Source organism: Pinus tabuliformis, chromosome X (assembly GCF_031772625.1).
Source record: "Pinus tabuliformis cultivar Carrire ecotype Pingquan chromosome X, CPIR1, whole genome shotgun sequence".
Classification (NCBI taxonomy): Eukaryota; Viridiplantae; Streptophyta; class Pinopsida; order Pinales; family Pinaceae; genus Pinus; species Pinus tabuliformis.
Genome location: NC_142308.1, coordinates 373,540,729 through 373,612,817, shown reverse-complemented (window position 1 = coordinate 373,612,817; position 72,089 = coordinate 373,540,729). Strand labels below are relative to the sequence as shown.

Here is a 72,089-nt window from a genome sequence, read left to right as displayed (position 1 = left end):
TCTTCTCCGTAAAACTACAGTGATTTCGGATTGCAACCCTATGATCTATATTTTGACAAAACAATTTCTCGGGGGCAAATACTCCAAATGGATTGTTATCCTGCAGGAGTTCGATTTGGAGTTTGAGAAGTCCAAGTCTAAGAAATCCTTAGTTTTTGTGGAATTGATGTGTGACTTCCCGCGTGCTGACACAGAAACTGCGGCAAAGGAACCCATTGCGGACAAATCTCTGTTTCTTATCAGCACTTTAGATCCGTGGTATGGGGATATAATCGCCTATCTCCAAACCCAATCCTTTCGGCCCGAAGCTTCCAAGTCGGAACGCCGGAAAATTCGATTCCAGTCCCAACAATATAGAATTATTGGAGATACTCTTTATTGTCGTGGGGCAGACTTGGTTTTTCGTCGTTGATTAACTCATGAAGAGGCAGAAAGGGTTTTGAATGACTGTCATTCTGGAGCATGTGGTGGTCATATGTCTGGGTATGCCACAACTCAGAAGGTGTTGCATGCTGGCTATTTCTGGCCATCCATGTTTAAAGATTGTATCATTGCGGTTCGAAAATACCACAACTGCCAAGTGTTTGATCACAAGATGCGCGCACCACCTGCTCCTCTCCACCCTATAATTGTCGTTGGTCCTTTTGCTAAATGGTGTATCAATTTTATTACTTGTAACCCTCACTCGGCCGGGGGGCATACGTATATCATCCTTGCGGTTGATTATTTTACTAAATGGGTCGAGGCGATGCCTACATTCGAGGCAAGCGGCAAAACAACAGTGATTTTCATATTCAATCATATTATTGCTAGGTTTGGTGTCCCACAAGCGATAATCACTGACCATGGGCGCCATTTTCGAAACATTATGATGACTGAACTTACAAGCCCGCGTGTTGACACAGAAACTGCGGCAGAGGAACCCATTGCGGACGAATCTCTATTTCTTATCAGCACTTTAGATCCGTGGTATGGGGATATAATCGTCTATCTCCAAACCCAATCCTTTCGGCCTGAAGCTTCCAAGTCGGAACGCCGGAAAATTCGATTCCAGTCCCAACAATACTGAATTATTGGAGATACTCTTTATCGTCGTGGGGCGGACTTGGTTTTTCGTCGTTGATTAACTCATGAAGAGGCAGAAAGGGTTTTGAATGACTGTCATTCTAGAGCATGTGGTGGTCATATGTCTGGGTATGCCACAACTCAGAAGGTGTTGCATGCTGGCTATTTCTGGCCGTCCATGTTTAAAGATTGTATCATTGCGGTTCGAAAATACCACAACTGCCAAGTGTTTGATCGCAAGATGCACGCACCACCTGCTCCTCTCCACCCTATAATTGTCGTTGGTCCTTTTGCTAAATGGTGTATCGATTTTATTACTTGTAACCCTCACTCGGCCGGGGGGCATGCGTATATCATCCTTGCGGTTGATTATTTTACTAAATGGGTCGAGGCGATGCCTACATTCGAGGCAAGCGGCAAAACAGCAGCGATTTTCATATTCAATCATATTATTGCTAGGTTTGGTGTCCCACAAGCGATAATCACTGACCATGGGTGCCATTTTCGAAACATTATGATGACCGAACTTACAAGCCAGCTTGGTTTACGCCATGATAGTTCTACTCCTTATTATCCTCAAGCAAATGGTTTGGTTGAATCCATCAACAAAGTTCTAGTTATCATGATCCGACGAATCATTGGTATTCATCGGTCGAATTGGCACAACATGTTATTCTCAGCGCTTTGGGCGTATCAAACCTCAGTAAAAACATCAACAGGGTTCACTCCTTTCCAACTAGTTTATGGTTTGGAAGCAGTGTTGCCCATTGAATGTGAAATCCCATCACTTCAAATGGCTATCGAATTACTCCCAGCTACTTCCGAAGAGGAGAAGCGTCTGTTATACTTAGCTAAATTAGATGAGACTCGACGTGACGCTGCTTTGGCAATCGAGACTCACGCAAAAAGGATGAAAGCGCAGTATGACCGTAACGTGACCCCTCATAATTTTTCGGAAGGAGACCTAGTGCTATTATATGATCAAGCTAACGATAAATTAGGTGCTGGAAAATTCGTTCCCATGTGGCATGGACCCTACATTGTCAAGCGAAAGCTGGCAAAAGGGGCCTATGAGCTGGTAGATTTTGATGGGGACTCTTTGGGTAAGCCCAGAAATGGACTTTACCTAAAGAGGTATTATGCTTAAATGGTGGGTATGGAGATTTAGTTAGTTCTAGTTAGGTTAATTTTCTTTCTAGTTGGTATGTTTGCTTAAGTTTAGGCTATGTGCTTAGTTTAAAGAGTGTGTTTTTGTCGTTATTCTGGCTTATCTTGGTTTTACTCTTGATATTGCAGATGTCGACGCCTCTCCAAACGTACATTGGATTTGCTGATGGTGCTTATTGTAGTACACGGAATATCTCTTCTGCAGCTTGGGTTATCTACTCGCCCTCTGACGAGTTAGTTTCTATGCATGGGGTGAGCCTCGGTCAAACAAAAAACAACATTGCAGAATACAGTGCAGTGATTGAGTTATTATCTGAATCTATTTCATTTGGGATTCGGAGTTTGATAGTGAGGTTAGATTCTGAACTCGTTGTATTACAGCTTAATAGAGTCTATGCCATTAGAAATCCAGTGTTATTAAGATTGTTTTTGAGGGTGCGTCTCTTGGAACGTGAATTTGATTACATTGAATATAAGCATATTCCAATGTCTTTAAATACATTAGCCGATGCAATGGTGTCTCGAATGTTAAATAGACATTTGTAACAATCATAAATGTAAATTTATAAACATTTCATCACACATGTTTAACAAAATAAGCCGGTAATAATGATATATATAGATAGGAGTGTGTCAAAAATATACATCGTCTTCGATCATAGGTTGAAAAACACCTTATGATCGGCAAAAATGATAAGTACAAAAAACCAAAAATGTCATATGTGTCTACAAAAGTGACTAGCCAATCACTGGTGGTGCTCTCTATACGAGACCACTGCCCGTGCTACCCTACACAGGAACCTCCTGAAAGGTCTTGGGACTGCGACCACGTAGCGCTGAAGTCGGATAGGAATGTCATCTATAGTAGTCTCTGGTATATCTGCTGTCAGACGCTCTAGATCCTGTTCCAGCTCGGCTAAGGTCTCTGCGGCCGCATCCTGTGGGGCTGGTGCTGGTACAGCTGGTACTCTCCTCTCAAAAGCCCGGAGGTTGGTCGGACGCCGTGGACCTACATCTGCATTTTGAAAATTTGTGCTGTCAGTTTTGAGGCGATATATAAAAAACAAAAAAAATACATAATTTAAAAACTTGTGAAAAATGAAATACCTCTGTCGTCCCATTTTTCTCCCTGTGGAAGAACCATGTCCGGATCATTGCAAAAATCCATTCCGGCGTACGGAAAATCTTGAATCGCAAAGACCTGGCCCTCCAGCCAGTGAAAGTAACCATCAGGAAATCAAACAATTGCTGCTCCCTCGTCAGGATGCCGGGCCATTACCACGACCCATCTCGCAACTTAGGCTCCCGAGGAGGCCCAACTGGAACTGTAAGATGCTGGGGGATCAGCATTGGAACTCTCTCTAGGGCAAAGCTCACAACTAAAAGCCCATATCCAAAGGTCTTCAGTTGTCCTCTCTTTGCCCTGGTTAGTTGGCCCTTCATATTGGCCAACACAACATCGCACCAGTTGAAAATGGTGCCTTGGAAGCAATCTATAGCCATCCGCATTTGGGAAGGAGTGGCTATGTGCAAAGCGGCAGCGCCGCAAAGTTTGGTAACTGTAAAGGCAATTACCATGAGTTCAGGTCGGGATATATATTTGATTTCTATCCCCTTCTCCTAGTTTTGATTGTTGCACCACTCTAGCCAGAGACTAGCAAGGGATTGGACACCCGGCCTAGTCCAGAATAGAGAGAGTTGCTCGCCCCTGTTAGGCAAGCCAGTGAGAAAGTATATGTCAGAGGACTCTATCTCGAGCCGGTTTTCTCCGATGTAAAAACATTGATCCTGAATATTCCACCTTTCAACCAGCCACTCTAAGAATGGCACCTGGGCCCTCATGCCAGGTATGGCCCAGTACTTATAGAGACCGCATGCATTTAATGCATCAATAGAAGGTTGATGACCTATTGCGGCCAAATCAACGTCTTCATGCTCTCTTTCACACCAATCCAGCATGGTGAGTGACCTACACACCAAGAAACAATAGTTAGAATTCATTAAATAAAATTTGGTTGGTTAAAATTGGATTTTGGGGTTTCAAAATCCGTGTTTCATGGGGTACGCACCCCGCGTTCAGAAGACAGAGCGGCGGTACGCAGCTGTCCTGAAGGCGGGCTACGTACCCCGACCTTTTTCCCATATACGAAAAAGTCGGGGTACGCAGGTCGCCCATAGGGCATCTGCGTCCCCCGAGAAACATATTTTAAAACCCTAAACCCCCCAAAAAATCAAACTAAAACTTGAAATGAAATTCTAAACGGATGAAATTGAAGAGGAGGATGTTGTGAAATACCTGAAAGAGACGGCGCTCGATTCTAACGGTCGGATTCTCCGCAAAGTCCACGGGAAGTTTTCTTGTCAAAAGCCCTTTTCTCAACCTCAATAGTAAAATGGTAAAAATGACATGGTAAAAAGTATTTTTATAGGTTTTTTGGATGAATGAATGCTAAGTTTGTTTATTTTTCACCATGAAAGGACATTTTTCAATGTATTTTTACCCATCTTAAACAGGTATGAGTAATGTGTCGTTTTTGTGCAGGACAAAAGGACTTTAGAGTAAAATCATCATTTTTCACGAACCAAAACATCAGAGTCATCTTTTAAGCTCTTTTCTGACTCCTAAAAAATGAAAAGATTGCCGAGCGTTTCTTTTACACTCATTAAAACGGAACTAAAAGACGGTCCCCTTATATCTCTTTTCTGACCGTAAAAAACAGGAAAAGACTGCCGGGTTTTTGTCGTTTCAAACTCGATACGGAAATAAAACGACGTGTCCTTGATCGCTTTTTACTTTTCAGGTCAGAGACACTAATCATGAAAGTACTCCTTGGTCGCGAGATCAAGCGGTTCTCTCAGGTATTATTTTATACTTTTTCGGGCTTGGGAGACACAAATTTACGAAAAAGTTCACCTTGGAGTCTTCTTTAGTTTTTTCAGACTCTCTAAAAATGAAAAACGCCGAGTTTCTCCTATACTGGACTCGTTAAAATTTCACAGTAAAGGCCCTGTTCGATTAAAAACAGGAACGGACCACTCCTTCTTAGGGTCCGAATCTAAACTAAGTTGGACTCATCCGAAGGATGAGCTTATAATCAAGCATATGTTATCCTCCTCAAGCTTGTAAAAAATAAAGAGGTACTTGCCAGAAATGGTGGGGGAAAAGAGAGAAGAATGAACCAATTTGTCATCCATTGTTACAGAAGAACCTTATCACCGCTCTTGAACACGACACTTTTCATTCACCTGGGTTGGGAAATCCTTTGCCTTAAAAGTTGATCAAACCACTTTGAAAGTCTTCAACAGTTTCCGGGTATTAACTTTGGGTCAATCGTCACCAAACCATCTGTCGTGTCGTTATGTGTTCAAGAGGTCTTTGCAAATAAACCATTCATATGCAAAATACTTGTCATCCATTTGACCATCCCTGAGTCAGTCCTCACAGCAACATTTCTTCAACTTGAACAATGATTTCGTGTTGTGGGCTTGCCTGCAACGAGTCGCTTTCTATCGACATCAGCACATTATCTAGAAAGATGACTTAGAAATCATCAGTACCTTGAAGTCTGCATGCATCAATGACAGGTTTCTCGCCTTTGACGACAGTTTACATCATTGATTTTCGATCGAAGGATTCCGTGACATGTTCGACATCAACTCATTCATTCGCATTTCATGGATTGTACTGGGTACTTTGAGAACCATTGACATCACTAGTGGTCTCTCTCACACTTGTTAACAGTTTACATCATTGACTGGTAATCAAGTGGTTTCTACCATGCTCGACATCAACTCATGTATTCGCATGGATAGAATCGTACCAATTCGGGAGGTAGAAATGAAGACCCTGGATCTAGTTTCCACCATCCAGGCTGCGAGGAGTTTTGTATTCATTATACAGTAGACTAATCATAAACAGATGGCTGCGTCCATACTGTGTCTACAAAAGTCTATGATTGTGATGTACTGCAAAATCATTCTTGTATCAGAGCAGTAGTTAGATTGTTAGTTAAAGTTTTCAATCTGAGTATGGGAATGCCTACCTCAGCGATGGTATCATCTTATATATGTATTTTGTGTTGAAAATTTGTAGGTTCTGACCGGGTTCTCCGCAAGATACTCCTTGAAATGATAAAGTACTTCACCCTTCCTAGATCGTAAAAACCCTAATCTACTACAGGCTTCGCACTTTAGGGGGCAATCTGTTACACTAAAAAATGTCACCATGACTATTTGCAGTTAGTATGGCTTCATCCACTATCATACTATCCTCCTTGGCAAGTCTCATGCCTCTGCTCTCCATGTCAAACTTTAAAAAAGAGAGAAAAGTCATTTAAAAGTCAATTATCTCTGGTACGCAGTTTCTCTTAGCCTCACTTGCGGGTATGCAACCCAAGTTCACAATATCTGTGTACTTGTACGCTCTGTATGTAAAGGGATGGGTGCGTACTCCTGTAAAGGTCAAAAGGCGCAAGTTTCACTCCAAAAAAGTTACTTGTGGTCATTTCTAGAGTCTTCTAGAAGTATGTTTGATGTGTATGAAGCGCCTCCAGATGGTTCATGTACCCCTACCAAAGAGGAACTTATCCCATCAATAGGGGAGCTATCCCATCCAAAGAGGGACTTATCCCATTGATGGTGGACCTGAATAACTTCCTCTAGAGCACTATAAATACAGGCATTGGGCCAAAGGGAGGGGAGGTTGAAAGCTAAACATTCCTAAGGGTAGATGCTGCTGGAATTAGGACTTCCTTGTAGAAGCTTGTGAGGAGAGATTACCATCTTTACTTGTTTCCATTGGGAGGTGGGTGAGCTGATCAGAGTAAGGGAGAACTCTTGTGGACCCTGGGAGGAGCTTGCACAACACCAAGGCTCAGGTTGTAATGGTTCCTTTTGTTACCTTTTAATACAAATTAGTCCATTCTTCTCAACAATTTGTTATTAATGAGTTGTTTCATGTACTCCTTGGTCTACATGTTAAATATGTTTTATTTTATGTGATATTCAGGTGCTATTTAATCGTTTGATTGTTGGTGAATGCAGATTTTGAAGGGAAGGAGGAGCTCATCCAGATCAACAAAGCTGGACTACTACAACAGCGTTGGATTACAGGTAGGATCTAAACACTTGATTTCTCATAGTGTAAAAGCATATTTAGAGAAGGATTGCTCTTATTTGTCTTGTTTGTCATTAGAGAGTCTTAGGCTTTCTAGGAAGGTCGGTTCTATCCGCACTAACGACTCTTTCCGCGTGACACACCTTTTGAATCTTAAGTGTCTGAGTCGTGTTGGGAGCCTGTAGGGGACGACCTTTAGCGGGGAAATTGGGGCGGTTGTATTGGGCTGCTAATGCATGTTCCACCTTACAAGCTACCTGGCAAGCCTCTGTCCATGTGGGAGGGTGGTGGAGTAGAAACTGAGCTTTGATGGCTTCTTTAAGACCGCTGATAAAACATTCCATGTAGAATTCATCTGTGAGACCCTTAGTGCAGAAGGCTAAGGCTTCAAAAGTGGTAATATATTCATCCATTGTACCCGTCTGTTGGAGCTTAGTGAGACGCCCCAAAAACGAGTCTTCCTGTTCAAAGCGATTTCGAAGAGCTTTGGTAAATTGGTCCCAATTCTGAAAAGGTCCATTGAAACGCTGATGCCATTCCCCTCATTGCCATCGTTCATTGTCCAAGTACATGGTCCCCACCATAAGCTTAGTCCAATCATCTAGGATATGATTCAATTTGAAATACTGCTCCATTTGTGCTAGCCATGCAGACGTGTGAGAACCGTCAAATTTATGCATATCCAACTTGGGAGGTCGCTGACTGGGTGGTGGATGGGTGTGCCAGACGTGAGGAGAGTGACTCGACTCACCCTCATGGTATTCATGGCCATTATACGCCTCCTCGTGGGTTGGTTCCTTGCCCTTTGAGAGTGCTTGCTGTACCTGGAGATTTAGTCCGCTAATCTCACGTTGGAGGGAGCTCATATTTGCTTCAAGTTTGTCCAGTCTTTCATTGGCCATCGCTTGAGCTCTAGTTTCTACCATCCACCAACTTGATGAAAAAATTGGGACCGCCTAAAAATTTTGACTAATAAATTGAATGGTACCACCTTCCTCAGCTCGTCGTCCTGATGCTGATGGGCTAGATCACTAATAAGTGCCTCGGAAGATCTCAGACTCGTTTTTTTTTTGGAAAACTCCTAACTGAGTTTTACTCCTTCTTGATCAATACTGCAGTCGCCAAATCCTCAAAATGTCAATGCTGCCAAAAGTCCTGCGAAAAGTATACCCCGGTATAGGAACCCTTCACAACAACTCCGATTTGGTGGATCTGAGAGATCTGAATGGTGGAACAATTGCTCCTGCGGATCCAATGGAGCTGCGGGACTGATGTCTGCTGCTGCGGCACGTCTTTACACACGCGGATCTGGAATAGATGATGTGTGATCCCCCGATAGAAAAGGGAACTATGGTCTAGAGGAGTGTCAGGTGCTACAGATCGCAATATACATAAGGGTCTGACAGTAGTACTCTGCCCAATGTTTCAGGGCTCTAACTAAGGAGGATCAACCGTACCCTTAGCCGTACAACCCGAATACCCTATCGTACGGGCGAGTAATCTCTCCGAGTGCTGTTCTCGGTGTATTGTAGCCACAAGACGGCCGAAGGTTTATCTATGGCGAGGTTTCAAGGGAGCCTAGGGGGCTTCCTATATACCCAGAGGGTACGTGGAAGACAGTCCGTACGCGGTTCTGTCTAATGCGCTACTACTCGAAGGGGTACCCACAGGGGTTACAAGGGAGTCCAATAGACGTGACCACCTCTTGTATTTCCTGCGTGCATGCCTCCCCAAATCCGCAGGTTTATGCGCTTAACGACAGATCCCATGGTTTAAAGACGTCGGAACATGTCTCTAGCCAGAAAAATTTTGCTAAAAATTGGAGATCCCACCGAGCCCTGGAAATTGCTCTGATACCACTTGTTATGCTCTTAACCTGCAAAATAATACCCAAATACAGAATATGCGAAGAAAAGATACCCAGAACACAGAATAGAAATGATTTTATTATTTAGAGAGCAATGTTCACATGCCTCTTCGAGGGGGCAACCTCCAATAGAGCAGAGCTCGATTACAAAAACAAGACACAATGCTCCTCGCAGGGAGTCTCTATCCTTTATATATGACTCATACATGCAATACCACGGGCCAATACCGTGGGTTTTATTAATACCATCTATCTAATACTACGGCCCATTTGCAACTAACTGTGGTCCCGTCATTAATTGCGGGTTAACCACTTACAAATATTAATATGGGCTTTATTGACTCTTGACTATGACGTGATCCCATGACATAAATAAGGGGGTTAGGGTGGGACCCTAACATTATCTCATTTAGAAAGTGCGTACCACGATCACGCATCAACATCTTCAGACATCTAAATCATGTCAGTACATGCTCAAATAGGAACTTCACGACCATCACACCTATGCAATCCTTCATTAGCTACGCTTCTGCCCAATGAGTCAAATACTCCATCACAATGATAATGTACCTTGCTCATGTCTTCCCTTGTGGCTGAATGGGTCCTAAAAAATCTATCGCCCACTTCTCGAAGCGTTGCAATGTCATTTGTGTATTCAAAGGCATTTCATCCCTTTGCGATGGTCTGCCCATTCTTTGACATACATCACATCAGGGAAAATTTAAAAAACCCCCCCTAAATTTATAAATATAATAAATGGGCAAATCTCCATGGTATATAGGAAAAATGGAAGGCAATTTTATCAATAATATAATATGTATATATAATTTTTTGGCGAATCTCTCACGAGACATGGCGAATATTTTACTCAATTATAAAATCTTAAATATTCTCAATTATAAAATCTTGTAAGATCTTGGCGAGTCTTTCACTAAATAATAAAACTTTGTAAAGTCCTAGTGAATCTTAACATAGGCTACATGCTGGTTTAATTCCCCCATTTAAGTAGGCTACATTCCAAGTGAATACCATGGGTCAATACCATGTGCCATTTTTATTTTTATTGATTCTAATATTAGGGTTAATAATGGTTTTTTGCATGGTATTAATAACAATCTAGTCCATGGTATTTGTCCCATAGTATTTTGGCCATAGGTTTCACCTAAATATAACCCATTTTTTGAGTGTTCGTAAATATAAGGTGACTTATGGAGTAAATATAAAAAATGTTTTATTTGTTTACCATACCTCTCGTTTATTTATATTTTTATTAATTTACCATGCCTCTTTTACAAATATGGTATTTAGCCCATAGGATTCACTTAAATAAAACCTCTTTCTTGAGCCTTAATAAATAGAACGAGGGTTATGGAAAAAGAGGTTTTATTTATTTACGATACGTCTAGTTTATTTATATTTTTATTTATTTACCATACCTCCACTTATATTTTTCTTTGTTTACACCCTTACATGTATATAAGGTGACTTATGGAGTAAATATAAAAAATGTTTCATTTATTTACCATACCTCTCATTTATTTATATTTTTATTCATTTACCATACCTCTTTTATAAATATGGTATTTGGCCCATAGGATTCACTTAAATAAAACCTATTCTTGAAAATGGGCGAATGGATTCACTTAAATAAAACTTATTCTTGAAAATGGGCGAATGGAAGGTTGTAAGTCCTAATTTCAAGGGCTAAATTTACCTTTTTTACCCTCTCCCTTAAAATAAGGTGGGCTATTTGAGGTGATTTGTAAAAATGTACTATGATACAAAATATTCGCCCACTAAAAATTTAAAACCCCTTAATTCCCCCAAAGGGCGAACATTCGCCCCTAAAATTATCCTTGCATCACATGCCTTGCAAGATTCTTTTGAATCCTAATGAAGGGTTGGCCACCACAACCCTGTGCGTAGAATCTTCTGCGCGGTTGCTCTCCCTGCATAATGTCCTCTCGTGGCGCCCCCATGAGCATCTACGAGGATGCTGCTTATTTCGAACTCAGGTACATACTACCGCAATATCTCATCATTCCCCATCTTGTATAGATTCCCAGCAATGACAGAGAAATCGGTTGCGCGCACCACTAATTCCTTCTTTTGCTGGATAGTGTGTCTTTCAGGTGTAGTTCTTGTTGTTAGGAAGTGGATTATATCCTCAAAATGACTATCCATGACACACAGTGCAAATAGCTATGCGTCAGGCAATCCTTCTTGCAAGTTGGTAGGTTCCTCTCTTATTTCAATGTGCGATGTTAGGATATTCCGACACATAGGAAATAGCTAAGTATAACTTGGTCTAGTGTAGAGTTAGGTAAATTGTGTTTCTTTACTATGTACTTTTGTAACTTACAATCTGACGGTCACGATATGTAGTGATTTGACGGTTCATTCTCTTCTCGGTATTACTGACACTTGATCCATGGCTTAACACCTGATTGGTCCATAATCTCTATTTAAAGAGCATGGAGGGTCATTTATAGGGTAACCGTTGATGAGAGAAGCTTATGTAAATTTTCATTCTTTTATAAATAAATTTCCTGAAGTGGCCGCGTTGGCTCGGGCTATGGTCTATTTCCCTCTTTGAGGGTTTTAACCATGTCAACAATACTAGTGTATTGATCTATGATCTATTTGTGAGCGGTGTCCTTTGGTGTTCCGTCTGAGGAACTTACCCTGTAAATTCCTACATGGTATCAGAGCGATTTGAGGGCCGCATCTGTTGGTGATTCAAATCTGAAGCGGGTAGAACTGAATCCGATTGTCATTTCCTAGATCTACTATTACTGACTACTTTTGGACTGAGAGAAATGCTCTATTGTGTTATGAGCATCTGTTCCAGTAAGGAACCCCTTTCATTGACGCGAAAAGGTTTATGGTAGCCCTAGCTACGCCATTTTTAAGATCTGGAGCCGTTATGTTTGTTTTTTTTTGTATGTCTGTGTTAGGTTTTGTGTTTTTTGTTTTGCAGGAAAAAAAGAACTTTCTCAAGTAAGCATGCACCCCAAAGCTTCAGTGACTAAAAAAACCCCTTCCTCTTTTCCAAAAATTACTAACCTTTTAATCTAGCTCACCTGGTCCAAAGCTACTTTATGATAATAGAGGTTTTGAATTCAAGCCTTTTGTTTTTTGAGCTAATTAGATTAAGTTTGGAAAGGGGGCAGATTTTTTTTTAAATATAACATTATCATTCATTTCTGCACATCCCCGCACTTCATCGGCATCTTCAACAACTTTTCTTGAAAAAGCCATAACTTCTTCATCCGGAAGCGGTTTTTTTTTAATCAGCCTAATTTTTTGAGATCTTTCCATTGGAACACATAGTTTCAGCATCTATAGCTTCAACTTATGTTAAAATGGAAAGTCCATGCCAAGTTATTCTTGACAGCACCAACTACTTCCAATGGTGGTCCTACATTGTGGATTTACTTAGAAGTAAAGGTCTTTACAGAATAGCCTCAAGCCAAGAAACCAAACCAAAAGATGAAGATAAGGCAGCCAAATGGGAAAATAGGCAAGATCAAGCACGTGGGTTGATAGGGATGTCTATTTCTCCAGACCTTAGATTCCATATCACAGAACTTGATACTCCTAATGAAGCAATGAAAGAGATCACTAAAGTTTTTGGAATTAAAAATTAAATTAGAGCCCATCATCTCGAAAATGAGTTGCTTACATTGCACCCCAATAATTTTTCTTCCATTGAAGATTTTCTATCCAAGTTCAAGACCCTTAGACTTCTCTTGGAAGGTGTTAAGGTTAAGAAAGAAGATGGTAACTTTATCTATTCCATTCTTACTAAGTTGGGACCAGCCTACTCTGTGTTTGTTTCCACCTTCCATTCTACAAGAGAAGCCTTCATTTCTCAAGGACAAGACTACAAGTCCCCTTCCTTTGATGCCTTTTGTGATTCTTTAATAAGAGAACAAGAAAAACTCTTACATCTTGGTCTTCTTAATCTTGGAAACTCTTCTAAGAAAGCCTTAGCTACCCAGCAACAACCAAATTCAAAGAATCCTAAGAAGCCGGATCCTAAATAGAATGGTCCTAAACCAAACAAGGGTCCTAAGACATTTCAGTCTCAAAGTGAAAAATCATTTCAAAAAAATGATAGGGAAATTAAAAAAAATCTTGTAAGAAGACTGATAGACATTTCCACTTTTGTAATTGAGATGGCCACTTAGAATCCAAATGCTTTAAGAAGATGGAAGCCTTGGAAGTAGCAATGAAGAAGCATAACATCCATTTGGAGCACTCAACAACTTCAACTTCATCTTCAGGAATAGCACTTTCTGCATGTGGTTGTCAAGGATCTCGGTCTGGATATGCACTAAATGTATCTTCTTCTTCTGATTCTCATGAGTGGCTGATTGATTATGGAGCTTCTTATCACATGGCCAAAAACAAAGCCATGCTTTCTTCTTTAAATGATTGTAACACCAAAAATATATATGTTGGTGATGATAGATCTCTTAGTGTTGTAAGGATTGGAACAGTTCATATAGACAATGGTCAATTCAATGATGTATTATGTGTTCCAACCTTATCCTGCAACCTTCTAACTATATATCAGATAACTCATTCAAGTGAAGGTAAAATCGTTGAATTTTCACCTCATGATGCTGTAATTAAGGACCTAAGAGATCCTGGACAGATTTTAGCTACTGGCATTGCTAATGATTCTACAAGCTTGTCTAAGTTTAACAAATTTGGGTCATCAAATCTTCCCTCAGTATTTGTTGCTCATAATGATGAAGTGAGCAAACTTTGGCATGAGTGATTTGGTCATTTAAGGTATCGCTCCCTTTAGAATCTATGTAAAGAAAATATGGTGACAGGTCTCCGAATGGTATCTTGCAGAGATGGTGTGTGTTATGGATGTGTACTCAGAAAACATCATCGGGATAGTTTTGAAAAAAGTGCCTCTTGGCACGCGTCAGTCCCTTTACATCTTGTGCATAGTGATTTATGTGGTCAACTTCTAGCTGTTTCATTCTCTGGCTACAAGTATTTCTTAACTCTCATTGATGATTTCTCTAGACACACTTGGGTATACTTCTTAAAACTCAAGAGTGAAGTATTTAACATGTTCTTGGCCTTTAAGGCCTTTGTTGAAAAACAATCTAGACATAAAATTCTTAAGCTAAGATCTGATAATGGCAGAGAATATGTTAACAACAAATTCATCAACTTTTGCACTGAGAATGGAATTCAAATGCAACATACTATTCCATATACTCCACAAAAAAATGGTGTAGCTGAAAGGAATAATCACACCTTAAAGGAAATGGCTAATTGTATGCTTCAATCTAAAGGAATTAGTCTTAATTTTTGGGCAAAAGCAATTAACTGTGAAAATTACATAATAAATCGCACTCCTACTAAGGTTTTAAAGAATATCACTCCAAAAGAAGCATGGAGCTCAATTAAACTAGATGTAAGTCACTTTCGTGTTTTTGGAAGTGAAGCATAGGCCCATATTCTAGATGAGAAACATAAAGCCTTAGAACCTAAGAGTGAAAAATGTATTTTTGTTGGATATTCTGAAGATGTCAAAGGATACAGACTTATTCCACTTAAGTCCAAAAATGGTATCATTAGAAGAGATGTAAATTTTGCTGAAAATATATCGGCCTATGAGACTAGTTTGGCAGATGTGCCACCTCTCTCTATTGCTTCTACTTCTGAAAATATTTCTTCTTCAGATGATGATAGCGAGGACGAAAATCCTCCCCCACCTTCTCAGGATCCTCCTTCAGCTCCTCAGCTTCCAAAATGGGTCTATGCTACTCAGGATGCAGCAGGTGCTCTTGCCAGTGATCCTACAGATCAACGACGTACACGCTCTCAGTTCGATAGAGCCTCTTCTTTACTAGCTCAAGCTTCAACTAATTATGATCCTGACACCTTTGCAGAAGCTTCAGGCCATCTAGATTGGGATGCAGCTATGAATGAAGAATATCGTTCATTATTGGCAAATGATACATGGGATCTTGGTCCCCTTCCAAAGGGACAAAAACTTGTTAGATGAAAATGGGTTTACAAAACCAAGTATGGACCAGATGGAAAAGTTGATAAACATAAAGCCTGTCTTGTTGCTAAGGGTTTTCACAAGTTGAAGGCACTGACTATACTGAAACCTTCTCCCCTATTGCCAAAATGAACTCTATCTACCTTGTTCTTTCCCTCGCTACCTCTTTCAAATGGGAATTCCATCTGATGGATGTTAAATCTGCTTTCTTACATGGGGACTTGCATGAAGAAATCTACATGGAACAAACTACTGGCTTTATACAAATAGACTCCAACCTTGTATGTCAGCTTAGGAAATCCCTTTATGGTCTCAAGCAATCCCCTTGGGCTTCGTATGCCAAAATGGATAGCTTTCTTTCAGAAACTAGATTTTCTATGTGTCATTCTGACAATATTGTCTACACCAAGAAAGTGGGAATGTCTCTTATCATTCTTGTTCTTTATGTTGATGATATTATCCTTACTGGTAGTGATCCCAACCTTATAAACCATCTGAAGTCCAAAGTTAAAAAGAAGTTTGAAATGAAAGACTTAGGACACCTGCATTATTTTCTTGGTCTTCAAGTCTTGCAATCCAAGGAAGGTATTTACATTTCCTAGTCCAAGTATGCATGTGATCTTCTATGCCATTTTCTCATGGAAGACTGTAAGCCAGTCCCTTCTCCCTTTCAGTCTGGAGACAAAATTTCAATCACTTGTACTTCCCTTGAGGTTGATGCTACCTTATACTGTCAACTTGTAGGAGAAATTTTGTATTTGACCCATACTCATCCTGACATTTCCTTTGCTATTGGCCTTATTGCTCGGTTTATGCAAAACCCATATGAAAGTCATTAGAAAGCAGCTAAAAGAATACTTCGTTATGTTCAATGTACAGTTCAGTTTGGGATTAGTTACAGTGCATAAGAATCTCCTCTATTGGTTTGTTTCACTGATTCTGATTGGGCTGGTGACCCTGATGATCGAAAGTTTACTGGAGGTTATGTGTTCACTCTTGGTTCAGGACCTATTACATGGGCTTGCAAGAAACAAAGTGCCATTTCTCTTTCTTCAACAGAAGCAGAGTATCGTGGTGCCGTAGAAGCTAGTAAGGAAGCCTTGTGGCTTCATCAGATCCTGTTAGAGTTTGGCTTTCAGTAGCAACATCCGACTACACTTTGGTGTGATAATCAAAGTTCCATTCAACTATGCAAAGATCCAGTCCAACATCAACAGAGCAAACACATTGAGTTGCACATGCACTTCATCAGAAAGCTCATTCATGACCATGTGCTTGAAGTGCAATATTGTTCAATAGATGATCAAGTTGCAGACATCTTTACAAAGGCTCTCACAAAGGTGAAGTTTACTAAACTTTAATTTATGGTTGGAGTTCAGGAAGTTGTCACTAATGGGGGATAGGTTCTAATGTCTCCTTCCTTCTCCTATTGTTTCATATTTGTACATCCTTCAATCCTATCCCAAGTTGTTCTTATTAGGATATTCCGACACATAGGAAATAGTTAGTATAACTTGGTCTAGTGTAGAGTTAGGTAAAGTGTGTTTCTTTACTATGTACTTTTGTAACTTACAATCCAATGGTCATGATATGTAGTGATCCAATGGTTCATTCTCTCCTCGGTATTACCGACACTTGATCTATGGCTTAACACCTAATTAGTCCATGATCTCTATTTAACAAGCATGGAGGGTCATTTGTAGGGTAATAGTTCATGAGCGAAGCTTATGTAAATTTTCATTCTTTTATTAATAAATTACCTGAAATGGCCGTGTTGGCTCAGGCCGTGGACTGTTTCCCTCTTTGAGGTTTTTAACCATGTCAACAATACTGGTGTATTGATCTGTGATCTATTTGTGAGTGGTGTCCTTTGGTGCTCTGTCTGAGGAACTTACCCTGTAAATTCCTACATGCGTTCAATCGTCTAGGCTTCACAACAACTTCAAAATTGTACTCTTGGAACAATAAGAGCCATCTGCAAATTTGCCACACCAACACAGGCTTATTGACCAGGTACTTTAGCGTGGAGTGATCTGTATACATCTTAAAATGGCCTCCTAACAAGTAGTGGCTATACTTCTAGAGCGCATACACCATAGCTAGCCCCTTTCACTTAGTGGTAGAATAGTTTTTCTCTGATTTGGATAATATGCAGCTTGTGAACATGATAGGATGGTCCAAGCCTTCTCCACCAGCCTATGTCAGTACCGCTCCCAGTGCTATACATGATGCGTCAACATGTACATGGAACTCTTTCTTGTAGTTCGGGAAGACTAGAATCGGCATGGTAACCATATTTTATTTCAATTTATCCAATATCTTCTTATAGTCATCGTTCCAACAGAATGTGACATCCTTCTTCAACAATTTCTCCATAGGCGTGGTGATCTGGGCATAGCTTTTGATAAACTTTATGTAATATCCCATATCTCCTAGTGTGGCACGCAACTGTTTCACACTCCTCAGCACTTCTAAGTTTAGTATCATCGCAATCTTTGTGGAATCTACCATTAGTCCTTGTCTGCAAACCACATGCCCTAATAGGTTCCCAAAAGGAACACAGAATAGACACTTCTTGAGATTGATCACGATTTGGTATATTCTATAGGTATCCAGCATCAGGCATAAGCTTGCTACATGGCGCTTAACTAGCCCAAATACAGTCCAGCCATCAAAATATACCTCGAGGAAATTATGAATAAATTCCTTGAACACCGCAACAACCACGCACGAAAATATTGCAGCCGCATTCTTCAATCCAAACAACATTATAGTGTATTGAAAACAACCCCACTCAGTTGTGAAGGTTGTCTTGATCCTTTCCACTAGCGTGATTTTGATTTGGTGGTACCTCGAGAACCCATCAGTGAAGGAATATGCTTCCTGGCCACCTACATTGTCCAACACTTCATCCATGAACAGAGTCAGGAAAGCATGCACACAAGTGTCATTCAGTTTTCTGAGATCCAGGCATATCCTTATCTCATCCTTCTGCTTCTTCTCTTGCACGACCGTTGGGCTTACCCAGTCAGATTCTTCCACAAGCTCAATGATGCCTACTGCGAGCATCTTGTCTAGCTCTAAGTAGACCTTCTCCTTATATTTTGGATTGAGATGGTAAGGCCTTTTCTTAACTGGCCACGCATCAGGCTTTAACGTGATCTTCATCATTCCTAAGTCCCCGATTATTCCTTTCAGATCCGTGAACTTGGTAGGGAACAAGTCCTGGTATTCGTAGAGCAATTCAATGACCTTATCCACCATTGCATCATCCCAATAGTCTCCAATCTTCATGAATTTGGGTTCTCCCTCCATACCAATGTTTACTTGTTTCGTTTCAATGGCGTGGTCATATCAGGGTTCTCAATCTGCGGTCCTTGAACCTCACGGTGACCTTCTGCTTCTAGAATGTTAATCTTTCATGGATCCTCATCCTCTTCTTCAGTAGTTACATTATAAAATTCCAACACATGACTCAGCTGAGTATCCCATTCAGGTTGAGTCAGGTCTAAAGGATCCCACGGTATCCTAAAGATTGTTGCTTTCACTTCTTGTAGCGCTTCATCAATACTATCAGATCCGTCCTCAAAATCGAAGGTCATCATGAATCCTTCGCACAGGATATCCCATTCACCTGTCCCATGGTGGAGCTCTGTTCTATATACCAATTGATTGGGATAACATCCAGGGTATGATAGAACAATTTCACCCACTCAGGTTGGGGCTTTTCTCCATAAGCCTGGTTCTATTTGTCCATATGCACGCGTGGATCATTCTGCCCATTATACTTGTCTATTAGTCACATCTTAAGCTTCCCAAATCATGTTCTCATCATCCTCCTACAATCCCGCCAATCATTAAAGCTTCCCTTGTGTGTACCCCACCATCTTGCGAGCATAGCGCGTAGTGCCCAGTGCAAGGCCTGGAAGTGCTACTTTTCTGGTACCTCCCATTCAAATGCATCCAAAAAGATATCTACCTCATTTAGACCATCATAAATAGGCAAATTTCTTACATCTGATGACACGCAGCACAACGACTAGGTCATCATGTTGCAATTCAGTGTAGTTACTTCATGTAACCGATTCTGCCAACGTTTTATTTCTTCATCGAAGGCCGAAGTGCAGGAACTCTCATGATCCCATGTAATCCATCCATCAGTAGTGGGATTCACCCAATATTGGTCTCGCGCCATTATCTTATAGATACAGTCCAGGTCGTCATCACTCTCATAATCGCAGACATGTTTAGTATAGTGTGATCCTTCAGCAGGATCGAGGGGTACTATTGCACGCAGCGATTTCTTCTCAAAGACCATATTTCGCTTCTTCAGATTGATTACCCCATTCATATCAGTAGCCCAATTAATTCCCAGGAGTACAGGATAGGGATTGCTGTGATCCACTATCTCTATTACTTCAAAGTCAACCAACGCTCTCACTCCCTCAGTATCCACGGTCACCCCCTATAGCCATCCCATGGGGATGATCTTCTGTTGATTCGCCATCCTTAGCTGAATCAGAGACCATTACAGTGCAGGTCTCCCCATTCACTCCCAAGTCTATCTTGGTAGGACATTCACATCTGACCCTAGCTCCAAAAGGACCTGATCCATTTCATACTCTCCTATCTGTGTGGTTAGTCTCATCTCCCATCTTGTCCTTGTTTTATGCTTGCCAATCTTTCGTATCACGTGCGGCTCACCTGGCATAGTTCCAGCGCATCTATTGATGATTTCTTGTAACCCTTTCACATCTTTACTGTCACGCAGTAACTTCATATAGGTTTCTAGGAAAGTTGTAAGCATAGAGGGGTCCATCTCCTACTTAGGCTTATCCTTGATTCTTGAGGTGGAGGCCTTAGTGAAGCTCTTCTTAGCTTCCATGAAGGATTCATGAGTGCACTCCAAATCGAACTCAACCTCCTTTACCAAGGCTTTATGAACCCATGTACTATCTTCTGGTTGTTTCCCCTTGTCATCTCCTGTCACAATATTTACGTTTGGATCTTCTTCGCGTGACTGAAACCTCATCATCTGCAGGTTTTGAGTTGGCGGAGGTGGTAGCACCCCTTTGTCATGTATCCTAGCTATCAGCATAGGAAAATCTTCCATTTCATGATCAAACAGTGTGCAATACTTGCACGAGGGATTCATTGGATTAGTGCAATCACATGCATAGTGTCTTGGTCCTCCTTAATTTTAGCCAATCTATTGTCCTCGATGTTATAGACATTTTTGGGAACTACAACCCCAAGCATGAAATTACCATAAAACAAGGGCTCCTAAGTCCCTAAAAGTGTTGTTCTAACCCCTAAAGGAACAAGGTAAACATATTACAGCTTCTCCCAGAAGTTCTCCATGAAAAACTGCTCAGAATTGGTCAAAACAGGATCATTTCAGCTGCTCCACTGGCCAGGTGCGTTGCATCTCACCTAAATACACTGTGTGGGTGCGTTGCATTTCAAAAATCACTTCTATGGGGTGCAACGGGTGAGAAATGACAAATGGCAGTGTCATTCCGCGAGGTGGAGAGGCAATGGAAGCTTCCAGAAACTTCTCCTGTGACACTTGCCTCTCTGAATTCGACCAAGGATGAGTAAGAGATCATCAATCTCCAAGTGGAAGCAAGAACTATCAGAGGGAAGACACTAATCAAATCATAAGCTGACTCATCTCCATTACATATATCTATATATGGATCCCTCATCCCAGAGATCCAGAGGCTGGAATTTTGCATATTGTAAGGAATTTTTGTTGGTTTATTGAGACAAACATCAGATTGTTGGGTGATCTAAGCTTTGCATCCTTTCACTTCACTCCCCATAGAGAGTGGTTATGCGAGTATGAGAAATACGATGGTGGTGATGTCTTCTTAGGAGATGATAGGAAGGCTAGAATCATTGGTCGGGGAAAAGTAAAGTTGAAGTTGCAAGGTGGAAGGGTTAGAACACTTCCGGGTGTTCTACATATTCCTGCATTGGCCAGAAATCTGATTTCTGTAAGCAAGTTGGATGATGCAGGTGTAAAGACGGTGTTCGAGAAAGATACTTGCAAGATGGTTTGAGGAGCACTGATATTGATGCGGGGAGTTCAGACTGGAACTCTGTACAAACTGCAAGGTAGCAATGTTGTTGATGGGTGCAATAGTTCTATGGTTCCTGAAAATGGAGTAGAAAATCTAGTGGTCTCTGGAGAGAAGACCATGTTGTGGCATCAAAGGCTTGGACATATTGGAGAGAAGGGCCTTCGAATACTTCATAGTAAAGGTATGGTAGAAGGTATGAATGATAGCTCTGTGGATTTTGATTTCTGTGAAAATTGTGTGTATGGGAAGCAGAATCGAGTGAGTTTCCCCTCTGGTGGTAAGAGGACGAAACAGATATTAGAGCTTGTGCATAGTGATGTGTTTGGACCTGTGAAGGTTCCATCACTGGGTAAGTCTGTGTACTATGTATCATTCATAGATGACTTCTCAAGGAATACATGGATATATTTCCTTAAGAAGAAATCTGAAGTCTTTGACAGGTTTAAAGAATTTAAGGCTCTGGTGGAAAATCAGACAGAGAAGAAGATAAAGGTGCTGAGGACAGATAATGGTGGAGAATTTTGCAGCAAGGAATTTGAAGAATTTTGTAAGAAGTGTGGTATAGCACAGCAGAAGACTACTCCATATACACCTCAGCAAAATGGAGTCGCAGAAAGAATGAACAAGACGTTGATGGAAAGGGCAAGAAGCATGCTCAGTGGTGCCGGGTTAGGATAGGAATTCTGGGCAGAGGCGGTGGATACTGCATGTTACCTGATCAACAAATCACCTTCATCAGCGTTGGAGGATAAGACTCCACAAAAAGTATGGACTGGTAAGAAACCCTCTCTTTCACATCTGAGGGTATTTGGATGTGTTGCATATGTACATGTTCCAAAGGAGAAATGAACCAAGTTGGATAGTAAATCTAAAAAGTGCATCTTTATTGGGTATAAGGATGGTTTAAAGGGTTATTAGCTTTGGAACCTAGTCACACGGAAGGTTGTGTACAGCCGAGATGTGGTGTTCAGAGAGGTAAAAGATGTTATTCAACATGAATTCCAACCAAAGGAACCTGAGAAGATAGAGTTGAGCCAAAGGAGGAAGAATCAGACTCTGCAGCAGAGGAGGAATCAGAAGATGAAGAGCCACTAACTCCGGCTGTGAGAAGATCAGGTTGAGAAAGAAGGTAGCCAGAAAGGTATAGTCCATTTGCTTTCAGTTCAAATTTTGCTTTGTCTGTTACTGATGATGATCCCAGAACTGTGAAGGAAGTAGTGGATTCAGAGGATGGAAAACTCTGGAAAGAGGCCATGGTTGATGAAATGGCATCTTTGCACAAAAATGAGGCTTGGGATCTGGTAGAGTTGCCGGCTGGAAGGAAACCCATTGGCAGCAAATGGGTGTTCAAGAAGAAGACTAATGCAGAAGGAAAGGTGGAGAAATACAAAGCTCGGTTGGTAGCAAAAGGTTATTCCCAGGTGCCGGGAATTGATTTTGGTGATATTTTTTCTCCTGTTGCCAAGGTAGCTTCTATTAGATTACTTTTATCTGTTGCTGCTGCTTTTGATTTTGAGGTAGAATAGATGGATGTGAAGACAACATTTCTTCACGGGGATTTGGAAGAGGAAATCTACATGAAGCAACCTGAAGGCTTTGTGGTGAAGGGTAAGAAAGAACTGGTATGCAAGTTAAAGAAGTCTCTGTATGGGTTAAAACAGTCACCAAGGATGTGGTATCAGAAATTTGATACATTTATATGGGGACTTGGCTTCACCAGAAGTAAAACAGATCATTGTGTGTATTTTAAATTAATTGGTGACCGTGTTATTTATTTGGTCCTGTATGTGGATGATATGTTGCTGGTTGGAAATGACAAAGAAATTATCCAGGATTTGAAGACCCAATTGTCCTCCAAATTTGACATGAAAGATCTTGGTGCTGCAAACTATATTTTGGGCATGGAAATTAAAAGATATCGGGCAAAGAGGAAGCTCTGGTTAAACCAGAGGAAGTATGTCGAGACAATACTGCAGAGGTTTAATATGCAGGATAGTAAACCGGTGAAGGTTCCTATTCATGTAGGTGTGAGGTTATCTGCTGAACAGTGTCCCAAGACACAAGAAGAGGAAGAGGACATGTCCCGTGTTCCATATGCAAGTGCAGTCGGTAGCCTGATGTATGCAATGGTCTGCACTAGACCATACATTGCACATGCAGTGGGAGTATTGAGCAGGTTTATGTCAAAACCTGGGAAGGAGCACTGGACAACAGTGAAGCGGGTTTTCAGGTATCTGCGTGGCACTAGTGATTATGGTTTGTGCTACCAAGGAAGACCAGGATTGGACAGAGTGTTGGATATTCATGGTTTTGTTGATGCAGACTGGGCTGGAGATCTGGATCAGAGAAGATCTACAAGTGGGTATGTGTTTAACCTATTTGGAGGTGCAGTCAGTTGGATGAGTAAGAAACAATCTGTAGTGGCACTATCAACTACAGAGGCAGAATACATGGCAGCCACTCATGCAAGCAAGGAAGCAGTTTGGTTGCAGAGATTGTGTTCAAGTATGGGGTTAGTACAGGGAGCTATAAGAATAGACTGTGACAGCCAAAGTGCAATTTTCTTGGCAAAGAACCCTGCTTATCATTCAAAGACAAAGCACATTGATGTTCAGTATCACTTTGTGAGGGATATGATAGAAGACAAAAAGGTGTTGCTGGTAAAGGTGGACACTTTGAAGAATACTACAGATGCATTGACAAAATATATGAGCTCTGAGAAGTTATCTTGGTGTAGAGAAACAATGGGTGTTTCAGGGCTGGAAAAATGACTAAGCTCTCTTGTGGCCCCTTATGGAAATAAAACAACAAGTGGGAGATTGTTGGGTTGTGTTATATTCTTTCCACGACTAACCTATGTAGTTAAACGGGGGGTTTGAGGGGGGCGGGTAGCGCCCCTCTACGGGGTCCGGGGCAGCACCCCGGGAAAATTTTTTTTGGACCCTATATTAGGTTGGGCGAACCTACCTATGGTTTTGTGCATGATTTTTGCACATGGTATTGGACGCGATGGTTTTTCGGTCCATGGTATTGGATGCTTCGGCATGTATAAATATGTATTGTAACATTGAAAGGAACATAATGAAAAATCTCTGTGCATATGTGTTTTATGGGTTATGCTCTCGCATTGTTTATTTTCTTTGTTTAAGAATTCGTATGCAGGTAATTTCTGTATAGGGTTAAAACCTACACTGATTGGTTTGATTTAGGAAAGTGCATTTAGAGTGTGCTCTTTGCTCTTTGTGAAAATATTCTATCTTTCTTTCCTTAGTAGCTAGGATTTTCATTGCACAAAGAAGATAAAAAGATTGTTTATCATCTTAGATTGCATTTTAGGAATTACATCTACATCTCGCGGTGAACCTGAAAGGAAAACTTCATAAACAAGATCAACTATAAAATAAATTCAATGAATCTAACAACGCTTTGGAACTTAATGCACAACATTTAGAAGTCTAGGCTAGAGACATATTCTGGCGTCGTAAAGCCTGGTAACTGTTGTTCTCACCGATTGTTGGGTGATTCCTCCACTTTGAGACGATAAGTGCCAGTACGGACTTGTGCTCCCACGTACCGTCGAGTATATTTTGGGAGACCCCAATAGGCTATATCCTTTATCCATAGGAAGCCGTGTCTGCCGCCCTATCGATCGCAATGCACTGAACACAGCATTCGGGAAGATTGACTGTCATACTGTAAAAAGTATTCTGCAATTTTGCGATTGGTTTGGTAATCCCTCTACCTAGATTTCCAGAGCAGTTCCTTTCGTTCCTTTTCAGACTCTTTAACAGAAAAGGTCCATCTGAGCACTTGTCACTTCAGGCTCATTAAAAATCGAAGGAGACTATAGTCATCTTTTGTTTTTTCTCGACTCTTAAAAATTGAAAAAACAAGTTGTGTCAAAGCGTCTAAAATTTATTTTAAACGGAATATTCATTACCCCTTTCCTACGTTGATCTTGGGTTGAGAAAATGGAATCCACCAACCAAGGAATTCCCATTGGAGGAAATCCTAGTCCCTTCTCCTCTTGGGAAGATGTTGGTGCACCCCATATGGCCACATTGTCGCTTCCAGGACTGACAATCGACTTGCCTGTATGGCTCTTCTCAACCTCTGTTGTTCAGAACACCACAATTCCTGAACAATCGAATCAGCAACTAGACGAGTCCAGAGTTACCTACCAACCTTCTACTTCCTCTAATTCTTCCTCTCCTCCTTCCTCTTCGCTTGATGGGGCTGGTAAAGCGAAAAGTCAAGTACCTGAGAAGAAGAAGGAAAAGAAGAAGAAAGAGAAGAAGAAGAAGGAGCCAAAAGTGAATGGGGGCAAATGAGTGTCGTCTAACGAAAATCCACACACTGCACCGACCAGGCCTAAATCACCATGTGTCATTTTCAAAGGAGACCACTATCATAGAGATTGTCCTTGTATCCCTCGGATCTTAAGGGATTGGTCTCCTTGTTTGCACAACCCGGTGTCGTCAACCTCTGATGATCATGTTGAAAACACACCGTCAACTAGTGAAAGTGAAGCACCAGGACAAAAAGGAAAATATAGATTTCCTTGTAAACTGTGCGAAAGCGATCATGCCGTCCACTGTTGTCCCTTCTTAGACGAGGCTAAAAGAGTTTTGGACGATCTTCCGGTTTTACCGTTATGACTTCCTCCTGGATATAAAAAACTCTTGCCGAGTCCGTCACTAGTTGAAAATCCGGCTGGCCCACTCAAGTGGTCGGCTGAAGCATCTATCATTGAAGACAAACCATCTGAACCCATACCAGATGAAAGTCAAAAGGTTGAGGCGGCAGTTGACCTGGTCTTGCCTTCAGAGTTTCCATCTTCAGATGATACAGTCATCCCTTCTGTATTGTTTTATACTTTTTCGGACTTAAGGGATTATATAATGAAAAAGGAATTTTGGAGTTTCCTTTACGTTCCTTTTCAGACTCTCTAATATTGAAAAGTACCGAGTTATCTTTGTCGTTAAACTCGTTAAAATTTTAATAACGACAAACTTCTCTATAGACGAGAACGACTTTCACTGTCGCTAGGCTCATTAAAACATAGCGATGGGTTTTCACGAAGGGAAAATTATAGAACAAGCATATGTTATCCTCCTCAAGATTGACAAAAATAAAGAGGTACTGGTCAGCAATGACTGGGGAAAATTGGGAAGAAAACTTGAAGAAACTTTGTTGGTAGCAAGTCGCTCTTGAGCATGACACTTTCACTCCGCATCCAAGTCGGGTTGGGTTGTTTCATTCACCGGTCACATCACCATGGTCCCATCATACCATCCACATTTTCGGTTAATGATACCAATCCATCACGTCAGTGTTGCCGATATGTTCAAGAGAATTCATTCAGAGAATTCACCTGTGTCTCACCCACTACAATACATTTATACTCCATTCTATCATGACCGCCACCCTGAACCTTATATCACTAGATCGTTTTCACCTCCATTAAAATCATTTGCTCTGTTCCATGTCATTGATGTGGGATTCATTAAGGCCCTCCTATGATGGATCACTTATTGTCGACATCAGCTCATTATCCAAGAAGTTGATCTAGGAACACCCCATTCAGTACCTTGAAGCTTGCATGCCTCAATGGCAAGTTTCTCACTTTCGGCGACAGGTTTACATCAATGACCTTCGACCAAAAGATTTTGCGTGGTGTTCGACGCCAAGTCATTTATTCACACCACGTGAATTGTACTGCAGTATCTTGAGGGTCATTATCATTATCGGTGATTCCTCTCGTGCTTGTTAACAGCTTACATCATTGGCTGGTAATCAAGCGATGTCTTTCCATGTTTGACTTCAGAACATTTCTCACATGGATAGGCTTGTACTTTGAGTGAAGATCGAACGAGATTGAATACCCCGGATCTAGTTTCATCCATCCAGGCTGCGATATACGTTCAGGAAAATAAAAACATCAAATGTACATCATGGCTGCACAGATAATCATCCAATCAAAGGGATGATGGCTCTATCAAAATCATCAGTCTTCACTCAGACGATTTTCTGTCCTATGTACATGAAAATGAATTTATAAAGCTAAGCATGGGAATGCCCGCCTCAGCTAGATCATGAAAATATTATGAAGATAATGTATTGTATTGTATCTTATTACAGGTCTCCTCCCAGCATTGAAAGAACTTCGGATCCTCATAATAAAGCATTTCACCCGACATCTAAAAGATTAACGACCTCATGCTTTAGGGGGCAACTGTTATAGACATTTTTGGGCACTACAACCCCAAGCATGAAATTTCCATAAACCAAGGGCTCCTAAGTCCCTAAAAGTGTTGTTCTAACCCCTAGAGGAACAAGGTCAACAGATTACAGCTTCTCCCAGAAGTTCTCCATGAAAAACTGCTCAGAATTGGTCAAAACAGGATCATTTCAACTGCTCCACTGGCCAGGTGCATTGCATCTCACCTAAATACACTGTGTGGGTGCGTTGCATTTCAAAAAGCTCTTCTATGGGGTTCGATGGGCGATAAATGACAAATGGCAGTGTCATTCTGCGAGGTGGAGAGGCAATGGAAGCTTCTAGAAACTTCTCCTGTGACACTTGCCTCTTTGAATTCGACCAAGGATGAGTAAGAGATCATCAATATACAAGCGGAAGCAAGAACTATCAGAGGGAAGACACTAATCAAATCATAAGCTGACTCATCTTCATTACAGATATCTATATATGGATCTCTCATCCCAAAGATCCAGAGGCTGGAATTTTGCATTTTGTAAGGAATTGATGTTGGTTTATTGAGACAAACATCATATTGTTGGGTGATCTAAGCTTTGTATGAGGTGAAGAGGGGCTTCTTTTCTGAGAGGTTGATGCTGGGTCGGAACAACTGGTTGTAACTCCTCTTGGCTCTTTCTTGTTTATCAATAAAAGCTATTCTAGTTTTCCTCCATACTCTTGTGTCACTAATATTTGTTGCATTTGTATGGTCAATTTACATCTGATCCTAGATTTTTTATGATTATAGATCCATGTCTTTGTATAGTTCTATGCTACTGTGATCTTACAGGTACTTTGTGAAGTTGGGCGTGCAAGGGAGCAAGTAGCGAAAGACTATCAAAGGAGAGAGGAATCAAATCAGGGGATTAGTGCAAGACAGAGGTTGGTCTTCTTGTTCCTCTCTATCTATAATTCATAAAGGAAAAATGAAAGTAGCTTTTCTCTGTTTGTTTCTAAGGCAGCTGTCACACCTTAGTGGGATAGAGCAGTTCTATAGACACTTTTCCCTGTAACACTCGACCTCTACCAGGTCCTCCTCTGCCATGACCTATTTCGTACCCCTAAAATCTTGTCCACGCCATCCCTGTGCTCTAGTCAAGGGGTCGTGTTTCAACCTGAACCCTATAGGCAGGAGTTCTATCCATCATCAGTTCATAGCTCCTCAAAATATGCTCATCATGCCCTACCGATCAACAAAGGTTGCAGAGCAGTTGTTGCAATGTCTGTACAAACTTCTGTAGCAAGTGACAGTTATCTGTGGCATGCTTTCCGGCTACCTGGTAGATAGCGCACCATAATGCAGGCCCTGCGCTAGGTCTTTCTTGAGCTTATGGCCTTAAAGGCGTCAGTCCTCCCCCTAAAATATAGTTTGTGAATACGAGGCAATGGTCTTTGTCATGACCCTGACTCTTGCATTTCAAGCACCATACCTCCTCACATACCTCTGGTCGAACCGTCCTATCTTGCTTCAAACTTTGCATCTCAAGGCACAAATTATTCAGCTACGTATGGATCTGCTGAACTCCTAGATTAGGATCTTACATCAGAGTTTCATGTAGTCTCATGGAAATCTCTAAGGTCTCTGCTTGAGTTGTTATCTTCTGCTGTGACAACACACTCCTTAAGTGTGGTAATAGAGAAGCCACAAACCACTCGTGATGTTGTCCATCTGTCAAATTCATGTTGGCTTTGTGGATTGTACATTTTAGCCTCTGATCTAGTTCCCAAGGCATCTCACCTAGTTGCATCACGATCTCTTTGAATCCCACAATCGACTGTGCTTCAGATTTAGGCCTACTAGATTCCTTATTTAGTGATACCTGGATGCCTGCTACTCTAGCATTTGGGTTATCATTAGAGTACTTAATATACCTGGTTATCGCACAATCTTGCAGAGAACTAACCAGTGTCACCTTATTTATATGATCATTTGTAACACCTTGAGCTTCCCATACAACCCTCACAATGAACCAAAATTGGTCTGGGTCCTCATTTTCCAAGCCTTTGAACAAAGTCAACTTCACTATATTTGCAATACTGACCGCGGTGGAGGTGGAGGTGTTACAGGTGAAGTTGGAGGTGGTGTGGGAAGAGTTGGTATTTACAGGAATCCTTGTCTTATTAACTGAATAATACTTCATGGAGAAACCTTCAGTATCCATTCTTCGTCAACTCGTGGAGGAGAAATCAGGTGACTATACTCTAGACCCTTTTTTCCTTCGTTCCTGTAAGCTTTTTCGCTCCGCGTAGTCCCGAACATCAAGGTAGTTGCATAACCCATTTTTCGCACAATAGCATTTTAATCCAGGTATTCAAAGAGTTTATGTACTTACCTCGCGGTCCTTTGAAAAAGCGTCACGCTGCCTCGCTATAGCTAACTGAGTTGTCCACCACGAATTCATTCACAAATCCTCCTATGACACAATCGATCCAATGATTGATAGCGTGGGCGATCTTATCCTCCAATGCTTCCAACCTTCGCACTAGCTCTTGGGTCCACACAATAGGACCGTCAAGTTTCTACATTCCTTGGCTATCTGCTAGCTTCGCGATCCACTCATATAGCTTGATAGGGAAGCAACAAAAAAATATCTCGTGGATCTTTGTATATAGGTATCTGTCCAACCACTGTTCTTTTGTCAGTCGTGGGTTTTTGTTCTCTTGTGCCATGAATTCATGGATCTTTCTATCCAACCAGTCTCCAATCTCCTTCTTAGTTGGATTCTAGTGATATGACATCACACATCTCTTATGAAAATTCTAGTCCCGACAACGAAATCATTTGTTGGCTTATGGGGGCCTAACTCAGGTTCAGCGTTAATTAGCCAAATAAATCCCTGCACTATTGGCCCTTTCAGCATCGACCCGTGGAGTGCGGATCGAAGCCTCACCCAAAGTAGTATGGGTGTTATAGCTCCAAATCTCACTCTTATGGTTTGTGATGCTGCACTTATGGCCTAGGGCAACCCCTCCTTCCAGACCTGGTCCAAAAATTTAAAAAACAGTGTTTTATTCCCTATACGCGACTTTGCCATGTGTTAAACGCGTGTACACGCGGGTCTGTCATACCCAACCCGCGTGTATCTATTGAAACACTTAAAAAAATATAATTTCCTCTTTTTCGGGCGGTGATCGCGGGTTTACCTGCTGGATCACCTGTTAGTGCCCGTGGCCCAACTGTTCCCAACCAACTCCTAACTAAAAAACTACTTTGGAGAGGGTATAAAAAGACATCAAAGGGAAGGCCAAAGGGAGAGAGAAAGGAGAGCAAGATTATTATGCTGAGATTTTTCCCTTAGACCAGGTCTGAAGTCCTTGGTGCATTCTGCACTTCCCCCATTTTGCATAGGAAACCCTTGTTTCCATGTGTATTGGTGATCATTCATCCTTGACATCATCATTGAGTAAGACTTGGAAGGAGCTCTTGTTGGAGGCTGGAGGCTGGAACGAATCCGGGAGGAAGCTTGCTTGGAGCCTGCTGAAGGTGTTCAGGTGATATCTTTCCGATATATGTACTTTATTTGCCTTTATATATAAAGAAACACGTCTTTGTTCCCGAATAATCTTTCTTTATGCTTATGAGATTCTTGTGTTGAATTCTTATGAAAGTGGTTACTTAAAGATTTTTTATAACTAACTTTATAGCATAAAGATGATTTATATATAAACTTCTATACATGTACTGTTGTGTTCTTTGATTTGTTTGTCTTGCAGGTCAAAGAAAGAAGAAGGGAACTCCAAGAAGGGTTTGCACCCTAACGGTCTTCTCGAACGTAGGACCTTAGGTATGTACCCTAAACATTAGAATTTGCTTAAAAGTAAAAAAGATGGCTGTGTGTGTGTGTTTCTTTGTATAAGCAATTTTCAGTCTGGTAGAGTCTTAGCCCAAAGGACCCTAGGGGTACTTTCCCTTCAACCAGAATTGGCGACTCCACTGGGGACAACACTCTTGTTGTTCCTAGTTTGGGTAGTCCTCAAGCCAATCAAGGCTCAGTCCCTCTGTTTGTTGGTTCTGACTGTCTGATATTTTCTTGAACTCCAAGCTTTTCCAGTTTTTCAGTTTGTGTTTTTTTATTTTTCTTGAAACACTTCATATACGCACTTTTTTTGGATTACAGAAGCGTATATACGCAAGTTGCACTAAGTAAACCCGCGTATACGCAGGTTTCCTTAGTTACAGTCGCGTGTACACGCATTCTGCAAATAATTGCAGGCGCGTATATCACATAATTTTCAAGATTTATAATTTTTCTTTTGCTGAATGTCTGTCTGGTGGTTTGGGTCAGTTTAAAACAGTCAATTCCCAGTGACAGTTCTCTGTTTAACAGGGGGCATCTTGTTTCGAACTCTCTCTAGTTATAAGGAGTGCTAGTCTTGTTTTTCGTTGATTGCAAGCGTCATTGATTTTTGACACACAAGGTTTCTGTTTAAGAATCTTGATTGCTCTGTTTCGGCAGAGTGGGAAGATTGTCTTCAAATCTTTGTGTCCATTTTGTTTTCATGACATTTATGTTTGCTTAACGAAATCGTTTTTATGACCATTTACTCCTTTGTTTCGGGAAATTTGTTTGTTACCGGTTTCTTGAAACTTGTCTTTTGATATTTTGGACTTTCATTGCTGCTTTTGATTGTCAAAAAGCGTTTTCGAACACATTTTATTTTTGTTGAGTTTTCATCATTTGAAAGGTGTCAATTCACAAAAGTGTTTGGTGGCTTGTTTATCAATCATTAGTGTCAGTTTTTTTGAGAGTTTTCCTTTGAAAAAGACTTTTTGGTTTGATTGAAAGAAAATCTTTTGAAAGTTTTTGAGTTTCGCTTTCTTAAACTTGCTTCTCATCTGATTTCCTTTTTTGCGAAGTGAAAGTGCTTTGTTTTTTATCTTAAAACTTGTTTTTATTGTTTGGACGAAATGATTAGTAACAAATCATCTTCTATCTAAGCGTTTCAGTGGCAAGACAAAATTTGGTAAAGCAGCAACTTTCCTTCTTTGTTTTTAGAGTAGTCTTTGAATCGTGCATCCACATTTAGTTCTTGCATTAGGGAAAGATTTGCATCTCTTTTTAGGCATATTTAGTTTTGTTAGTTTTTGTGAGTGTGGAGTCTGAAAAGAAAAAGAAAAAAAAAAATTTGTTTATATTACAAGTGCCTTCTGAACCTCATAGAAATTGCTATTCATCGAAAACAAAAGTGCATGTGCATGTAGCTAGGTTTTATTAATTTCTTTTGCGTCCATAAAACACCACAAGTTTCACCTCCATTACCTTTGACTTAAAGAACAGCCTAATAAAATCAAGCGCTTAATTAAAATCCACTAGAACTTTTTGTTTTAGTTATTACACCAACAAGTTTAGGATTTTAGGGCCTTGGATTAGGCGAGTGGAGAGTTAACTCTCCAAGGCCACACAAAACGTCAAACATAAGAGTCTGATTAAAGAGAGTAAATCCAATAGCGTTAGGGAGACCAGGAAAGCTTCGGATCTGGGAGTTAAGCACGAGGGTCTGTGAAGACAGGGAAGAGAGATACCCCCTCTCCTACTTGTCCGAACTTACCTCACGACTGTTCCGCCTGGCTTCTGCGACGAGTTGGTACCCATAGTTGCCTCTCCTAGGGATCTGCATAGGTGGCTGCGGAGGGGAATCCCGTGGCACCTGAGGTCGACGTTGTATCACTCTCGACAGTACTTCCGGAGGGCACCCTTGCGAAGCTTGGGGGCTTGCACCGGCGCAGGCTGTTGTTAGGAGGTCAGCGTAACTTCCTCTGATACCTTCGCTGATAGGACTGGGCCCTCATCATCCCAGACTATCCTCGGAAGGCCCTTTGATTCACTTTCTCGTATTTTGGTGTCCGGTCTCAATCACCCGGAGCGGAAATACTTGAAAGTTGTTTGACTGGCTGTATCTTTAGGAACTTTATACTGTGTGCTCTGTGCTCCTAGTCGGCTTAGCTTTTAATTTTTTTTGAGTCTTTAGTTAGATCTTAACAAAAAATTCAAAGTGGCTGACCGGTCTCCAAGACGGTCTCGAAGACTTCGTGGTCTCTCGCCACCTAGTTTAGAGCCTTCTCCTAGAAGGCGCAGAGGGAATACTACCGGTGGGGTCCGTCCCACGCCGGCTGACGCATCGGGGATTGATCCTCCTCTCGGGGATATTAGCGGCCAAGCAAGGCCTGGTACTTTTGAACAAGAGAGGGACGCTCCAGTCTTTTCTCAAGTTCGCTTTCAAGCGGAGGATAACGTAGAGGTAGAAGAACTTTCAGAATCATTAGTGATTCCAAATTCTCCACTACCATCTAGTTACCCAGACGTATTGCAATACGTTGGGCCTCCATTATATAGACCAGCGAGTCCAGGTTACGCTACGCGCTTACCATTTATGATCACTACTGGAAGCATGGCTTCCACGAGTGCTGCGACTATGCAAACCCCAACATCGGTGCAAGGGGGAGGAACCATTTCCATCCCCTCCGCTTCCTTGTTCGGATCGTTTGCTAGCACATCTTTGGTTGGGTCTACCTCCATTCCGTCCACGAGTGGAAATGCCCAAACCAATGCTTTTAGTACTGGTTCCTTCCTTTTTGGCACCCAATCACAGGGTATTCCGTCAGTTCCGTTCAATGCCGCTACGTCCATGATGGGCGGATCGGCTTCATTTCAGGGTTTTCCTTTTGGAAGTGGTCATATTCCACATTCCAACCCAACGGTAGGATCCATGCCTTTTTCTTCAATAGGACAAAGCAGCAATCCTTTCCAAGGTTGGAATAACCCTGGGGCTAGTAACGCAGGAACTGCGAATCCATTCATTGGCCAACAAGGAAGTAGGCCGTATTCCACGGTTAGCATGTTTCAAAGTATTCCTCCCCTCGCTTCGGCTTGGAACCCATATCAGGGGTTATCGACTCCTTACAATTCTTTAGGAGGAAACTTTGCAAGCTATGGAGCTTATACGGCAGGAGTTGGTCAAACTCCGAATTTTGCTGGACCACAAGGCTTGCCCTTTGGTTCAGCTGGTTCTACTGGTCACTTGGGGCAGCCTGGTGCCTCTCAAATCCCAGGACAATCTTTTCAGAACTTGGGGAGTTCTGCCCAGTCTGGGTGGAATCCCCTAGGTCCTCCTAGGCTTCCATTTCTGGCAACGTTAAACTTGCCAGATCTCACTAAGCTAACGAACGACCCTATCAGATACAATCCAGCCTGGCCTCCGGTCCCAACCAAACTACCTTCGGACATCCCAAAATTCGAAGGGAAGAGTGGCGAAGATCCGGGCGATCATGTAACCACATTCCATTTGTGGTGCTCATCTAACTCCCTCATCGAAGATTCGGTTAGGTTGAGACTTTTTCAGCGCACCTTGACTGGTAATGCGGCTAAATGGTACATAGAGTTGCCAGGGGGCAGCTTTACATCGTTCGCAGACTTAGCTAATATCTTCTTGAATCACTTTCAGTTGCCCGTCCGCTATGATGCCGGAACTGAACTTCTGGCTACCTTTCGTCAGGATAAGGCAACCCACATTTCTGATCACATACAGGAATGGAGACGGAGAAAAAGGCTCATTAAAGCCGAAATCCCTCCGGAGTACCGTCTAGAGTGGTTTTTGAAGTCTTTGCAACCTGAGATCTCCAAGGATGTCTCCATGTCTGGGGTCTATTCTGAGGAGCAAGCCATTTTCAGGGCCCAGCAATTAGAACTGATCTACTCTCAGTCTGGGATCCTCCAAAAGTACTTGCCAGATGCTCCTGGATCTAAGGTTGATTTAGCTAAGCCAAAGCCAGGTCCGCATGCGGATGGTATCGTGGGGTCTGTAGACTCGACTACAGTGAACTTGTTGAATCAATTGCAGCAGTTGTCATTACAAACTGCTCCTAACAACCAAGTCACAATGTCTAATCCTCCTGCTTCCCAAAATTCTTCCATTAACGCTGTCCAATCCGATAACCCCAAAGGAAATCAAAATTCCAATGGGAAAAAGAAAGGACGTGGTAAAAAGAAGAATTCGGATGGGAAGCCCGATGCAAATAAATCCGGAAACAACGCTGGTGGTGGTAAGGGTGAGTCGAGTAAGAAAGTCAAGTTTCCTTGCAAGTTATGCAGTGGGGACCATCTAACTCACCTTTGCCCTAGAATCGAAGACGCTCAGCGCTTGTTAGCACAGCAAGGGACTTCTAGTTCACAAGCTGTGTTGACTAACCCGTTTCCCCAAGGGCAGCAACTTCTTGCTGGCGCAAATTCGAATCCTGGGACCTCCTCAGGGGGCAACCAGGAAGGGGAAAAAGCATCAAATGTTTTTATGATGGGTTCAAACGTTAACGTGACTACTCGGTCACGTGATTATGGTGAAGCCGAAAAATCTAAGGATAAAACGGTTCCCGGAAGTAATGACCTTCATATTGAGCGACCTCCTGTTGAGACTGTACCTAGGATACCGAAAGGTTCCGCCAAACGCGCGACAATTAACCCCAATGCTAGAGCTGCTCAAAATTACTCCATTGTGGAGGATTTGGCTCAAAGCCCATGTGCTATGTCCGCTTTGGAAGTTCTCCAGTCGTGTCCGTCTCAGAGAAGTGCTTTACTCTCCGCCATTGGAGCAGTCGATCCAGCTAACTCTCTAGTGCTCTCTTTTGACATGTCAAATGTCAAAAAGAGACTCCCTCATCATATGGCTTTTCAGGTAAAGTCAACATACCAGAAAATCAATATTTTTCGCACCGTTATAGATGAAGGAGCTTCCACATGCGTCATGTCCATGTCATGTTGGAAGGCTATTGGTTCACCTTCGGCTGTTCCTTCACCAACCGTCTTAACTGCATTTGATGGCCATTCTCACAAGCCGCATGGGATTATCCCGGCCTTTCCTATATGTGTTGGAGGGAAGGTCGTTAATATCGAAGTTGAAGTCGTAGATGCTAACCTAGACTATAATCTCCTATTAGGAAGGAACTGGGTGTACGAGATGGAAGCCGTTGTTTCGACTCTGTTTCGTGTCATTTGCTTTCCTCATGAGGGGAAAATCGTTAAGGTTGATCAATTGGACTATGCTCCAATCGATCCTCAAGCAACCTCCGACTCTACTATTCCTTTGGTGGATAACCCTCGCCCGCCGACTGAGAATTTAGGAGTAGGGATGTATTCCTCATTGATGGGTACGTTTGATCTTCCCTCTCCTTTTGCAAGAATCAATGCTATTTCATCATCCAAGGAATCTTCTCGAGAGGAGTTCTTCCGAACTCATCATTTTTCCGACCCTTGGACCTTGCCTTCACCTACGACCACATTAGTTGAAGGGCAAGTTAATGGAATGGCATTTCCTATATCTGCAGCTGAGCTTAGATATCAGGCTATCGTAGACTCTGCAGATAACCATTCTACTCCCTTTTCCGAAGAGGAGCTAGATGGTCATGTGGCCCCCGCTTGGAGCTTTGATTCTAACTCTGCCTTGGACTGCTTAGATTCGGTTCTACCATCTGAAGAAGCAATCCTCGAAATTATGATGGGTATAGATCGACCTTGGGAAGACTTACACCATCGCTCATATTTTCTTCCTCCATTGCAGGAAGTAGAATCTAGATTCTCCGAGCTCGTTGGTAGTGATGTTTGTACGGTATCGAACCCTTTGGCTCCAACACACACACGTGCTGAAGGTAATATGTCGGTAATCTCAAAAACGATACCTATAAACATCTCTAAGAATCCTAACATCATCGAGAATATCTTCATCGGAAGTGAGTGTTCCCCTGAAGAAATTCAAATTTACACCGACCTATTCAAGGAATATCGTGATGTATTTGCTTGGTCTTATGAGGAAATGCCTGGCATTGATCCTTCTATAGTCCAACATGAGATCAAGACGTACGAAAACGCAAAACCGATTCGTCAAAGGCTTCGGCCGGTTAACCCTAGGAAAGCAGCGGCTATCAAAGCTGAGGTTGAGAAGCTGCTAAGGGCGGGTTTTATATACCCTGTTCCTCTTACGGATTGGGTTTCGAATCCAGTCCCTGTGGACAAAAAGCAAGGAACAATCCGCGTATGCATCGATTTTAGGGACTTAAACAAGGCTTGTCCAAAAGACAATTACCCCACGCCATTTATTGATCAAATTATTGACGAGTGTGCGGGTAATGCGATTTTATCCTTTATGGATGGTTTCTCAGGTTATAATCAAATCTCTATTCGTCCTGAGGATCAGCATAAGACTGCCTTCATATGTCCCTGGGGTACCTTTGCATATCGAAAGATGCCCTTCGGTCTTAAAAATGCTGGAGCCACCTTTCAGCGGGCCATGTCTTACGCTTTCCATGACATCAAACATATCATCGAAGCATACTTAGATGATCTCGCTGCTCGTTCTCGAAAGAGAACTGATCATCCTAGTCATCTTCGATTAGTCTTTGAGCGATGTCGTTTTTACAAAATCCGGTTGAATCCTAATAAGTGCGTTTTCGCGGTTACATCAGGTCGGTTGTTAGGGTTTATAGTTTCCAATGAAGGGATTCGGGTTGATCCCTTCAAGGTTGAGGCAATAGTTCAGTTGCCTCCCCCGTCTTCAATTCGTCAACTTCAAAGTCTTCAAGGGAAGGCCAATTTCTTAAGAAGGTTTATAGCAAACTATGCCGAGATCACTAAAGGGTTCATGCGTTTGCTACGGAAAGGAGTTCCATTCCTGTGGGACGACTTTGCGCAGCGGTCGTTTGATGCTTTGAAAAAGGCATTAGTCTCTGCCCCGCTTTTGAGTCCACCGGATTACGGTAGAGACTTCCTTTTATATCTCGCTGCAGCAGAATCTACCATTGGTATGGTTCTAGTTCAGGAAGACGATGCTCTTGTCGAGCACGTGATTTATTATTTGAGTCGAGGCTTGATAGGCCCTGAACTCCGCTATTCTCCAGTTGAGAAGTTGGCCTTGGCAGCAGTCCATGCTGTCCAGAGGCTCCGTCATTACATTTTGCTACGCAAAACTTTTGTCTTAGCGGCGGTCAATCCATTCCAATTTGTCCTCAGTAGGCGAGTGATTGGGGGCAAATATAATAGATGGATAGTCATTTTACAAGAATTCGACCTCGAGTTCTTGTCCGCCAAGTCTAAGAAATCTATGGTCTTCGTGGAGCTAATTTCTGAGCTTCCTTGTGGAGAGGATGTTGTTTATGAGGAAAGTTTACCCGACGAACATATATTCCTCATCTCTTCACAAGACCCTTGGTATGGAGATATCATTGTTTATCTCCAGACTTCGAAGTTTCCCTCTACTTCCTCCAAGGATGAACGTCGCAAGTTACGTCACCTGGCTAAAAACTATGTTATCATTGGTGACACTTTATACCGTCGAGGGGTTGATTCAATTCTTCGACGTTGTTTAACCTTAGAGGAAGCAGAGTCTGTTCTTAATGATTGCCACAGTGGAGCTTGTGGTGGTCATCTATCCGGGCTTGCTACAGCCCAGCGCATCTTACGTGCCGGCTACTTTTGGCCTTCACTCTTTAAGGACTGTGTGGAAGCGGTAAAACGCTGTCACCCGTGTCAAATTTTTACTCGCAAGATGCGCGCGCATCCAGCTCCCCTTTTTCCCGTTGTCACCGTCGGTCCCTTTACTAAGTGGGGTATTGATTTTACGACTTGTAATCTGCCCTCAGTGGCAAATCACAAGTACATTATCGTGGCTGTAGACTACTTCACGAAGTGGGCTGAAGCCATGCCTACTTATAAGAACGACAGTGACACGGCAGCTTTGTTTCTTTTCAATCAAGTTATCTCAAGATTCGATATCCCAAGAGAGATTGTCACTGACCATGGCAGTCATTTCCAAAATCAGCTAATGTCCGAATTGGCTTTTAAATTAGGTTTCCGTCAAGAGCATTCGTCTCCTTACTATCCTCAGGCCAATGGACAGGTCGAGGCGGTCAATAAAACTCTTAAGACGATACTCCAACGGACAATCGATAAAAATCGGTCCAATTGGCACATTATGTTGTATCCGGCTCTTTGGGCATACCGAACCTCCGTTAAAACGGCTACTGGTTTTACTCCTTTTCAGTTAGTTTACGGGGTGGAATCTATCTTTCCGGTCGAATGTGAAATTCCATCTCTGAAATTGGCTGTCGAGCTTCTTCCTGAGACTTCGAGTCTCGAGGAGCGCCTAGTTCACCTGGAACATCTCGATGAGCAGCGTCGAGATGCCGCCACGACGAATGAGGCCCATAAGAAAAGGGTCAAAACTCAGTATGATAAGTCTGTCCGACCTCGTGTCTTTTCTGAAGGTGACCTTGTCTTGGTCTATGACCAAGATAAGGACGCCTTGGGGGCAGGCAAATTTAAGCCTATGTGGTACGGTCCTTTCATTATAAAACGAGTCTTAGAAAAAGGATCGTATGAGTTAATTGATTTCGAAGGAAACAAGCTGGCGGAGCCCCGAAATGGGCTCTATTTAAAGAAGTATTTTGCTTAGTTTTACCAGGCAATGGCTTCTTTGTATTTTATGTATATTTGTACATATCTTATCGAGCGTTTTCTGATATCAGCACTTTTGGTCTGCTTTGGCAGGTGTTGATGGATGATTTGGTTTATTTTGGATTCGCCGATGGTGCTAGTCGGCACACTCGGAATCTTGCTTCCGCAGCTTGGGTACTTTATTACCCAACTGGTCAGTTGATGACATCGAGAGGCGTGTGTATCGGTCCTGCTTCAAACAATATGGCCGAGTATACAGCTGTTATTAATTTATTATCCGAGGCAATCTCTCATGGGATCGACTCGTTGGTAGTGTATCTTGATTCTCAATTGATAGTGTCTCAGTTAAATAACATTTATCGGGTTAGAGATCCATCATTATATCGCCAATATTTAAGGGTGAGGTTGTTGCAAAGATCATTTATTTACATTAATTATTTGCACATTCCAAGATCTCAAAATTGGTTAGCTGATTCTATCGCTAATCAAGCATTAGACTGGCATATCAATCATTCATCATCATAAAATCATGCATCAAAAAGTCAAACTGTATATATATATATATATCGCAAAGCGTCTCGAGTGTACATATGTGTGTCCAAAATATACAAAATTGGGACTCAAATGCCCATAATCATGTCAGGCATATCTAATGCCTCGGCTCTGGATGAGCAGCTAGATAACTAACTATAGCATTGGCCACACGCCGAAAAACGCGAACCCAGTCACGTGGCATCCCAACCACATGACGCTGCATATCTGGAGGAAGGTCCTCTATCTCGGCCATCGGTACTTGATAGCTCAATCTCGCCAAGTGTCGCTGGACGTTGGCGAGGGTCCTTTCCGCATCCGCAGCCGCCTCTTCGGCTCCTCGGCCACGCCGTCCGTGCCGTGGGAATCCATCTGGTCGCACAGGCCCAATGTCTGGAACATGATCATCATATTAGTCATTTGAATCTCATCAAAAAATATATTTTTCAAAGTTCATCATTATGCTTGAAAAATCCTAAAAATCATAAAATCATAAAAATCAAAAAAATCTTACCGATCTCGCCCCATGCTGCGTCTGGTGGTAACACTAGGTCAGGATCTCCTCGGAAATCCAGTCCAGCATAGGGGTAGTCGTCTATGGCGATGATCTGTTGCTCCCACCAAGCAAAAAAGTCGTCGTCGAATGCATTCCTGGGCACTTCCCCACCCCCCAGACGTTTCATCAAGTCAGCCCACCGGCCCATGCGTGGATCACGTGGACTACTGATGGGAACTGCTACCCTGGGGCGGAGTGCGGGAACCTTCTCGAAGAAAAATGTGCATAAAATGGTTCCATACCCAAAGTTCTTGGTCTGTCCCTTCCTGATAGAAGCAAGCTGCTCCTTCATGTTGGCAAGTAGAGGAGTACACCAGTCAAACACCGTGGTGAGACAGTCCACTGCTACGCTCATGTTTACCCGTGATGCCTGATGTAGCGAAGATGACCCGTTCACTCGAGCTATGGTGAACAGGATTATCCGCAGTGACAAACTCGCCACGTGTGGGATCGAGATCTGACTCCCGACCTTCCGATGACCTGGGCAGTAAAGTTGTACATAGTCGTCCACACTGAGACTATTCCGGGTCCTGCCCCGGGAGTGGACTACCTCTCCCCTTCGGGAAAGGCCCGTGATGAAATATATATCTTCCACTTCTATCCTGAGTGGCATCTGATCAATCATAAAAGCTTCTTCCTCGACATCCCAATAATCAATAAGTCTCTCGAGCAGACGCACATTTGCTTTCATATTCGGCAACTTGAAGAATTTTAACAATCCGCATCCCCGTAAGGCATCTAATGCCTCATCATTGTCCATAACTTCATTATCTACAGCTGAGTGCTCTCTTTCACGCCATGTGAGAGTCATCCTGGAAGAAAAAATCATTTTCATCCATTAGTTTTTTGTATAAAAAATTTTCGCTGCGCACACGCGGTTTACCCTATACACAGTCGCGTGTAGGGCCGTCGTATACGCGATTTATATACATCCAACCCGCGTGTACGCCGCAGAGCAATTTTTTGCAAAAATCTAACGGTGAAACATTAATTAAACTTCCTAAAAACTATCACAATTGATTGCAAGACAAGTTTAGTGCTTACCTGGAAGTTTTCGGCAAGTTTGAACGGTTGAATAAGTCACGGGGAAAGTTTGCTCCTTTTGCTCCACAATTTGCTCTCCAAGTCAAACGGTGAAAATGGTAAGTCCAAAATTTCTTTTTATAAGTTTTGAAAATGCAAAATTTTTTCAAAATTTTATTTTGTTTGGTTTCATGTCACTTTTAACTTGGGAGCTTGGAATGTCGAGATTGAGTTGTTTTTCAGGACATTTTAGACATTTTTCGACGGTTCGAGACGGTTCCATGACTGCTGACCCGTCATGGCAGGTATCGTGTTCTCACTGGCATATAGGTTAGGGACACCATTTTTCCGTTGCATTATGCATACTAGCCTCCATTTGACCGATACATCTGCCGTAGGGTCGACCCCATCATGTTATGGTTCGCAAGCCATTTTCACTCGCCGATTCTTTAAATCATGACATGATGGTAGAGCCATCCTTTTACATGGGCATCCTAGTTAGCACCTCACTGACATTTGTTGCCCATGCTGCTTCGTTTTGAGTAGGCTCGGGAGTCCTCTGTAGTCCCGCCATGACTTATGTGTTGAAGACTCATTCTTCTTTGCTTCTTCGCTTCGTTCTGGCCTTATACCCTAGAGGCTCCTATGTGTGTTGAGTTGTACTTCTGCATTGCATGTTGACCATTTGCACCTTTTGGCCTATAGCCGGCTTCACTTGGACTCGTGTTTAAGCCCACTTTTGACCATGACGTCTGCAAAAATCGACCTTGCATACCCTTGACCTCTGCAGCTTGACATACCCAGATCCGTGGAAGGGACATACCTCTGAGTGTCACTGACCAGTTTTTCACCTCCCTGCATTGAGCATAGGAATGTTCCTTTCCCAGGAACTAGATCATCTGTTTCACCGACACTCGTTCTTTCCACTGTACCATAGCATTCTTTTATTCTTTTTCCGGCTTATCAGAAAAAGACAAAAAAATTAAATATTTCAAAAAGAGCGGGAACAGGGACATTATTTCCATTTATTGTTGGCAGCTAGAGTCAGTCGTGTCGCCCTTGAACAAAGCACTCAAAACAAAGTCTCCTCCGTATGGGTGGGATTTAGTTTGACTTAGGTAAGCCATAACCTTGTTATCGAGTGAGTTCTCCCCCGATTGGTTATCTCTTCCAATCATATGGAGGGTTCGTTCGTGCCTCCTGCATGACGAACTTATACAGATTCATTATATGCTGCCACATAGTCACATTGAGTCGTGCTTTTGTTCAAGGGAAGTTAGCCTGAGTCGGCCTTTCTGCGGTGTCTCTTGACTCATTTTTTAGTCGGCCATCCCTGGTTGTCAGTGTCATGTCTATCATCACATCAGTTATATTGGTCCTTCACTCGTGCCGGTTTGAGAAGGTCCCCATTGACTTCTTGCTGGCGGGTCTTGTCCTTATCGACGACGACACATTGCTCTGAGGGCAGACCTAGAGACCGCACCCTGGCCCTATTTTCATTATTGATAGCTCACCTTGTGCTCAGCATCGATCAGTATCATGGGTCTTTGACTGAGTGGTTTCCCTTATGTTCGACATCAGCATACATTATCACACATTGGGATTCGTGCAGTACCTTGGTTTCCATTTGACCCTATTGGTGGATACCTCGCCTCTGTGTCAGCTTTCATTATTGGTTGGTTCAGAGGGTTTCTGCCGTGCGCTAGCCACATCTTGTGTACGCCGGAAATGTACTTCGGTTGGGTTACTACATCTTTTTCGTCCGATTCCTTCCACATTATTGGCCTACGGGTTACACTCGCGCTAGATTGATGGAGGATGCCTTAATGCCTTCCTTCTAGCGGATCTTTCCCTATCGACTCCGACTCATTGCTCTGGGGCAAAGATCTAGAGTCCATTTGGCAGTACCTTGGGGTTTGCAGTCATTAGTGGCAGATTCCTCGCTATCGACAGTGGGAAACCATCATTGTCTCCTGATTGATAGATTCTTACAGGTGTTCGACTTCAGCTCATCTATTCACACTTGTTAGATTGTACTGGGTACCTTGACACTCATTATCATTATCGGTGAGTAGTCTCGCATTTGTTAACGGTATACATCAATGACCGGTAATCAAACGATTTCTCACATGGTCGACTTCAGATCATTTATTCCCATGGTGTAGAAATGTACCACAGCGGTCGGTGAAGACCTCAGGTTGTATCAGCATTCATTGGTTCACTTGACAGTTGCTCCTGTTGCTGCTAGTTGATACCATTCCACCTTATATGTTGCAGTCAGTCATGGCAACATTCTATATGCTGGCACCTGAGTTTGCAGTGTAGTACCATCCTATTCCATCATGTTCAGTTGGTACCTTATGGGATCAGTCTTTGATTTCAGTGATCCGTTGCATCTTTCAGCATCATTGACAGTTTTATATGTGATATTCAGACATGTACTTACTCATTATGATCAGATGATCCATTATGTATTTTACAGTCATTTATACTTGTATACTTAGTGGATCCGCTTGTACTTGCTATGCGGACATGCTTTACTTTTCCTGAGCATGGGTATGCCCGCCTCAGACAGTGTTTCTTTCTGATCTCCTTTCGGTGGCTTGGCAGGCTGAATTCTGGTGAAGTCCTCCTCGGTTTTTCGGCAGAGTTCCTTTCCTTGTACTTACTTAATGTATTTCGGCCATCATGTTCCCCTTCTGACCTCATACATTAGGGGGCATCTGTTATAGCTCCAAATCTCACTCTTATGGTTTGTGATGCTGCACTTATAGCCTAGGGCAACCCCTCCTTCCAGACCTGGTCCAAAAATTTTAAAAACAGTGTTTTATTCCCTATACGCGACTTTGCCCTGTGTTAAACGCGTGTACACGCGGGTCTGTCATACCCAACCCGCGTGTATCTATTAAAACACTTAAAAAAATATAATTTCCTCTTTTTCGGGCGGTGATCGCGGGTTTACCTGCTGGATCACCTGTTAGTGCCCGTGGCCCAACTGTTCCCAACCAACTCCTAACTAAAAAACTACTTTGGAGAGGGTATAAAAAGACATCAAAGGGAAGGCCAAAGGGAGAGAGAAAGGAGAGCAAGATTATTATGCTGAGATTTTTCCCTTAGACCAGGTCTGAAGTCCTTGGTGCATTCTGCACTTCCCCATTTTGCATAGGAAACCCTTGTTTCCATGTGTATTGGTGATCATTCATCCTTGACATCATCATTGAGTAAGACTTGGAAGGAGCTCTTGTTGGAGGCTGGAGGCTGGAACGAATCCGGGAGGAAGCTTGCTTGGAGCCTGCTGAAGGTGTTCAGGTGATATCTTTCCGATATATGTACTTTATTTGCCTTTATATATAAAGAAACACGTCTTTGTTCCCGAATAATCTTTCTTTATGCTTATGAGATTCTTGTGTTGAATTCTTATGAAAGTGGTTACTTAAAGATTTTTTATAACTAACTTTATAGCATAAAGATGATTTATATATAAACTTCTATACATGTACTGTTGTGTTCTTTGATTTGTTTGTCTTGCAGGTCAAAGAAAGAAGAAGGGAACTCCAAGAAGGGTTTGCACCCTAACGGTCTTCTCGAACGTAGGACCTTAGGTATGTACCCTAAACATTAGAATTTGCTTAAAAGTAAAAAAGATGGCTGTGTGTGTGTGTTTCTTTGTATAAGCAATTTTCAGTCTGGTAGAGTCTTAGCCCAAAGGACCCTAGGGGTACTTTCCCTTCAACCAATGGGGGGATGCTGGAACCAAGTTTCTGCACCCTGAGATGGTTGTTATGTCGTTTGATTTCTTCTATTCCTGCCTTCGCTTAGGTGGTCTCACTCTAGGGCTTGTAAGACAAACCCTTTATTCCAACCTTCAATACCTTTGCGAAAGTATATGATCGACCTTTGCGCAACCCTAAGCTGCGGCTCAGGTACTTTCGCAGCGTGCCGTGCAAATTCCTCAATTATCCTAAGTGATTTGCTTATCTTGTCAAATACTTGAAGTTATTAATGCGTAAGAAGATATTCATATTTTCGTTCAATTATTCAATGTACTTGTATTCATTCGCACATCATATAAGCATAATAAAGGAAATTCATACACAAAATATCCAAACCCATCAATAGAAAAAAATATGCAGAAATTGTAGAATAACTCCTTTTATTAATATCTTCCAAGTGTTACAGACTCTATTCACCCTGTGCACACACCTACAGGGGTCCCCGCACTCAACTGCGGAGCCTCTATCTACACTACAACCCAAGACTTAGACTTATTTATTTAAAACTATGACCTTATTCCATGTTCGATTCCCTTTTTTTAAACTACTTACAGCTTAGATCTTTTTATACAATCCCATGGTTCGTGGACAATGGGTAGGTCTCGTACAGCCGACTTTACTTTAGAATACTAAGGGCGGACTACCCTTTTTGACACATAACACCTTTGCACTCCCCAACCACAAAATGTGGAGTCTTTACAATTATATTAGAAAAATTGACTTATCATGGGCTTTTAGCCCCAAAACTTCCCTTGGGGGATCCCACTCCCAACATTCAGTTGCTAGCAAAAGGTTATTCCTAGGTGCTAGGAATTGATTTTGGTTATATTTTTTCTTATGTTGCCAAGGTAGCTTCTATTAGATTACTTTTTTCTACTTTTGTTGGTTTTGATTTTGAGGTAGGGTAGATGGATGTGAAGACAACATTTCTTCACGAGGATTTGGAAGAAGAGATCTACATTAAGCAAACTAAATGCTTTGCGGTGAAGGGTAAGAAATAACTTGTATGCAAGTTATAAAAAGACTCTATATGAGTTAAAATAGTCACCAAGAATGTGGTATCAGAAATTTGATACATTTATAAGTGGACTTGGCTTCAACAAAAGCAAAGTAGATCACTACATGTATTTTAAATTAGTTGGTGACCATGTTATTTATCTGGTCTTGTATGTGCATGATAAGTTGCTGGTTGGAAATGACAAAGCAATTATCCAGGATTTGAAGACCTAATTGTCCTCCAAATTTGACATGAAAGATCATAGTGCTACAAACTAGATTTTGGGCATGGAAATTAAATGAGATCGGGAAAAGAGGAAGCTCTAGTTAAGCCTGAGGAAGTATGTTGAGACAATAGTGCAGATGTTTAATATGCATGATAGTAAAACAGTGAAGGTTCCTATTCCAATAGGTGTAAAGTTATCTATTGAACATTATCCCAAGACATAAGAAGAGGAAGAGGACATGTCCCATGTTCCATATGCAAGTGCAGACGGTATCCTGATGTATGCAATGGTATGTACTATGTTATCACCAATAAATTGGTTGATCAACTATCCTAATTTACTAGATGGATCGAAGTACACCATGTAAAGCCAATTTTACCATAGTAAAAATGCTTTCACTGTGAGAAATTACTTAATAAGCCACCATTGTTAAGTAATTTATAGTTAAACCCATGAAGAATAATTAAATAAATCACTATTTATTTTATTTTCTTCTAGGAATAATTAATTTAACCATTGTTTTATTATTATTCCTTGTCATATTTGACCCAATCATGAAAAATAAACAGATAAATCATTAATTATCTTATTTTTCTCCAAGAATAATTAATTAATCACTAAATAATTATTATTCTTTGTCAAATTTGACTAAATCCCTTAGGAATAATTAAATAAATCCTTATTTGTTTATTATTCCTTAACTAATTCCTTGAGATGATAAATAATTCTAAATAAAAGTTTAAATACTTTTTCCCTCCTAAATAAATATAATAAAATATTGCAAGTGGTTATTCCAAGAATGTGATCAATTATGTTTTATTATCGCTCATTATTCGAGGATAACTCAATATTTTTTTATAAATAGAAGGGTTTTCCATTCATTATTCACTTTTTATTATTTTCATTGTTGCACTCACCGTTGCAACTCTGATTATTTTCATTGTCGCACACCATATTTTTGTTGGGTTTACACATTATAGAGGAGAGATACTCTACACAAGCTGATGACGTTTGAGGATAGCCAAGAACCCATCCCATAGAGGGGGACTAGTAACATCTATTTGTTCCCTTCATAGGTGTTATAATGAAATTATTGTTTACATATCTGGTTTCCATTGGATGATTAAAGTTATTACTCTTTCATCTCGTTGTTTAACTATGATTGTCTCATAGATCCAGACTTTGGCAGGTTTTGTTTCTATCCGTTGTTATAGATCTATAATGTTTAGCAGACATTTATATTGTTGTGATTGTTTTCCATCCACAATCTTAAGTGGGTTCTTTTCATACATCTTTGAGAAGAAAACACTACAACAAAAATGGTGACTCCGCTGACGAATAATTCTGATTCAGAAACCTGGGTCTCCAATATAAAATTGGTGACTCCGTTGGGGATTTTTTTATTGTTGCCAATCACAAAATTGGCGACTCCATTTGGTTTTATACTTTAGATCTAAAAACCTTGGTAACCTTTGGTTTTCAGGTTAGGGTTTCTTCTTTTTCAATTATCTTAATGTTTCCTAGTTTTTTAACCCTAGATCTCATAAATTTCTGACTTCTGCAAGCTTTCTGATATTTTTTGCAGGTCACAGGAACTAGTCGCGACAAAGGCGACACTTTTTTTTTTAGATTTGCCAATCGAGATGCACGGAGTAGAAATCATGATTTTTGGCCCAAAAAGTGTGATCTAGAGGCTAGAATGCACTAAAGAGCCCAAAAAGTGTGATTCCTATATAGAAACAGGTCAATACCTGCGATTTCTAGGTTTTATGGTTTTTCTCATATCTGTTTCAGGGTTTTGTAGAGAGCTATCTATTGGGTTGGTTGACCTCTGTCTCATCTCGCTTAGGCATCGATCCACTTTCATTTACTCATCGAAGTTGAATTTAGCCTCCCTTAAAGCTTCTAGTATGCTTCCACCTTTCTAGGAGGAGTTTAGCTGAGTGAGTAGTCTGAGTTTCTGTAGCGCTTTCAGCCACATTTTCCATATTTGTACCCTTCTATTTTAGATCTGTTAAGAGAGGTTGTTACCATTGATAGTTTCACACTTAAACTTTCTTGGTCATTTTCCTTAGGTTCCCATCGATTGCCTTAGGTGTTTCACCAATCTCCCTATCGTTTTGCAGCAATATTCCTCTTTGGTTTTTTGTTGTTTCTGCACCACTTTCCAACAGCTTAATGTCACTTGATCCCAGTTAGACCAACATTTATATCTCTTGACCATTTCAATATATTTTCCATCGATTTAGCCACCAATAGTATAGTGTTTACAAACCTAGCTTGGGTGGGGTTTAGTTAATTGTTTTTCTATTCATTTTCTGTTATTTATTTCAGTTTATTTTCAGCCATATTTTTTCTTTTTTACAAACACGATCTAGGCTTAATTAATTAATACACTTGCACACATAAGCACACCTCAAGCGAAGGGCTCTTGGTTTACACTACCAAGCCAAGACTTAACATAATAAATTTATCTACCTGCATCGATACAAAGATATATTTTTGATATCCCTTCACCATTTTCGTGTTAAGTGCACCACCACCATTGCGCCACTAAGGTGTTCGTCGCAGAGACTATTAGGCCTTCACCCCCATTTTCCACTTGGCCATGTTACCCCTCCCCGTCGAGTTCAAGTTCATATCCCTTTGAGTCCCCATATTGACTCTTCTCTTGGTTCCTCTAATTCTTCATCTGATTCTAAGCCTCCTTCACTGCATATCGTCACCATGTCTAGACCCACAGCTGGTGCAGGAACCCAACCTAGTCTTGGCTCCGGTTATATCCTGGTGGGGACATCAAGCGGAATAGTCCGGGGAACTATTCCGGTAGCTCCCGTGCTCCCAATTATGGCTGTGTTAAGTCTACTAGATTTTAACCAGTTGACAAACGACCTGATACACCATGATGCTAGTTCACCCTCTATGCCGACCAAGCTTCCCTCAGACATCTTGAAGTTTGAGGGCAATGCTAGAGAGGATCCTACCAACCATGTCTGATCCTTCCACATGTTGTGTTCTTCCAACTCCATAACTGATGAATCCATTCATCTTCGTTTATTCCAACGCACGCTCACTGGAGACACTGAAAAATGGTATGTAGACCAGACCTCCATATCTCATTCCATTTTCGCAACGCTTGCTAAAGCGTTCCTCTCATATTTCTAGTTACCTCTCTGGTACAACACTGGTACGAAGCTATTGACCACATTCTATCAGTCCTCCGCCACTCACTTTTCTAACCATGTTCAAGATTGGCGTTGATGGAGGAGCACATGTTGCGCCCCACCTTTCAAAGATCATGTCTATCTAGATTGGTTTATAAGGAGCCTTTTATCTCCCATTCGAAAAGATGTCGCATCCCATTTTCCTCAGACCGAGGAAGAAGCTCTCCAAACCACTCTAAGATATGATCTGATTTATGCATAATCCAGTTATGTCTATACCATCATTCCAGACCTCCCTCGTCCTGGAAGTGCCAATGCACTGGGGGCATCTGATGCCACCGATGGTATCGTTGGATCTCTTTCACACTCTTTTCCATATACTCAACAAAGTTATGGCTACCCATAGGGGGCACCAATTCCTCCAACACTTATGTCCCTCCTGCTAGCAACATGTTTCTAGGGCCCCAACCCATATACCCAACTATTGATACTCCTTATGCACATCCTAGTGCTCTAGCCCCTCAAGCATTAGCTTCATAGCCTCCCATGCATCCTCAGCCCCAGCAGACACCACCCCCCTCAGGGTCAGGTGTTTGTGGAGCAGAGTGCTACCAATCCCCCAAATTTGAAGAAAAAGAATAAGGGGAAGGGTAACAAGGCTAACCAGGGTAATCAAGGTAATCAACCTAGTGAACCCCAGGGGAACCATCCTAACATCAACAACCAGAAATAGGACAACGAGCCCAAGAAGAACAAGGCTATTCATACGAATAAGCCTTGTGCATGTTTTGGTTTGCACGGTCATTATACACATGAGTGTCCTCTTTTAACCCAAATGTGCCAAATGTGGGAAGCTCAAGCAGATTCTTGAGGTGAACAATTGCCTCAGAATCCTGTGCCATCTCAACTGGCAGTGCTCACAAATCCTTTACCTTAGCAAGAATTTTTTGTTGCTCAACCCCACCCAGGTCAAGTAGCCCATCTCCCCCAACCTTCTATTCTTGGTGACTACCAGATCCTCATGATAGATTTTGATGAGGTCAATACCTTTGATCAACAACCATCTCCTCATCATTTCGTTGTTACCATCTCAGCCGAGTCATCTGGATCCACCAACGTAGGACCTCCTTTGTTAGTGGATGCCTCTCCTATGTTTCAACCAGGAACCGTTACTCCAGGTCTCAACCATCCAAGAGCTATTCCACTAGGACATTACCCTGCAAGCTAGATACCTTTCTTATTTCCCCGTCTAGGATTATTTTCTATCCCTGTCATGGCTTCATTGGTCCTTCTTAATGTGACTTTGGGGATCCTAGTATGGTACATTGATCCCCTAACAAGAACTCTACCTAGTCAGCTTTGACCATATCATGCTTTGTGTTATCACTGAAAATTCTGTTGCCAAAATTTTCAGTCTTCCTTAAGGACAAAGTGTTTTCGCAGCGCATAAATCTTTTAGCAGTTTCGCAGCGCTACCTGTTTAGGTGATTTCGTAGCGTGCTACGAAATTGGGGATTTGTTCGAGTTTTCAGTAGAGGTCCAAAATCCTAGCATGCCTATTGAACAAGTTAGCTCTTCCAGCAGCTGGGAATGATAACAGAATAGTGCGTGAAAATTCTGCATCAAGTGTGGAAGGTGTCGAAGAGTTTGAGGGGGACAACTCGGCAGAGTCTGAAGAGTACATGTTTGTTCTATGCATTGTGTTATTGTTATTTTGGGCATGGCTCACTTTACTTTCCTTTAAACTCAACCTTAGTGGTGGTACCTGTTTCTCTCGGCCGGGCATTGTTTGCTTCCATTCTCCGGTTTCCTATTACACATGGGATCAAATGCAATGATCTTTACGCCTTCAACATTGGATACTATATTATTTGGGCTGTTGTAGATGGAATTGGATATGCTGTTGATTATCTAAAGTCACATAACTTGAAATATCTTGTTAACCAAGTTTTAATGTGGTCCATGATTGTTGTCAAAAGCTTCATTCTGTTGTCTTTGTGGATCTTTGTTATCCCTGTTCTCATTGGACTATTATTTGAGCTATTGGTGATAGTGCCTTTGCGTGTACCCATCAATGAAAGTCTTGTGTTCCGTCTTTATCAAGATTGGGCGTTGGAACTCATATTTCTCAAGATCTGGACAAGACCGGTAATGCTAGGTCAAATGGCACCGTTGACAAATGATAGTTGGCTTATCAAATTTGACCAAGTCAAGGGAGATGGATTTTCTCGTTTGCGTGGTCTGTGGGTGCTTCGAGAAATTGTGGCGCCTATCCTTACGAAACTTTTGACAGCTCTCTGCGTTCCTTACGTGTCTCTCTGCGTTCCTTACGTGTTTGCTCGGGGCCTGTTTCCTCTTTTTGGTTATTCTCTTACCATCCACTCTGCAGTGTACCGATTTGAATGGCTGGGATGCCTTACTTTGGGATTGCTATGGTATTGCATTTAAAAAAAAATTCACCAGTGGTTTATGAATCTTCATAATTCTATTTGTGATGATCGGTATTTTACAAGGAAGAGAGACACTGCTTCCTGGTGGGATACAAAATTTGAGAAAAAAATGAACAAAATGGTGGAGCTTGCAGTCAATTGCAGTTACCGGGGATCCTAGAAAACTTTTGTAGCGGCTGTAAGAGAACGTTGAAAGAGCAGCGGAACTCGAGCACATGTCATTAATATCATCAGTATTGTACCATATTATAATTTCATGCAATCTTCTTTGCGCAGAGTCATCTTGATCTTTAGACTGATAATATGTTGTGGAAGAGAGCGCAAGGCAGGGTTGTGCTGTGTGAGAAATTAGCACCTAATATTTCTTTACAGAATGGTGACTGCAAACCTTGTGCTGCCCTGTTACATATGTTGCTATATCTGCATCGTTGTTTGCAAGACGACAAACAACTCTGGAGGCTTGCAAGTGATCTTTTGTAAGAGTGGTGTGAGTATCATGTGGGAAGAAGCTGGTAACATTAGCACGCATTTTTTCATCCTCAAGTTTCACTTCGATTTTCCCATCATGATATCCAATTGCTTGTAATTATATAGAACTGTACAGATTATGGAGATTTGGTCCACGCTGATTAGTACCTGCAATGCTTCCTATGCTTGCAACTTCAACTTTCATGCATCGCCAACTTCTCCTCATACAATATTTTATTTATGAGTTGACCCATGGCAGCATAGATCCTAATACTTCTAGCAGATCACACTCTTTTCTATATGAGAAATTAGGCTTTCAATAAGTCTACAGAACTTGTTTTGTTGTGATTCTAATTGTCTTCTGTTGCGACTATCGAACTGTGAATTGTGAAAGAGATCCCAGGTTAGATGGGGAACTTGATACTAGTTACTGTCACAACATATCGAAGGCTTCATTCTATACCAACAGAAGGATCAAGGCATTATTATTCACTTTCTGTGGATGGTCCAGTACTCAGTAAGTCACCCTACATGGATATTGTGGGAGGCTCTAAGAGTTTTTTAACAGAGGAGACAAGGTCACTTTAACCATCTCTTGATCGCTTTCAAAGAGATTCAGTATTTTTAAGAGAAACTTCAGGAGAGAGTCATCAAACTATGGTTGATGTGAGGTCACGATATCATTGCAGCTTTTTCGCAGGAGAAATATCTGTTGCAAGCAAACCTTTTCAAAACAATCAAGGGAGTAAGGTGCTTAAGCTATGAACACTGGTGATCATTTAGTTATAAAAGGAAGACTGTGTTTTGAAATTACACAGCAGTTTCGTAGCGCGCTACGAAACTGCTGTAGGTGGTGTTTTTAACATAAACAGGCAGTTTGGTATACAAGCGGGAATTTTGAAAGAGAGACACATGTCTGTCAATACAGCCTACAGCACATCAGAAACATGGCAGCGTTCCATACCTTGGATTATTAAAGAGCTGGGAACGTGCTGCTACATTTTCGAAGAGTGGTGGAAGACAAGGACCGGGAAAACAGGGGTTCTATCCTAATATTATTGAACCATCAACGCATCCAGCATCCAATGCTAACCTGGAACATTGAATCCTCATCTCATGCTATCACAGCCGCCTCCAGAAAGAGAGCAGATGTCAAAGAATGAAGTTCATTGTAATTAAAGCCATCAAAGCTACCGCTGTAGTAATCCACTTGGCAGAGAATGAATCTTGATTGTAATAAATGCTATGTCCAGCATGATGCAGAATTAGAATCTTATTTGTTTTAGGTCTCTAGAGCTGTTAATTAGTAGTAAGTGGCTTTTATTAGTTAGTTTAAAGGTGAATAGGTGTCATTAGAAAGGGACTTCGAGTTCCCCTCAGAGGAATCGGAGTCAGGTAGAAGAATTTTATAAATAGCTAAGAGAGTGAAGTAATAGGGGTTGGATGTTTTGATTAAAGACAAGACTATTTTGGTTTATGTATAGCAGATTTCAGTAATGCAAAGGACTGTTGTTTCTTCTCAGGATTCACAATAGATCTAATGGTTCAAATGTATGATGGTTTATTCTCTTTAGTGTTCTTTTACAGTTTTGTTACTGCATAATCACTCAGAACTCATGTGTCATGCTCTGACTTCCTGTATGCCTTGGCAAACTGTGTTTTATGTAAGTTATGTTTGAACATTAGATGTAAAGTGCCCTGATTTCTATGAAAGGATAGTGTTTCTTGTTTGCTGAGATGTGTGAGACTCCATAATCCCAATGGGAATCACTTTGATATTTGTCCAGCCAACTTATTTTTCATGTGTTTTAAGAGTTAGCCATCTTTCCTTGTTATTAGTCAATATTCATAGTCTATGACAGAGCCCTCTCTGACTAAGGAGGCTAAGCCTTAGTCTAAAGCCTGGTTTGAAATAGTTACACAGAATCTTGCTGATTGGCAGCCTTCAGTACCTGATTTTGTGATAACATTTTGGTGCGTCTGCCGGGAGTCTGAAGATTACTCATTCCCGAAATTATGAAGCTGAACTTCTGAAGGTAGCAGGAGCTCAGAAGGTTTTTGAGGCTGCAAATCTACCTTGGCGACTCCATTGTTGAAGAATTCGAAATTCATAGGTTCATGGTGATTCCACTGGAGTTATGAAGGACCCAGAAGCTACCATTCTTAGTTCAAGGTATGCATGCATAGATTTTTCAGGAATTCATGGTTTCCCAAATCATTTTCCCAAGGATGCATATTTTCTAAGGAATGGTCCCAAATTTAATGGAGAAGATTTGAGTTTAACTCTGAAGCATATCTCAGATTTCTGTCATTTTGCTGAGCTTCTTAGAGTTAAACATGAGGATGTTTGCATTATGTTATTTTATGATTCACTTCAAGGGAAATGCAAACAATGGATTGAAAGTTTTCCTATCAAATCCGTTAAGTCATTTCAAGACTTATGGCTTATGTTTTTGGAGGAATGGATAGATAGGTCAGAGGTGGTGGCAAACTCTCCTTCAGTTGAGGGTTTCAAACAATGGAATGATGATCATATTAATGAAGAAATAGGTGAAAATTTTTCTTTGTCCTTGTCCTCGTATCTAAAATCCTTTGACTGCAAGGCAGAGGATAAGATGAGATTTTTTGATGAAGTTGCTGAGGACATTGAGAAAGAAATTGAAGGTTTAGAAGGTCAAATTCAGGCATACAGTTTTCATAATCATGATCATTATTTTCAGAAGTTTTCTATGGCAGAACGCAAGGAGACAATGTTGGTTCCTTTCTCTTTCACAATTGAGGAACTGAACACTGTTGTTGAAGATCAGTTTGCATAGCCGGAAAGTTACAAGAAAAATCAAGCTGATCATGTATTCTGGGATCCTATAGCTGATTACATGGAAGAGTTTTATTCTCCAGTGTTTCAGTTTTTCTATGAAGGTCAGAGGCAATTTCAATGGCAGTGGTCATCGCCATATCATAATGGCTCTGAACTCCGATGCAGTCAAAGAAATCAGACATCAGATAAGACAAATGATTGGCTACATTGGAAATTTCACATTGATTGAGCTGAAAGAAGTTTAAATTGTTAGGGTAGGTAGGTAGGTAAATGCAAATAAGCTCAAGGTCAATTGAGCATTTTTCAGTAGATGTAGCTTTCTTTCTCCTACAGTCATGCTTGTCAAGCAAATTTCTGTTTGTCACAAATGAATAAGGCACTGGACCTGTGAGTTCTTAGTGTACCACAAGGGCACACTATCCCAAGTGGAGCCACTGTTATCACTGAAAATTCTGTTGCCAAAATTTTCAGTCTTGCTTAAGGACAAAGTGTTTTCGCAGCGCATAAATCTTTTAGCAGTTTCGCAGCGCTACCTGTTTAGGTGATTTCGTAGCGTGCTACGAAATTGGGGATTTGTTCGAGTTTTCAGTGGAGGTCCAAAATCCTAGCATGCCTATTGAACAAGTTAGCTCTTCCAGCAGTTGGGAATGATAACAGAATAGTGCGTGAAAATTCTGCATCAAGTGTGGAAGGTGTCGAAGAGTTTGAGGGGGACAACTCGGCAGAGTCTGAAGAGTACATGTTTGTTCTACGCATTGTGTTACTGTTATTTTGGGCATGGCTCACTTTACTTTCCTTTAACTCAACCTTAGTGGTGGTACCTGTTTCTCTCGGCCGGGCATTGTTTGCTTCCATTCTCCGGTTTCCTATTACACATGGGATCAAATGCAATGATCTTTACGCCTTCAACATTGGATGCTATATTATTTGGGCTGTTGTAGATGGAATTGGATATGCTGTTGATTATCTAAAGTCACATAACTTGAAATATCTTGTTAACCAAGTTTTAATGTGGTCCATGATTGTTGTCAAAAGCTTCATTCTGTTGTCTTTGTGGATCTTTGTTATCCCTGTTCTCATTGGACTATTATTTGAGCTATTGGTGATAGTGCCTTTGCGTGTACCCATCAATGAAAGTCCTGTGTTCCGTCTTTATCAAGATTGGGCGTTGGAACTCATATTTCTCAAGATCTGGACAAGACCGGTAATGCTAGGTCAAATGGCACCGTTGACAGATGATAGTTGGCTTATCAAATTTGACCAAGTCAGAGCAGATGGATTTTCTCGTTTGCGTGGTCTGTGGGTGCTTCGAGAAATTGTGGCGCCTATCCTTACGAAGCTTTTGACAGCTCTCTGCGTTCCTTACGTGTTTGCTCGGGGCCTGTTTCCTCTTTTTGGTTATTCTCTTATCATCAACTCTGCAGTGTACCGATTTGCATGGCTGGGATGCCTTACTTTGGGATTGCTATGGTATTGCATTTAAAAAAAAATTCACCAGTGGTTTATGAATCTCCATAATGCTATTTGTGATGATCGGTATTTTACAAGGAAGAGAGACACTGCTTCCTGGTGGGATACAGAATTTGAGAAAAAAATGAACAAAATGGTGGAGCTTGCAGTCAATTGCAGTTACCGGGGATCCTAGAAAAATTTTGTAGCGGCTGTAAGAGAACGTTGAAAGAGCAGCGGAACTCGAGCACATGTCATTAATATCATCAGTATTGTACCATATTATAATTTCATGCAATCCTCTTTGCGCAGAGTCATCTTGATCTTTAGACTGATAATATGTTGTGGAAGAGGGCGCAAGGCAGTGTTGTGCTGTGTGAGAAATTAGCACCTAATATTTCTTTACAGAATGGTGACTGCAAACCTTGTGCTGCCCTGTTACATATGTTGCTATATCTGCATCGTGGTTTGCAAGATGACAAACAACTCTGGAGGCTTGCAAGTGATCTTTTGTAAGAGTGGTGTGAGTATCATGTGGGAAGAAGCTGGTAACATTAGCACGCATTTTTTCATCCTCAAGTTTCACTTCGATTTTCCCATCATGATATCCAATTGCTTGTAATTATATAGAACTGTACAGATTATGGAGATTTGGTCCACGCTGATTAGTACCTACAATGCTTCCTATGCTTGCAACTTCAACTTTCATGCATCGCCAACTTCTCCTCATACAATATTTTATTTCTGAGTTGACCCATGGCAGCATAGATCCTAATACATCTAGCAGATCACACTCTTTTCTATATGAGAAATTAGGCTTTCAATAAGTCTACAGAACTTGTTTTGTTGTGATTCTAATTGTCTTCTGTTGCGACTATCGAACTGTGAATTGTGAAAGAGATCCCAGGTTAGATGGGGAACTTGATACTAGTTACTGTCACAACATATCGAAGGCTTCATTCTATACCAACAGAAGGATCAAGGCATTATTATTCACCTTCTGTGGATGGTCCAGTGCTCAGTAAGTCACCCTACATGGATATTGTGGGAGGCTCTAAGAGTTTTTTAACAGAGGAGACAAGGTCACTTTAACCATCTCTTGATCGCTTTCAAAGAGATTCAGTATTTTTAAGAGAAACTTCAGGAGAGAGTCATCAAACTATGGTTGATGTGAGGTCACGATATCATTGCAGCTTTTCCACAGGAGAAATATCTGTTGCAAGCAAACCTTTTCAAAACAATCAAGGGAGTAAGGTGCTTAAGCTATGAACACTGGTGATCATTTAGTTATAAAAGGAAGACTGTGTTTTGAAATTACACAGCGTAGGTGGCATTTTTAACATAAACAGGCAGTTTGGTATACAAGCGGGAATTTTGAAAGAGAGACACCTGTCCGTCAATACAGCCTACACCACATCAGAAACATGGCAGCGTTCCATACCTTGGATTATTAAAGAGCTGGGAACGTGCTGCTACATTTTCGAAGAGTGGTGGAAGACAAGGACCGGGAAAACAGGGGTTCTATCCTAATATTATTGAACCATCAACGCATCCAGCATCCAATGCTAACCTGGAACGTTGAATCCTCATCTCATGCTATCACAGCCGCCTCCAGAAAGAGAGCAGATGTCAAAGAATGAAGTTCATTGTAATTAAAGCCATCAAAGCTACCGCTGTAGTAATCCACTTGGCAGAGAATGAATCTTGATTGTAATAAATGCTATGTCGAGCATGATGTAGAATTAGAATCTTATTTGTTTTAGGTCTCTAGAGCTGTTAATTAGTAGTAAGTGGCTTTTATTAGTGAGTTTAAAGGTGAATAGGTGTCATTAGAAAGGGACTTCAAGTTCCCCTCAGAGGAATCGGAGTCAGGTAGAAGAATTTTATAAATAGCTAAGAGAGTGAAGTAATAGGGGTTGGATGTTTTGATTAAAGACAAGACTATTTTGGTTTATGTATAGCAGATTTCAGTAATGCAAAGGACTGTTGTTTCTTCTCAGGATTCACAATAGATCTAATGGTTCAAATGTATGATGGTTTATAATTTCATGCAATCTTCTTTGCGCAGAGTCATCTTGATCTTTAGACTGATAATATGTTGTGGAAGAGAGCGCAAGGCAGGGTTGTGTTGTGTGAGAAATTAGCACCTAATCTTTCTTTACAGAATGGTGACTGCAAACCTTGTGCTGCCCTGTTACATATTTTGCTATATCTGCATCGTGGTTTGCAAGATGACAAACAACTCTGGAGGCTTGCAAGTGATCTTTTGTAAGAGTGGTGTGAGTATCATGTGGGAAGAAGCTGGTAACATTAGCACGCATTTTTTTCATCCTCAAGTTTCACTTCGATTTTCCCATCATGATATCCAATTGCTTGTAATTATATAGAACTGTACAGATTATGGAGATTTGGTCCACGCTGATTAGTACCTGCAATGCTTCCTATGCTTGCAACTTCAACTTTCATGCATCGCCAACTTCTCCTCATACAATATTTTATTTCTGAGTTGACCCATGGCAGCATAGATCCTAATACATCTAGCAGATCACACTCTTTTCTATATGAGAAATTAGGCTTTCAATAAGTCTACAGAACTTGTTTTGTTGTGATTCTAATTGTCTTCTGTTGCGACTATCGAACTGTGAATTGTGAAGGAGATCCCAGGTTAGATGGGGAACTTGATACTAGTTACTATCACAACATATCGAAGGCTTCATTCTATACCAACAGAAGGATCAAGGCATTATTATTCACCTTCTGTGGATGGTCCAGTGCTCAGTAAGTCACCCTACATGGATATTGTGGGAGGCTCTAAGAGTTTTTTAACAGAGGAGACAAGGTCACTTTAACCATCTCTTGATCGCTTTCAAAGAGATTCAGTATTTTTAAGAGAAACTTCAGGAGAGAGTCATCAAACTATGGTTGATGTGAGGTCACAATATCATTGCAGCTTTTCCGCAGGAGAAATATCTGTTGCAAGAAAACCTTTTCAAAACAATCAAGGGATTAAGGTGCTTAAGCTATGAACACTGGTGATCATTTAGTTATAAAAGGAAGACTGTGTTTTGAAATTACACAGCAGTTTCGTAGCGCGCTACGAAACTGCTGTAGGTGGTGTTTTTAACATAAACAGGCAGTTTGGTATACAAGCAGGAATTTTGAAAGAGAGACACCTGTCCGTCAATACAGCCTACAGCACATCAGAAACATGGCAGCATTCCATACCTTGGATTATTAAAGAGCTGGGAACATGCTGCTACATTTTCGAAGAGTGGTGGAAGACAAGGACCTGGAAAACAGGGGTTCTATCCTAATATTATTGAACCATCAACGCATCCAGCATCCAATGCTAACCTGGAACATTGAATCCTCATCTCATGCTATCACAGCCGCCTCCAGAAAGAGAGCAGATGTCAAAGAATGAAGTTCATTGTAATTAAAGCCATCAAAGCTACCGCTGTAGTAATCCACTTGGCAGAGAATGAATCTTGATTGTAATAAATGCTATGTCCAGCATGATGCAGAATTAGAATCTTATTTGTTTTAGGTCTCTAGAGCTGTTTATTACTAGTAAGTGGCTTCTATTAGTGAGTTTAAAGGTGAATAGGTGTCATTAGAAAGGGACTTCGAGTTCCCCTCAGAGGAATCAGAGTCAGGTAGAAGAATTTTATAAATAGCTAACAGAGTGAAGTAATAGGGGTTGGATGTTTTTTGGAGAAGACTGTTTTGGTTTATGTATAGCATATTTCAGTAATACAAATGACTGTTGTTTCTTCTCAGGATTCACAATAGATCTTATTGTTCAAATGTATGATGGTTTATTCTCTTTAATGTTCTTTTACAGTTTGGTTTATGCATAATCACTCAGAACTCATGAATCATGCTCTGACTTCCTGTATGCCTAGGCAAACTGTGTTTCATGTAAGTTATGTTTGAACATTAGATGTAAAGTGCCCTGATTTCTATGAAAGGATTATGTTATTGTTTAACTGAGATATTAGTGACTCCATAAGCCCAATGGGAAGCAATTCTGTCCAGCCAGTATATTTTCATGTGTCTTATAAGAGTTAGCCATCTTTTCTTGTCATTAGTCAATATTTATAATCTGTGAGAGAGCCCTCTCAGACTAGGGAGGCTAAGCCTTAGTCTAAAGCCTGGTTTGAAATAGTTACACAGAATCTTGCTGAGTGGTAGCCTTCAGTACCTGATTTTGTGATAACATTTTGGTGCATCTGCCGGGAGCCTGAAGATTATTCTTTCCCGAAATTATGAAGCTGAACTTCTGAAGGTAGCAGGAGCTCAGAAGGTTTTTGAGGTTGCAAAACTACCTTGGCGACTCCATTGTTGAAGAATTCAAAATTCATAGGTTCATGGTGATTCCACTGGAGTTATGAAGGACCTAGAAGCTACTATTCTTAGTTCAAGGTATGCATGCATAGATTTATCAGGAATTCATGGTTTCCCAAATCATTTTCCCAAGGATGCATATTTTCTAAGGAATGGTCCCAAATTTAATGGAGAAGATTTGAGTTTAACTCTGAAGCATATCTCAGATTTCTGTCATTTTGCTGAGCTTCTTAGAGTTAAACATGAGGATGTTTGCATTATGTTATTTTATGATTCACTTCAAGGGAAATGCAAACAATGGATTGAAAGTTTTCCTATCAAATCCGTTAAGTCATTTCAAGACTTATGGCTTATGTTTTTGGAGGAATGGATAGATAGGTCAGAGGTGGTGGCAAACTCTCCTTCAGTTGAGGGTTTCAAACAATGGAATGATGATCATATTAATGAAGAAATAGGTGAAAATTTTTCTTTGTCCTTGTCCTCGTATCTAAAGTCATTTGACTGTAAAGCAGAGGATAAGATGAGATTTTTGGATGAAGTTGCTGAGGACATTGAGAAAGAAATTGAAGGTTTAGAAGGTCAAATTCAGGCATACAGTTTTCATAATCATGATCATTATTTTCAGAAGTTTTCTATGGCAGAACGCAAGGAGACAATGTTGGTTCCTTTCTCTTTCACGATTGAGGAACTGAACACTGTTGTTGAAGATCAGTTTGCACAGCTAGAAAGTTACAAGAAAAATCAAGCTGATCATGTATTCTGGGATCCTATAGCTGATTACATGGAAGAGTTTTACTCTCCAGTGCTTCAGTTTACCTATAAAGATCAGAGACAATTTCAGTGGCAGCGGTCATCACACTATCATATTGGCTCTGAATTCCGATGCAGTCAAAGAAATCAAATATCAGATAAAACAGAGGATTGGCTACATTGGAAATTTCATATTGATTGAGCAGAAAGAAGTTGAAATTGTTAGGGTAGGTAGGTAGGTAAATGCAAATAAGCTCAAGGTCAACTGAGCATTTTTCAGTAGATGTAGCTTTCTTTCTCCTACAGTCATGCTTGTCAAGCAAATTTCTTTTTGTCATAAATAGATAAGGCACTGGATCTGCATGTTCTTAGTGTACCGCAAGGGCACACTATCCCAAGTGGAGCCACTGTTATCACTCAAAAAAAAAAAAAAAATTTAAATTTTTCACATCAGTTCGATTGTTTGTCAAAGGCACATAAATCCTTTCTATCAGTTTCGCAGCGCAGCATGTTTTAAGTGATTTCGTAGCGCATAATTCATATTTTGCACTGGCTGCGCTACGAAATCGGGGATTTGTCCTAATCCATAGCAGACCTTACCCAGCGGTCATGTTTATCAAAATCCATTTGGTTTGCATCAACAGTTGTCAGCCTATAAGGTTTTTAGTACCCCAACAGATGGTGTTTCATTGGATTTATTTGGAGCACTCTTTCCTTGGAAGAAGCCTCCTGGGGTAATCAGTGGAAGTCTGTCTGCCTTTAATATATGCTGCACTTCAAGATATTGAAAAAGTTCTATTTCATAAAGGTTGTCTATTAAAGGTTTCCTGTAAAGACGCATATGAAGAAATCCTGCTCAGTGATATCAACTCTAAAAATGCCCTTGACAGGCTCCAAGGTGCATTATTGTATCGTTTGACAAGAGCTCGGCCCCAAGCCTTGGGAGTTCAATTGTTTTATTTTCAAGACTAGGCAAATTTGAGGTAGGCATATTCTGTTACACTGGTTCATGTTGGAAACAGGCCTTTTCATTCAAGGATCACGTCATGCTTGCAGGAGCACCTGCTAGTCATATTGACTTTGGAACGCAAGTTCTGCATAGCCTCGTTTTTATTTCTTACTTTTCATCCAGTACTTATCCGATTACCTAAAAGAAAATAAAGGGTTTCCTAGTGATCAAACTCCAATACAAGAGGGTGGAAAGTCAAGTTTCTGCATTGAGGATTGAACGACAGCAACGTGCACACATGGCATGCATCAGAGCAGGGTAATGAACACATGGCACTTTAAATTGAGGATGCCCGACGGTGATATCGACGGATTGCAGCTTAAGAGGGTTTTCAAATGAAATGACAAGCCTCTATTACTAGCAGCGACAAAATTCATAGCTCACCTAGTGAACCAACAGATTGCACATGAGATCATTGCTCTGGAACTTCTTACTGTTTTGCTGGAGAATCCTACAGACGATAGTGTTGAGTTGTTGTTGGATTTGTAGAGGAATGCGGGTCCATGTTTCAAGACCCATCACTTCAAGGCCGCTATGGGATTTTTGAGCGATTTAGGGGTATTCTTCATGAGGGAGAAATTAACAAACGAGCGCAGTTTTCGATTGAAGGACTCTTTGCAATTCACAAAGCCAATTTCCAGATGTTTGGATTCATGGTGATTATGTTTCGGCTTCGGATAGAAATTCCACAGGACCCATGATTGCCGTGGTTGGAGGGAGACACAGCAGGCGAAATTTGATCGAATCAGGCCATCAGCATTCTAATGCCACATTTCATATTGGACAAGGAACATGAGCGCTTCTGTTGAGCAAGTCTTGTTAGCAGCTAATGATGCAAAGCTACATGGAGGAGAGTGTAAGCGCCTTTTGAATATAGTCATGCAATTGACCATCATTCGCGGACAAAATGGTTCCAAAATTGGTAGATCGTGCTTCCAGAGTTCTTATTTCTTCCGCAAATGACAAAACGATATATTTTCAAGAGTGGAGTATAGAATTTGGGGACAAAATGAACAAAATGGTGGAGCTTGCAGTCAATTGCAGTTACCGGGGATCCTAGAAAACTTTTGTAGCGGCTGTAAGAGAACGTTGAAAGAGCAGCGAAACTCGAGCACATGTCATTAATGTGTCATTCTCTGACTTCCTGTATGCCTTGGCAAACTGTGTTTTATGTAAGTTATGTTTGAACATTAGATGTAAAGTGCCCTGATTTCTATGAAAGGATAGTGTTTCTGGTTTGTTGAGATGTGTGAGACTCCATAAGCCCAATGGGAATCACTTTGATATTTGTCCAGCCAGCTTATTTTTCATGTGTTTTAAGAGTTAGCCATCTTTCCTTGTTATTAGTTAATATTCATAGTCTGTGAGAGAGCCCTCTCTGACTAAGGAGGCTAAGCCTTAGCCTAAAGCCTGGTCTGAAATAGTTACACAGAATCTTGCTGATTGGCAGCCTCCAGTACTTGATTTTGTGATAACACTTTGAACCTGGTTCAATTTGTCCCTACGACCCCTACCGTTGCTTCAGTTCCATCACAACCTCAACAAGAACCATAGCCTATTATGAAAGCATCCAGACAAGGGGGCAAAGATAAAAGGAAAAAACCTAAGGACAAGGCTCCCCAAGATTCTCCAGCTCCCAAAGCCCCAAAGTTGTCACATTCATGCACTTTGTGTGAAGTTTTTGGGCATGCCACCAATAATTGTCTTGAGCTTCCTCAACTTAAACCTTTGGTTCATGAAGTGTTCCTTGAGTCAAATATCTCGGAAGTCCATGTCAACTTACTGGTCCCACCTAAGAAACTCAAAACGCTGCACACAAACCACCCTTGTGCCCTATGTGATCATCATGGTCACTATTCCCATTGTTGCCCTCGTCTCAATGAATTTCATGATTTCCTTGGAGAAATTCACGAATACGAGGCAAATAGTAGTGGATCATCTACTCCTCTACCTGTGGATTATGGTACCACTAGTCAACCAGAACAAGGAGACACTACTCCCCCTATTGTGATCCCTCGCCCCGATGTCGAGATGACGGACATCATGGTCCATATCCTTTACCTGTCATCATCCTTGAGTTCCTCATAGGAAAACCTTTATGAGGTTTCTGTGCGTGCTTCTACCAAACCTATTTTGACAAAATCCCAAGTCTCAACAATTGTAGATCCTCTATCTACTAGTTCATCATCTACCATTCCAGATGATGCAAATCTTCTTTCTTAGGTTGATGCACCAGGTAATGCCACCGCATCATATAGTTAGTCTTCCTTCCGTCTTCCCATCTCCCAGCCTGATGAGGACACCATGGAAGCTATTTCTACCCCTGAATACCCCTGCACTTAAGAAAGGGGGCATTTATTCAGAGGATTTTGAAGGCCATTTCCTTCCAAATTCTCCCAATGCGCTCTACCTCAAGAAATTTCACTCATTTCACATCCCTTTGATCTGCATGTCTTTATTTCTGCTAGGAAGTTAGCTAGATTGCATCGTCTCATCTGTTGTCTTTTGCACCTTTCAGATGGATCCATCATCCACACCGTATATCGGTCATGCTGATGGTGTAAGTCACTTATCCTGCAATCTAGCCTTGATAGCCTGGGCCATTTTTACACCCTTGCATACGTTAGTCCTTTTGAATGACATATGCATTGGATCTGCCACCAATAATCAAGCCGAATATCATCCAGTGATAAGTTTGCTAGTTGATTCCCTCGCTCATCACATCATTCATCTTCATGTTCATTTAGATTCCTTACTACTTGTCATGCAATTGAATGGTGTGTATCATGTGCATAACGAAGTCCTATTTAGAAAATATCTACGAGTTATGTTTTTGGTACATGAATTTGAAACCATTACGTTTAGATATGTTCCTAGAGCCCAAAATAACTATGTAGATGCCATTGCAAACAACATTATAGATTGGAATTTATCACATGTATACCACAAAAGACAACCATAAACATAACACATTTAAATTGCAAGTATTTGGAGCCCTTACCTCTAATTACGTTTGGTACACCCATAGCATACTTGGGGGGGCACATAGGCCCCTACATCTCATTATCATCCTTTGAAGGATCTCGTACCAAGTTGGGATGAGATACTTGAATCCCTTTTTCAAGAACTTGGAACACAATGGCACTCCACAAACTCCTCCTACTAGGGGGGCATCATTCTCACCTTTACATACCAGATCAATATCCATGCTTGGTGGCTTGATGGTTTTCCCCTAGCCATCTGCTCAGTTAAGTCTTGGCCTAGATCCCACTGGATCTAGGTATGGTCAATTATCCTACCATTCCTTGGATAATTTGTCCTACCAGCCTCTCCATCGAGCCAGATGCACATCGCATATTGTAGACATTTGATACCATATATTCAAATATTCTACTCTATTTCCACATAGTCCCCATGTTTTACTTCGTAGGTGAGGATGATTATAGACCTCCTATAGTAGTTCATTATCATTTTCCTCTTCCCTTAATTCTTCACCAGGAACCATCGTTCTAAGAAGTATTAAGGCCATATTTAGACAAGTAAGGAAATTTTCTTGAAATTCATAGATCCTGATTCTGATGGTCGGTTTTTCCACTACGATATCCACAAGATTTAGGGCCTTCTCCTCCTCTCAAATTGGAAGGAAAATACACTTTTTATAGGAAAAACCACAATTTTTCTATCACTCATTGTGACTAGACCATATATCTATTTTATGAATCGTCATCACCATTGGAAATCTCTCATCAAGCTCTATAATGGGTCTTCCTCAGTTTTTGATGATTTGACACTTCACTAGGAAGTTATTTTTCCAAGAAAGGTCACTTTGTCGACTCTCAAAATCGAATTTTGTCATAAAAGTGATACTTGTACTTTGAGGTCCACATCCTCTTAGTACTTGTTGTACCATATGTTGACTTTTGTCATGAGTAACCATCATTTACTCATGTTTTGATGGTCCCCAGCAGGCCTAGTCTATGTGGCAGCGCCATCAAGTCACCCTTGTTCAGAGCATTTGTGATGAGTCGCCCTTGCATTCTTGGAGTCTATTTCATGTCCCATCATATCCTGTCATAGTACTCCATCCATATTTTCATATCATTCATCCAATGCTTCCCATTTTGGCCTCCAGTCATACTGTCCCCATCCCCTCCAGAGTTGAGTCAGTTGCTGCCAAGTCAACCATGCAATTTATGCTCTGACAAGGGAAGTCATTTGTTTGTCCCTCAGTCCCAATTTTTCCCCATTATCCCTGGTGTCAATCCATCAGTCACATTACTATTTTCCCTCATGCTTTAGTTGAGGATCCTCATTTCCTCTTCTATCGCAGGTCCTATTCTGTCGACATCAGCTCATTTATTCTAGAAGAATGGCCTAGAGGGCGATGTATCTTGGTTCCAGCTTCCATTCTTGTTTGGTTCCTTGGATAGAGCAAAGGGTCTCATTATTTCCCTTTGACTTGGTTGTTTCATGTTCATGATCCATACACTTGATGGTCTAGTGATGCAGCACATTGTACCAGTGATTCCCAGGTGTGTGTGAGATGTTTCAAACCTCATGAGGCGGTGGCTCTTCCAGTATCCCCCCACATGCTCAGATGCATACCTACTATGCTAAAGCCTCATATGTAGTTCCACAAAGTTCATGGGTTTCGTTCCTACCAATCGCAGTGTTCATATCATTCACGTCTCCTCCTGATGATCCATTTAGTTTTGTAGAGCCCCTCCTTATTCATCAACGATTCTCCAGTTGTTCTACCCTCCCTCCTACCCATTTTTTGAGGGAAGGGGATTTGTATCTACTGTACTCATATATTATTGTATTCAGTCCTGGCTCATGTTTTCCCAGGTGCACCATGTATATGGGACACATTGTATTATTTTATGGCTCTGTTATGCCAACATGTCATGTACCATTCAACATGTACTTCATTGCTCAATCTTCTATTTCTGGGTGAACCATTATTTTTGTACTAAGTTATCTCAGCGGGTATGGGTATGCCTCCCCCACCTCATTGAGGTATGGTACCAAAACATAAAAGGAGACTTGGATTAGTCTCGCCCTCTCTATCCCTATCCTCTTTTAAATTCAGCTTCATTGGTCTCTCTCTCTCTCTCTCCCTGACTCACCTGTGTTGTCTAGTGATTGTGTCTTTACAACGCACTTTGATCATACGTTTTTCTCCTAACACTTTTACGTTGGGGGACAATCTATTATCGCAAAAAAATTGATCATCTAGCCTAATTTACTAGATGGATCGAAGTATACCATGTAAAGCTAATTTTACCATAGTAAAATTGGTTTCACTGTCAGAAATTACTTAATAAACCACCTTTGTTAAGTAATTTATAGTTAAACCCATGAAGAATAATTAAATAAATCGCTATTTATTTGGTTTTCATCTAGGAATAATTAATTTAACCATTATTATTATTATTATTCCTTGTCACATTTGACCCAATCATAAAAAATAAACAGATAAGTCATTAATTATCTAATTTTTCTCCAAGAATAATTAATTAATTACTAAATAATTATTATTTTTTGTCAAATTTGACTAAATCCCTTAGGAATAATTAAATAAATCCTTATTTGTTTATTATTCCTTAACTAATTCCTTGAGATGATAAATAAATCATTTATTTATCTATTATTTCTAAATAAAAGTTTAAATACTTTTTCCCTCCTAAACAAATATAATAAAATATTCCAAGTGGTGATTCCAAGAATGGGATCAATAATATTTTATTATTTCTCATTATTCGAGGATAACTCAATATTTTGTTATAAATATAAGGGTTTTCCATTCATTATTCCTTTTCATTATTTTCATTGTTACACTGATTGTTGTAACTCTGATTATTTTCATTGTCGTACATCATATTTTTGTTGGGTTTATACATTATAGAGGAGAGAGACTCTACACAACCTGAAGATGTTTGAGGATAGCCAAGAACCCATTCCATAGAGGGGGGCTGGTAGCATCTATTTGTTCCCTTCACAGGTGTTATAATAAAATTATTCTTTACATATCTGGTTTCCATTGGATGATTGGAGTTATTACTCTTTATTCTTGCCGTTTAACTATGATTGTCTCATAGATCCGAACTTTGGCAGGTTTTGTTTCTATCAGTTGCTACAGATCTACAATGTTTAGCAGCCATTTATATTGTTGAGATTGTTTTTCATCCACAATCTTAAGTGGGTTCTTTTCATACATCTTTGAGAAGAAAACACTACAATATACTAGACCAGACATTGTACATGTAGTGGGAGTATTGAGCAAGTTTATGTCAAAACTAGGGAAGGAGCATTGGACAACACTGAAGCGATTTTTAGGTATTTTCTTGGCACTAGTGATTATGGTTTCTGCCACCAAGGAAGACCACGATTGGACAGAGTTTTAGACATCTGTGTCTTTGTTGATGTAGACTTTGCTAGAGATCTGGATTAGAGAAGATCTACAAGTGGGTATGTTTTTAAATTATATTTAGAGGTGCAGTTAGTTGGATGAGTAAGAGACAATTTGTAGTGGAACTTTCAACTACACAGGTAGAATACATGGTAGACACTCATGCAATCAAGGAAGAAGTTTGGTTGCAAAGATTGTGTTCAAGTATGGGGTTAGTACAACGAGCTAAAGGATATACTGTGATAGCCAAAGTGTAATTTTTTTGGCAAAGAACCCTGCTTATCATTCAAAGACAAAGCACATTGATCTTTAGTATCACTTTATGAGGTATATGGTTGAGGACAAAAAGGTGTTGTTGGTAAAGGTGGACACTTTGAAGAATACTACAGATACATTGACAAAGTCTGTGAGCACTTAAAAGTTCTATTGGTGTAGAGAAACAATGGGAATTGTAGGGTTGGATCAATGACTAAGCTCTCTTGTGGCCCCGTATGGAAAGAAAACAACGAGTGGGAGAATATTGGGTTGTGTTATATTATGACCACGACTACCCAACACGCGGGGGGGGGGGGGTCATGAGGGGGCTGGAAGGTCCCCCTGTACATTGCATCAGGCACTATCAGGGAGTGGTATAATATTTTTTTGGACCCTATATTAAGTGGGCGGACCTACCTATGGTTTTGTTCATGGATTTCGCACATGGCTTTAGGCATAATGGTTTTATTTCCATGGTATTTTGTAGATTTAGTTAAGGGAACTATGGTTATGCTCTAATATATGGTTAATGGATTGGTGTTTATGGATGCTTCAGAATGTATATATATGTATTGTAACATTGAAAGGAACATACTAAAAAATCAATCTGGTAGTCCCAGTTTCGGGATCCAAGGGAAAATTTATGTGTATATCTGTTTTATTATTTATGGTCTCGCCATTGTTTATTTTTTGTTTTTAGAATTCCTATGCAGGTAATTTCTGTATAGGGTTAAACATACAAAAACCCCCGAGTTACCTTCTTCGGGATCGTAAATATCCTAAGAAGAAGATATGGGCACATTCTTTTTTGGGAATTTTTCTCTCTCTTGAACTAAAAAACCCTTGAGTTACCTTCTCTGGGCTCATAAAATGCCTACGAAGAATACCTGACAAATTATTTTTATCTCTTTTTCTCACTCCTTAAACTCAAAAAAGATATATCAAGCTTTCTTCATCTCACTCATTAAAAATTTATGAAGATCTATTAAGTTTTCTTCATCTGACTCACTAAAATTCTATGAATATATATTACATTTTCTTCATCTAACTCATTAAAATTTAATGAAGATCTATCGAGTTTGTCTTCATCTGACTCATTAAAATTTCACGAAGAATATCAAGTTTACATTGTCTCCTCATACTCATAACAAAATGTGGTAGACGTCTCTTGAGCATAGGCTTATCACTTTATTCAGACGCAATGGACTAACTTATCGAAAAGGAACTGTGTTGGGTATACAATTAACCCTTTGTCACACCTGGTCATTAACCATAATAAAGGTACCATTTGGAGTTCTCTTTACGATCTTTTCAGACTCTCTAAATATGAAAAGACCACCAAGGTTACCCATCTATACTCGTTAAACTTAATCACATGGGGAAAAATTGGACAAAACAATGGCTCAATATCTATATTTTGAAGGATCTTTTGGCAGCAGTCAATCCCTTAAACATGTCATCCCCTCAACAAAGCTCTTTGCCATCTTCTCATTGAACTTCACCATCCTATGAGTCTAGCCTTCACACTCTGATTTTCCTGCATCCATGTATCCTAACACTCTATGGTGTTCATGAGTCTAATCTGCCTCGTAACCTTTATGTCATGCCTTCTATTGTTCAAGGGATTCATCTACTCTCTATTTCCTGTATTAGCCATACCATCATATTCATGAAATTTCCATCCGTCTGTTTGATCGATTCCTCTAATCTATCTCCAAAAGAATAATTCTTGTCTCGTTTCATGTTAACTGATGTAGGACACCTTATTACTTACCTTTTATATATCTCTTCCTATCAAATTCAACATCCTACCTAGGAAGCAGA

The 72,089-nt window shown here is 40.9% G+C and overlaps 2 pseudogenes; both read left to right on the top strand.

Annotated features, from left to right (window-relative positions):
- Nucleotides 1-52,269: 52,269 nt before the first annotated feature.
- On the top strand, nt 52,270-52,755 carry LOC149140059 (putative E3 ubiquitin ligase SUD1 pseudogene; annotated as a pseudogene).
- Nucleotides 52,756-56,782: 4,027 nt separating this feature from the next.
- LOC149140058 (putative E3 ubiquitin ligase SUD1 pseudogene) lies at nt 56,783-57,526 on the top strand (annotated as a pseudogene).
- Nucleotides 57,527-72,089: the final 14,563 nt, after the last annotated feature.